At 49.3% G+C, this 71,478-nt stretch overlaps 2 protein-coding genes across 2 annotated transcripts; both read right to left on the reverse strand.

Annotated features, from left to right (window-relative positions):
• Positions 1–6,788: 6,788 nt before the first annotated feature.
• Positions 6,789–20,576, reverse strand: LOC144135196 (uncharacterized). The gene is made up of 4 exons (XM_077667939.1): positions 20,457–20,576; positions 19,039–19,095; positions 17,640–17,728; positions 6,789–8,091 (listed from the first exon to the last, which is right to left on the reverse strand). Exons 1-4 carry the CDS (start codon positions 20,550–20,552, stop codon positions 6,876–6,878), a joined length of 1,458 nt encoding a protein of 485 aa, XP_077524065.1. The 5' UTR covers positions 20,553–20,576; the 3' UTR covers positions 6,789–6,875.
• Positions 20,577–23,523: 2,947 nt separating this feature from the next.
• LOC144113359 (uncharacterized) lies at positions 23,524–27,198 on the reverse strand. The gene is made up of 4 exons (XM_077646410.1): positions 26,280–27,198; positions 25,448–25,548; positions 24,648–24,767; positions 23,524–23,714 (listed from the first exon to the last, which is right to left on the reverse strand). Exons 1-4 carry the CDS (start codon positions 27,125–27,127, stop codon positions 23,524–23,526), a joined length of 1,260 nt encoding a protein of 419 aa, XP_077502536.1. The 5' UTR covers positions 27,128–27,198.
• Between the last annotated feature and the right edge of the window lie 44,280 nt (positions 27,199–71,478).

The following is a 71,478-nucleotide window of genomic DNA, read 5'->3' on the forward strand; positions in this document are numbered from 1 at the left end:
CTGCCAGCCAAAGCTGAGACTGCAGTCGTGTTATCTCTCTGGTTCAGCTTCATCCCGCCGCAGTGACCCCACCATCCCCCGCTTTACAGTGGGGTTGCGTGATCGTTGAGTGACATCTGGTTCACTTCACTCTGGCTAACAGCCAACAATGCCTGTTGTAAACTCGCCGTACTTGCTTACCCGTTGGTGTCCCAGCATCGCTTTCTTACGAAGTGTGTGTGAGGCCTGGCATCACCGCCCATCAAGCACGTGATTGCTGCAGGCAATCGACGCCTTAATCTCCCGTGAGTGGTATTAAATCCTCGGTCCCCTCAAGTTCCCGACGCACCAGGCTTGCAATAAGGTGTTTGTCTGGGCTAGTCGCTACATGGTACTAAATGAAGGCACAGCGCACGAAAGACGGGACTGAGAAAGAGACAAGGCAAAGAGACGAGACAAGGCACGAACGACTTGACGAAGCGTCTCATTGCCCTTCATGTTTTATCTCGTAGTGAAGCCCCAGCATAAATTCCAAAACAAGTCGAGACAGATGAGCGAGTTGATGTGCTGTCGTGCCGATTCTCGCTGCGTCCCTGTCTTTCATGCTAAGGGGAAGAATGGCGCAGCACCAAGCAACGACGACAGCAGGAGAGCACACACATGCACAAGCGTCTGCTGTCCTCGTTTCTTGATGCTGCGCAATTCTTCCCTTTAGCATATCTGACCAACTTGCCCAATCCTATACGCTTCTTAACCTTCTCTTCTATGCTGCGTGATTTCTCGATATGAATTTCAGCAAGTCCTCCGAGACGCGTGCTTGTCAGAAGCGAAAAGAATCTTCATTAAACCTACCTTTTGAGTGACGTGGTAATTCCCGGCAATCGAAAATAACAGCGCTAACACAGAACGAGAGACGCTTGTGTCCTTTGTTTCGTCTCTAGTTCATGGTTGTATGCGTTAGCTCTGTTATTTTTTCTAGAAGTTCCTTTTCTTTCGGTTTCCTTTTTCTTTTTGATGGGTTCTGGTTTTTATCAATCACGCATCCTCCTCAAAGCTTACATCCAATGCGAGGGCGTATTTGCTCACCACGTTGTCAGAATTAAACCCCAGACATGCGTTGTGTATGCCTAAAATCTCATCAGCCAACTTGAATCGTCATCAGCAGCATCATCTTAGCATCGTCTATAATCACAATTTACGCTTTGCATCGTTCACAGCTTTCTTAAATGTAATCTAAATTTTTGTTCCTTTCACAAATTATAAACTATAGAGCGATCGGAAACAGTTGCAGTTTCAATAGCAAGGAAGAAATCCCAGCTCGCGGCAGCACCCATCGACATCGAAGAGGACGACGGTCACGCGATTCCGCAGGTCGCGCAGAGATGCGCTATTAATGATCTACACTGTGTATGTCAGGCCAATTTTAGAATTTGGATTAGTGTTGTTTTCAAGCTCGGCTACATATAAACTTCGTACCCTCGTCCTTTTAGAGAGGGAAACACTTCGCATGTGCCACGGCCTTCCAAAATTTGAAGCCCGCATTCCGCCTCTCTTATCACGACTTTAATTTTTTACTGTGCAAACTTACCTCAAGATCTATGAATCCCATTTCCACCGTTCCCAAAGCATTTTCTGTTGTTAGCCGACTTCCTTCTTTGGTGTCCCCTGGTCTCGTTTCAATTCCCCTCAGGTAGTGTTTGTGCAAAGTTTACTTCAGCCATTAGATGTAAACATTTATGATATCCTTCCTGCGCTTCGCAATGGGCCCCCTATTCACATTGGTTTCGACGACATATTCCCAAAAAATGCAAAACATTTGCCACCGAGTATTCTAAATGGTCTTCTAGAAGATCATCTGAGGACCCTACCTACAGATATAGCAATAGCCACTGACGCATCGCAATGCAATGAAAAAGCAAGTGTGGGAATATTTTGCTCGCATTTAGACTGGTCCTTTTCACTGCGCCTTCCAGATTTCACCCCTATTTTTCAAGCAGAGTTTCTAGCAGTTGTACTTTCTCTACGCAAGCTAGACCCCTCAATTACAGCAGTTGCAGTAATTACTGATACTTTATCTTTGTGTTCGTCCTTCGCTGCACATTTTGACGGTCCCATTTTAACAACTTTCTTATCCCTACTTCCTCCGCATTTGAGCCTTGTTCATTTAGTATGGGTTCCCGGTCACAGCAGTGTGACAGCAAATGAGATTGCTTACAATCTCGCAAAGGGTTCTCTCAGCGGCCTCGAGTTGCCAATTATCCCGGCTACAGCCTATATTACAGCATCTTGGTTTCGGCGACGTGCGTTTTTAAGCACGCAAGACAACACTTTTAACGTCGGCGGATAATGAGCAGCTTAAATATTATTGGAACAGGAAAATTTGTTGCTCTCGGCAGCTTGAAGTATCACTGACGAGGCTGCGCTGCCGCATCCCCCCCCTCTAAATTTCTATTTGCACAAGTCGGGTTTGGCGCTCTCTCCCCTATTGTGCATTTTGCCGTGAGCCTGAATCTATAGAACATTTCTGGCTGCATTGTCGCCGATTCAACTCTGAGAAAAAGGTTGCTGGAGGAGCCCTTGCAGCATCTTGGCCTTAGTTTGAGCAGCCCGCTCTTGCTATCATTTGGCGCCACCACATTTGGGTTAAGCCACAGATCTTTTTGTACCGCTGTTCTAAATTTCCTGATAGAATCTCAACGGCTGCCTTGCTAAGTGTTCCAAACTTTTCTATTAATTATTACATCTTGACTTAATCATTATTATTTATTCCCTCTCTTTATTATTATTCTTATAATGTTGAAATCAAACTCTCATTCCTTTTCTGTTCATGACGAAGAATTCACCGGTGTTGCGCTCCCACGTGCATTTCCTTTTTATTAACTGCGTTCAGGTGAATAGTCACCCGATTCCTGGCCGATCTCCCAGTGTGCGTATGTGCCACCTTTTGATCGGCTGACAACAACAACAACAACATCCACGAGCAGCCAGGAATCTCGCCTCCGCTACGAAGACGTGCCAGCTAACCTTGCTGCGGCAATGTTCCAGCAGAAAAGTGCCGCTGGTATCGCGCCATCCTTCACGTGTTCTTCGTGAGACGCTGGCCGGTAAAAGAGTTCCTTACAAGACATTCGCCTGCCAGTAGCCGGATCATGTAAGCTACAAGACATAGGAGAAATCCTGGCCGTGGCGGCCGCATGTCGATGGAGGGCAAATGCCAGAACGCTCGTGAGCTGAGCGACGTCGCTGCCCTTTCAGGAACCCCAGTGCTCGGTTCTAATCGGTGCACTCCATTTCATATCCCGTGTGCAACTTCGGGACGTTAAGCACCACGCAGCATATGCCGTACCTAAGGAAAGCAGCATGCGGTCTGCCGTCTGCCAGCGACTGAAATCCATAATTGGATATGTACGCGCACATTGAAGAGGTACAGTCAACGACAAAAGTTTGCGAGATGTGGATTCACGGAACATAATTTTCTGCTGCCTCGCTGGTCAGTTTTTAGGAAACGTTCGGTGTCCTCTTGAGCATCAATGCTTTGTGTTGACCTCCTTCGCTCGGTCGCACAGCAAAAAAAATTTCGAAACCTACATCCCGCGAAATTTCCTCAATGATGTACGTCGAGATGTCTGCCCCTACATGTTATCTGTGCGATTGGTGTGGTCTGCGGGAGTCTATTAAAGGTTATAAGGCATTCGTTATTTTAGCGGTACGTATTTGGAAAATTTCTGAAAGGCTGGGCTTTTAGTGTCATCTGTTGCCATGAGTTGAGTTCTGGAAATAAAACGCAGCTTGAGTTCGAAGTACAGGATACAAGATTCACGCAGAGAAGACATTGCAGTACGAAGCCTCATGTCTCAGACTGTCAATGTATCTAGTCAAGGTCAGAGGGAGCAAAAGTTCAAGAATACACGTAGCACTACTGTTACCATCTGACGACCAGAGATTGGGGCCTCCACTCTGCCGCTCCGGCGCACCCAGCCCTCAAAAAACCCCGTCCCAACCAGCGCTTTTAGCCCTCGTCCGAGCCTGCGCGCCCAGCCCTCCTGGTGCCTCGGTCCTCCCGGCGCACCCGGCCCTCCCGGCACCCCCGGCCTTTCAGGCGTCCCCGACACTCCCTGCGCCCCCAGCCCTTTCGTCGCCCCTCCCAGCGGCCTCGACCCTCGAGGCACCCCCGGCCTTCCAGGCGTCCACGACCCTCCCGGCGCCCCCAGCCCTTTCGTCGCACACCCCAGCGGCTTCGGCCCTCCCGGAGCCCCCGGCTCTCACGGCGCACACTAAATAATTTCTCACCCTTAAGGCTGCAAATCAGCTGTCGCTAGACGAACACCCATTTCCTAATGTTGGGTGCTAAAAAAGGGTGCAGAGATCAGCACCCATAAGGAAGGGTGCACTTAATTATGCTTTAGAGGATGGAATGGTTGCACCCCCATTAAAAGGTACTAATTTTCCATTCCACCTCTACGAATGCATGTTGGAAGGGAGCTCCACACTGATCCAACCATGAAGCAAGTCTTTTACTGATGTGCGCCCTTTCAACTTTCATCCTATGCACCCTTCCTGAAGGGCGCACATCTCTGCACCATTTTAGCACCTAACAAGGTGTTCGTCGGGGGACAGCTGATTTGCAATCCTTAATAGTGAGAATGGGCCTCAGCCCTCCCGATGCCCCTGGCTCTCACGGCGGCCTCGGCCCTCTCGGCGCACCCGGCCCTCCCTGCGCCCCTGACCTTCCTGTCGGATACGGCCCACCCTGCGCCACTGACCCTACTGGCGGCCTCGGACCTCCCTGAGCCCCTGACCCTCCAGGCGGCCTCGGCCCTCCCTGTGCCCCTGGCCCTCCTGGCGGCCTTGGCCCTCTCTGCACCCCTGACCCTCCTGGCGGCCTCGGCCCTCCCTGCGCCCCTGACCCTCCTGGCTGCCTCGGCCCTCCCTGCGCACCTGACCGTTCTGGCGGCCTCGGACCTCCCTGAGCCCCTGACCCTCCGGGTGTCCTCAGCCCTCCCTGCGCCCCTGACCCTCCTGGAGGCCTCGACCCTTCCGGCGCCCCTGGCCCTCCCGGCACCTCCCGGCCCTCCTAGCAGCGGTACATTTACTGCAAAGAAACAGTTACTTGAAGGAACATCACCAACGCTGCCGAAGGTAAAGCCCACGAAGCGTTGTCTGGTGGCGTCTTACAACGAGCGGCACCAAGTAGGTGAAGGCGGCTGGAATGGAAAATTTCGGCAACAGTGGTGTCGTCAAGATTTTAAGCACTTCTCCGTAGAAGGGAGGAGAAGCCGGAAGATCGTCGCTGTTTTAATCGGCGCTTACGTCACCATATTAAACGCCCGTGCAAAGATGTTTTTTAAAACACTGCTTGTCACCGATGAGAACGTCATATGGCCCATGTAAATGTCTGAAACAGTTGCTCGACACAGTGCTGTCGCTGTGTTGAAATACTGCTATAGTCGGCACTCAAGTTTCAGCATCAAGTGGAGTGATCTCTATTTAGGAGATGGCTTAACATCCCAGCCTTCTGTCTGGTTTTCTTTCCTCATTCGTTAGCAATAGTGTAGTGTTTTTCTTTTTTTACCGTCCGCTGTATATGTCTTCAGCAAGACAAAATAAATGTCGCAGAACGAAACAACCAACCTGTAAATTCTGTACGACATCCCTATTTTGTGTTTATTTGCCATATGGCAGTGGACCGCATGAACAGTCATTCTCCTGTCCTTATTCCATTGAGAGTTCCATCAAATTAACTGAAATGCATGTTATGAAGCATTGAGACAAATCAGCTCATATACAATTTCAAGCTTAGAATGTAGATCAACACCTTTCTTAGGCACAATCTCGCCTCCAGGGGCACAGAATGAATTACAAACACCGCAGTAGGAAGCATGAAATTTGTTATACATTTGCAAGAAATTTACTGTTATCGAAAACACTGAGCGCTTTTGAAAAAATACGGTGGTGTCAACTAGAATCATAGCTATGTACCTGCGCAATTTCGGAGCTTCATCGAAACTGAGCGCTCCCAGACAGGCTGAAAGCCACAATGATTGCGTGCGTGTGTGCCGGCTGGGCAAAGAGTCTAAACTGAAAGCATAAACGCGGTAAGCCCGGCAGAGGGGCAGCATTGAAAGCGAGGCTACTGCGAACAGCCGGTGATCAACCAATGACAGGGATCTGAAGAAACAGGATGAATGCGTTAGTCAGCCATCGTTATTGTTAGTCAATATTCAGATTCCTTTCCTAGACAACACGTGATTTGTTTTAGTGAATTTGAATTTTTCGTGGTTCTTTTTTTCGTGTTTTTGGTTGCCTCGGCTGTCCTAGCTGCTACCGATGAATAGGAGTTTTTAGCCATTGATATATATGTTTTGGTCCTAATATTTTACTCTGGGCATGCGCGATGGTCACGTGATTGTCGGTTATAAATGTGTTTTTTTCTCAGTATAAAATGTAGTGGCGAGTCAGCGCTCGTCAGTGTGTTTAATCGTTCTCGATCCTTCGTTCGTTCGTGCTATTTTCTAAGAATAAGGGGCCTTACTCTCAGTAGCCGCCGATAGCACTCTCGTAAATATGTCAATATTGGCTGCAAAAGAAACGCACCAGTAGATGTGCGCGATGAGCTTCACGTCTTTAAGTGTTTGTGACGACAGCGCAAAGAAAACACAGCCTAAAGAGCTGCGAGGCACGTTTAAAGCGACTACATCTGGTCATCCGATTGGAATGCTCTAACTGTAGTTGCGCCGTGCGCTGCCAATCTTGCGACATCCATTCTGGCCGACCTACTGTGCCTTTATTAATCATAGGCCACCCTTTCTGGCAGCCTTCTGAGTTACCGGCTTCTGCGCTTCGGCGACTTCGGCGGCAACTCCGGGAGCACCGTGGCTGCTGGGAGAGCTAGAATCTTAGGGAGTGCCGGGGGTGCCTTGAGGGCCGGGACCGTCGTGAGGGCCAGGGGCGCCGAAAGAGACGAGGTCGGCAGGAAGGCCAGGGGTGCTGCGAAAGCCGCGGCCACTGGGAGAGTCCGTGCCGCCTGGAGGGCCGGGCGTGAAGCGTGGGCCGAGTCCACTAGGAGGGACAGGAGTGCCTGGAGGGCCGGGCGTGCTGGGAGGGCCGGGTTCACCGGGATTTCCGAGGCCGCCGAGAGAGTTTGGGCCACCTGGATAATCCGGGCCTCCTGAAGGGCCGAGCGTAGCGAGGGGACCCAGACCTCTAGGAGGGCCAAGAGCGTCCGGATGGCCTGGCGTGTCCCGGGGGCTGAGGGGCACTGGGAAGACCGGAGGCGCCAGGAGGACCGGTGGCGCCGGGAGGGCCGCGGCCACTGGAAGGGCCGAAGGCGCCGAGAGGGGCGGGGATGCCGGGAGGGCACAGTCCTCTGGGAGAGTCAGGGCCGCCTGTAGGGCCGGGCGTGAAGAGTGGGCTGAGGTTGCCAGGAGAACCGGGAGTGCCGGGACGGGTGGGGGCACCGGGAGCGCCTGGGGCACCGGGATGGCCTTTGGCACCGGGAGAGCCAGTGCCGCTGGGAAGGCCGAGGCCGTCGTGAGGACTGGGGTCGCCGAGAAGGCCAGGCGCGCTGCGAGGGCTGAGGCCGGGAGAGTCCGGGCCAACTGGAGAATCCGGGCTTCCTGGAGGGCCGAAAGTAGTGAGGGGACCGAGGCATGTAGGAGGGCCAGGAGCGCCCGGATGGCCTGGCGTGTCTGGAGGGCTCTGGAGGGCACCCGAAGGACCGGGGGCGCCAGGAGGTCCGCTGGCGCCGGCAGGGCCGCAGCTGCTGTAAAGGCCGGTGCCACTGGGAAGGGCGAGGCCGTCGTGACGGCCTGGGGCGCCGGGAGGGCCGGGGCCGCCGGGTAGGGCGAGGCCGTCTTGATTGTCGGGGGCGCCGGGAGAGTCAGGGCCGGATGGAGGGCCGGGCATGCTGGGTGGGCCGGTGGTGCCGGGATTGCCAAGGACGCCGGGTGGGCTGGGGGCGCCAGGAGAGCCGAAGCCGCTTGGAGAGTTGGGACTGCTTGGGGAAGGGCCGGGGGTGCTGTGAGGGCCATAGACGCCGGGAGAGCGGGGTGCCTGGAGTGCAGGGGTTTCCGTTGGCGCCAGGAGGGCGGAGCCGCAGGGTCGGATGAGGGCCTGCGAAGGGCCGAAGGCGCCTGTTGGGCCGGGGGTTTTGGAAAGCTTGATGCATTGGAGGGAGAGTGGAGGCCCCAATCTCTTGTAATCGTGGTTGGAAATAGATGGAACACCTGTTAACAGCAGTTCTACATGTAATTAGAACGTTTTCCTCCACGGTGTTGGTGACAAGGCAGGGACCCGGCAAAAGAGGGCTCTGCAGTACGTCCTTCGGTGTGAGAAACGGCGATCTTCAACGTCCTTCACTCCGCGCGCCACCAGCGTCAATGTCTTTTTGCCTCAGCGCCACCTGGTATTCCTCCCCTCTTAAAAACCTCACACACGAGCACACACATGCACACTCAAGCACACAATAAAGGCTCGAAGTATCTGGGGGGTCATCGTGCAAAATACGGCTTCATGCGTAGAGCATGGACGATCTCTGGACGGGACTTGCTGCCGAGCCCTCTGTTGCTGGGTCCCTGTCTTGTCACCAACACCGTGACAAATCTGGTGGAGGTGGGATCGATCTCACGTTCCGTACCCCACCGGTTAGCCGGCGCTTCGGTCCTATACCCATCAAGACGCCCGTCCACCGTGCTCGCCGCCGGATACGAGGCTTACCACTCGAGCCCGACCCATCCGCTATGCCCTTGGAGCACTTCGCGCCTCCTCAATGCCTGGTGCGACCACACCAATGGCTCGGGCGCCCACACCCTACTTCACGCTCCAGAACCCCCGCATCCCGAAGTCCTTCCACGGCGACCTCTTTGAGGACATTGAAGTCTGGTTGCAGTCATACGAGCGAGTTGCCGTGTTCAACCAGTGGAATGACGCCGCCCACCGCAGAAACGCCTACTTCAGTCTAGACGACGGTGCTCGGAGCTGGTTTGAAGACCGTGAAGACCTAGAAACATACAGCAGCTCAGATCGTCGCGTACGGGGAGAACGCGCCCTGCAATCTCGCGTTCAGCTTCCAAATAAAGACGTTGCAGCGTATGTAGAGGACATGACACGCCTCTTCAGGCTCGTGGACCTTGCAATGTCCGAGGACAAAAAGGTACTCCATTTCATGCGTGGCCTCAAGGAGCAACTTTTTGCTGGCCTTGTCTGCAGCCTTCCGAAGACTGTCGCCGAGTTTCTCACTGAGTCTTCCACGAGCAAAAGGGTTCTTCAGCACAGAGCCTCCGCGTAAGACCGACCCGTGTCCGCCGCCTCCGTTTGCAGCGAGTTACCATTCCATGGCACCGACGCCTCCCTGCTATGCGATCTCATACTTTCGATTCTGCGCAACGAGCTCCGCGAGCTGTACGGGGACCTTCCAACAATTTCAAGCTTCATAGCGATCTTTGTCCGCGATGAGGTGCAGCAAGCGCTCCGGCCGTCCTTTCCTGCCGAGGAGACTCGTCCATTCCCTCTTCCTGTCTCGCCTGAGTGTCGTCTCACATACGCCGAAGCCCTGGGGTGCCCTGCGCCGGCTTTGGCGTCCTTCGTTCCGGCTCCTGCTGAAGTGCCGGGACCGCCTGCACCCGTGTTGCACCCGTGGAAGCTACCCGACGATCCCCGCACAAATCCGACGTGTGGCGCACATCCGACCGACGCCCCTTATGCGTTCACGGCGGCGAACCAGGTCACCTACATGTATCGGCACTGCCCCTACCGCTGACTAGTCCTCTCCGGGTTTCCCGCCAATTCTCCTCGACCCCGCTAAGGCGAGCGACCCCGGGCTGTCGCGGATTTCCTTAAGACCAACGTTGGCTTCAGTATCGTCACCAGCAGGCTCGATCGCCATCCCCAGGGGTCGTCCTTCACCATATACCGCGAGATTTTCCCGGGCAGGGCAAGGCCGGTCACCCAGCCCACGGCGGGAAAACTGCAGCCAGCGACCTTAGGGGGTGGGCTCGCTGGACATCGTTGTGCGGGGGACCCATATCGACGCGGACACGACATGCCGACGCCTCGACGGTTCTGAAGTCCGCGGTCACCGTTCATTCCGACACAGCGACGCTTCCTCGACACAACGACGCGTCGACGGTTTCGAGTTCCGCAGTACCCTTTCGCTTCGACACATCGAAGCTCACACATGACGGCGCCTCGACGATTACGACGTCCGTACTCTTCTATCCCTTCAACGCACGGACGCCATTACAAAGGACACACCCCGCTGACAAATTCCCGGTGCCAAAGCCTGCAGACAACAACGCCTGTGCCCGATCATCCCCTCCGGAGCCTCCAACTCGCGAGCGGCTTTCTTTAGACATACGTGTGATACTGGATCTTCGCCACGTTCGAGCGTTATTATATACTGGAGGTAATCATTCGATTCTAAGCAGCCAGCTCGCCACCATCCTCGAAATGGTTCTCACGCCATGGGCTGGCGCGCACGTTCGCACTGCGGGTGGTCATCTGGTTGCACCTCTCGGCATGTGCACCGTCCGAGTTCAAATCCGGGGGTCCACATATGTCATCTGCTTTCTTGTTCTGAATAACTGTTCGCGCGACCTCATCTTAGGTGTCGAATTTCTGCTTGAATATGGGGCGATTATTGACCTACGCGTTAACAATGTCACGTTTTCGACTGAGAATGCTGTCGCCTTCAGCGATACACCGCGACCAAGCCAAACGCTTCGAGTTTTTACGGACACCGTCACACTGCCGCCTCGAACCAGCGCCTTCATTACGGTTGAGAGCGAATCATTTCAGGACGATGACGTCATCGCCGAAACCAACCTTTCATTACTTCTGACGCAAGGCGTGTGCGTGGCCCGCAGTCTGATCCATCTTAATAGTGGACAGTCACAGGTACTTGCTACCAATATTACGCGCGAGCATCGCCATCTTTTTCGCGGTCTTGCCGTAGCATTTGACGAACGCATCTCCGATTTCTCCGAGTGCTTCTCCTCAGAACCAGTGCAGCCTCCTCTCCCCCTCGAGAGCCTCGATGTCAACTCCGCGCTGTTAACCAGCCAACGCGAACAGCTGTGTGCACTATTGTTCGAATTCAGAGAGTGTTTCGCCTCCACGTCGAAAGGGCGTCAAACGACCATAGCCAAGCAGCACATTGTGATGTACGATGACGTACATCTAATCCGTCAACGTCTTTTTGCCTCAGCACCACCTGGATACACATAGACAGTCTGAGATGAGAAGCCGTTATGGAATGCCATCTCTGCGTGAATCCTGTAAACTCTAGTTGCATTTTTGTTCCGTGAGCTCAGCTCAGTGTAAATACATATAACAATTCATTTAGTCCTCGGTAATATGGAAACTCACTCTACAGACAATGGACAGGCTGAAAAGAACATCAACCCGTCCTGGCCAATGTTTTTTTTTTTTTGCAGTGTGAAAGTGCAAGTACCTGGTTTTGTGCCTTGTGGTTTCATGTTCGGGAGTGCCCCAATATTCCCGGTCGACGCGCATTACTACTTGCAGTACTGCATGAATGACTTTGAAGTAACTCTCTCTGTAGCTAGTATTAGGTTAAAAGCCGCATGCAGCAGTTTTCAGCCGACTCTGTACTGATACGTTCTAGCTGTTCGTGTATTGCGAATACTTATAGGCCGCGTGACATCACTATGAGACACTAACACGTGTCTCACAAACCATGTTATTTTTAATATAATAGCGCCCAGAACAATGCTCTTAAAAGTACTAGATTTTGTTCATTTTTTACTAGATTCCAGATCATATGTAGATGCAGACGCTACTCATGAACTGTTTTTTAATGCAGGAATGTATTTAAAGGCTAAATATTCAACTCTGTCCACGTAGTTTTTGTCCTATCCGTGCACTGGTCTGTCCACATCACGAGAAAACTCAAGCAGATAAATGGAAGTTTTAGTGCGATTCGAGTCAACGACTTTAAAATGCCAGTGTGGTCAGTGCTGGCTTAGGACGTTTTTGCCGACGAGAGCCGACAGCACTGCTGCTACTGCCATCTGACTGCTGCTGCTGCTGCTAATGTTGAACGAAAGGGAGGAAAGTGCAGCGGCCTGACTACAAGGGTCTTCTAGGCGGCTATCCCTGCCGCGTGCAGATAGAGCAGCCACGACCACCGAAGCGAGTGCTGCAGCAACAGGTGCCCCTCACATCTCTTTTTAAGTAAGAAGCTTATGGCAAAGCTTTTTGCAAAGACCACAGTACAGTTCAGGTATCCTAAGAAGTTGGCACGCGACACAATCGAAGCTTACCTATCTATACATTATCAATATTAAGAAGTTGCTTTTACGAATGCAGCATGATTTGCGCGCCTTGGTTTTTCTCGACCTATGCATATTCGTGCGAAAATTTCTGCTTATACCATTACCTCCCAAACCGTTTTCCAAAAAAAAATTATAAAAGATACAGGTTTTAGATTCTGGTTCCTGATTGTCATGATTTTACAAGGAAGCTAAAGGACAACAATAACCACGGACAGAACTTTATGCGCACAAAATACAAAAATAACGGAATAAAATATAACAAAGGTCGCTTTCACTCCAATATAATTGTCGCACTTTGGTTTTCACGGCACACCTCTTTTCAGAGTTCATGTTAGTGCCTAGAGTTCACCCGAAACGATGTTTTCACATGTTAAGTAGTTCAAAGTAATCATCATGACCATCAGCTTGACTATGCTCACTGCAGGGCACATGCCTATTTCATGCCTCGCTAATGAACCTTGTCCTCTGCCAGCTGCGTCTACCGTCTGCACACGAATTTCTTAACCTTATCCACCCACCCAACTTACTTGCGCCCCCTGGAACGCTTGCCTTCTCTTGGAATCCACATCGCTACCCTTAAGGACTAGCGGTTCTCTTGCCTTCGCATTAAGTGTCCTGCCCAAACTCATTTCTTCCTTTGGATTTCGACTAGGATGTAACTATGCCGCGTTTGTTCCCTCACCCATTCTGCCTGCTTCAGGTCTCTTAATATTACACCTCTCATCTTTCTTTCCTTATCTCGCTGCCTTGTCCTCAACTTAAGCTACACCATTTTTGCTAGCCAGCCTTCACATTTTTGCCCCATAGGTGAGTACCGGTGAGAGACCGCTTTTATATACTCGTGAGGGATGTTGATAAACCGCCATCAATGGGTAGCGAGTACTTCATGCGCCCCAATGCTAAAGGGACCTTTTTGTGCTATTCGCGAGGACTTCACATTTACAATGAGACATGCACGTTGGAAGCTTTTGCAGTATGCTCGTGCCTTGGAAAAGCCCTGTAAGCTACGGCGGGACAAACTGGCAGTAGATGGGAAATGTTCCCTTTATCACCAGAAACACACCCAAGTTATCGAGACTCATAAACGATAGCTAGAAACAAGATACAGAACTTGCCGGAGAGTTTCTACTAGGTTCCGGCAAGACTGTTCTGCATCTGTACTGCAGGGCTTGACCGTTCGTTGTAAACTGCCAATGCATGAAAAATAAAGTAGATGACTTTGCAGCTCTAGTATCTGCCGTTAGGCACATATTGTCATTGGCGCAGAATCTTGGCTTCATGATTCTATTCTGGACCCTGAAGTTTTCCTAACTGGTTTCGAAATATATCGTCGTGACAGGAATACCCAGGGAGGGGGTGTGTTCCTGCATGCTTGTGAATCCTTGCCTGCGATCTGCTGCTTTTTCCTCGCCTCTCGAGTGCGGCGAATCAGTTTGGTGCAATGTGCAGTTAGATAATGGTCGCCACTTAGCTGTAGGCTCGTTCTACCGTTCTCCTGCATGTACTAATCCGGATGTTTTTAAATACCTATCACATTTATTTATCTTCGCTTAACCAAGATTTTGTTTTAGGTGGTGAATTTAATAAGCCCACTATCCAGTGGGACAGCAATGAATGCAATATGACAGACTCGAGTGCCTTATCAGTAGGTTTTTCTGAATTTATTTTAGCTAATGACCTGTACCGGTAAGTTAGTAGCAGAGCCAGCAAGGCAATGAAGTAACGGTGGTTCTATCCTCGACTTAATGTTTACTAACGTACCGTCCATCACTCCAGTCTCTCCAGTCTCTGAGGCACTAACGAATGATACTACTGTCCAGGTTAATACGCACAGTGGTGTAGCAAAATTACTTCAATATATTAAAGCTGGTTCTGCAGTTGGCCCAACGGTCTTCCTGCGTATGTCTTACGGGCCCGCTCTGGTGTAATTGCTCACTATTTAGTGATTTCTTTCAACAAATCGTTTAAATCCAGCTCTCTTCCTGACGAGTGTAAAATGGCTGATGTAGTTCCTATTCGCAAACGTGGCTCAAAGAATAGTGTCGCTAATTACAGGCCTATCTTCCTTACTTGTATTTGTTTCAAATTAATGGAGCACATCATTTACAGTTCGGTGATGAAACACCTCGAAAGGTATAAATTCCTCCCCGACTCCCAACATGGTTTCAGGTGTGGCTGCTCAAACATGACCCAGGAAACCGATTTAAGTCATGATATATTCTCTGCTTCCGACAGCCGCGAGTAGGTAGATTGAGTATTTTTAGAGTTTAAAAGGCCTTCGACACAGTTTCCTGGAAAGAAAGGAAAAAGCTAGTGAAGAGGACGTCCATTAACGAGTTAGCGGTAGGAGGGAAAGTGGGGGAATTCAGGATATCGCTGAAAAACAGATATCTGGCTTTAACTGAGGAAGACGATCTTGATGTTCATAGAATGAACTGTAATCTGACTTCCATGATTGCAGAGTGCGCAGTAGAAGTAGGCGTTAGAACAGTTCGACAGGATACCTGAAAGCTTTCTCAGGTGACGAAAGACCTGATTAAGAAACGCCAAAGCATGAGGGCGTCTAACCCTACCGACAGACGAGAAGTGACAGAGCTATCGAAGCTAATAAATGAGCGCAAGGTATTCGACATAAGGAAGTTCAATATGAAGAGATTCGAGCATGCTCTAAATAACTGAGGTAGCCCAACAGCGGTAAAGAGGAAACTAGCCATAGGTAAAAACCAGATGTATACGTTAAGAGACAAAGAGGGCAATACCATTAACAATATGAATAAAATAATTAACATAGCCGAAGAGTTCTACACAAATCTGTACAATACCCAATGTAATCAGAGCGTTAATGAGAGAGACAGTAGCGCAAACCATTGCATCATCCCGCCAGTAAAAAAAAAGAGGAAGTAAAGACAGACTTAGGAGAAATGAAAAAGCAGCTGGGAGGATCAGGTTACATCAGATCTGTTGAAGGATGGGGAGGAGATCGTGCTAGAAAAACTAGCCACCCGGTATACGCCATGCCTATTGACCTCGACAGTACCAGAAGCTTGGAAGAATGCAAATATCTTAATTCATAAGAAGGGAGACGCCAAGGACTTGAAAAATTACATACCGATCAGCTTACTATCCGTTGCCTACAAGATATATACTAAGGTACTCGCTAATAGAGTCAGGGCAACCTTAGACTTTAATCAAACAAATAACCAGGATGGCTTTCGTAAAGGATATTCCACAATAGATCATTCACACTATCAATCAGCTGATAGTGAAATGCGCGGAATATAACCAACTTCTTTCTATAGCCTTCATTGATTACGAGAAAGCATTCGACTCAGTGGAAACCTCAGCAGTCATAAAGGCATTGCGTAATCAGGGTGTAGAAGAGCCTTATGTCAAAATATTGTAAGATATATATAGCAACTGCACAGCTACTATAGTCTTCCATAAAGTCAGCAATAAAATTGCAATAAGGAAGGGCGTCAGGCATGGAGACACGATCTCGCCAATGCTATTCACCGCCTCTTTGTAGAACGTAGTCTGAGGCCTAAATTGGGAACAGTTGGGAATAGGAGTAAATAGAGAACACCTAAATAATCTGTGATTCGCTGATGACATTGCTTTGCTGAGTCACCCAGGTGAACTGCAAATTATGATCAATGAGTTAGACAGGCAGAGCAGAACGCCGGGTCTAAAAATTAACATACAGAAAACCAAGGTAATGTTCAACAGTCAAGCAAGGGAACAGCAGTTCACAATTGGCAGCAAGGGCCTGGAAGTGGTAAAGCAATATGACTACGTTGGACAGGTAGTGGCCGCTGATCCGGATCATTAGATGGAAATAACTACAAGGATAAGAATGGGGTGGAGCGCATATGGCAGGTTCTCTCAGATCATGAATGGCAGTTTACCAATTTGCCTCAAGAGAAAAGTGTACAACACCTGTATCTTACCGGTACTCACCTACGGGGCAGAAACAAGGAGGCTAACGAAAAGGGCTCAGCTTAAGTTAACGACAAAGCAGCGAGCCATGGAGAGAAAAATGATAGGTGTAACGTTAAGAGACCGGAAGCGGAAAGAGTGGGTGAGGGAACAAACGCGGCTTAATGATATCCTAGTAGACATCAAGAGGAATAAATGGGCTTGGGCAAGGAATGTAACGCGAAGGGAAGATAACCGCTGGCCTTTAAGGGTAACGGAGTGAATTCCAAGAAAAAGTAAGCGTAGCAGAGGGCGGCAGAAGGTTAGATGGGCGGATGAGGTTAAGAAGTTTGTCGGCAAAGGGTGGATGCAGCTGGCAAAGGAAAGTGTTAATTGGAGTGACACGGGAGAGGCCTTTGCCCTGCAGTGGGCGTAGTAAGGCTGATGATGATGATGTTGATGGTGGTGATAATGATGATGACAGCTTCCCATGTCCTGTTACTCCATAAGCTATTGTTTCTTGGCATACAAAGCAAATTGTTTCAATGGGTTAAAGATTACCTGCAAGGGCGCAAGCAACGCGTTTAAATAAATGGGCGCTTTTCAAACACTGCAGTGGTCACTTCTGGTGTCCCGCAGGGGATCTGTGTTGGGGCCTTTACTGTTCTTAATCTGTGTCAATGACATAGTCGAAAGTGTGAATTTTCATGAACGACTTTGTTTTGTATTGTTCTACTAAAGCACCATGTGACTCAGATAATCTTCAGCAAAACTTGGACCGCATTCAACTCTTGGTTGATAAATGGAGGATGTGTTTGAATACTGCAAAATGTTAATGTATTTCTTTTATGTTCAGAGGCACTCCAATTTTGCCTGACTACCTTTAAAACAACGAACCTTTAAATAAACAACCGTTTATAAATATCTTGGTGTTTATTTTTCTGCTGACCTGACTTGGGAAAAACAATCCGAATATATTATCAAAGGCAGCAGGAATTTTGAACTTCATAAAGAGGAATTTCCGAGATGCACCTCAGAGGGTTAAGGAAATTTTGTATTTCACAAACATCAGATCTATTATGGAGTACGACTGCGCAGTCTGGGATCCTCAAATCGGGACCCATTGTGCTATGCTGAAGCGTGTACAGAATTGTGCAGCGCGATTTGTCACAAGCAAATATTCTTCTTTTGTCCGTAGTAGCTGCATCAAGCACGGGTTGAACTGGGTCTCATTGTAAAAGCGGTTGGAGTCGGTGCCTGTCCTTTCGTCTGTGTTCGTCTTTTTAGCGCCAGTGGAACTCTTCCTTTATTCATCCTACGCAAGCGATCCTCCTCTGACGCCGTCGCCTTCTTTCCCCGAGGGCCGAGGGCGAGAAGGCGGCACGAAAAGGCATGAAAACTTCAGCGGCACGAAAACCTCAGCGGCACAAAAAGGCAGAAAGATAGTGGTACCGGTACTGCGCTGCACCGAAGAACCCAGAGGCGTTGCGGTCGCTGTAACCTTTAGGCGCCGGAATGCAGGTCTCACGATGAAGCCGCGCCTGCATGTAAGTGGGAAAGCGAAATTTGGTGTTTGCTCAAGGTGTTCCTGTTTAGAGTTAGCGGGCGTGACAGGAGCACAGCCACGGTGCGGTGGGCAGAAGAGGGCGAACTCTGCGCAAACGTACGTCTCAGGTATGCACTCGGGGCCCGCTTTCAACTGTATTTTTATGAGGCGGAGAGTTTTTATCAAAACCGAATTACTGAGCCTTTCTGCTGCTGCTTTCTGGTGACACAAGAAGCACTTTTTACTTTTGAGTTGCTGTGGTATGATCGGGCGAATTTATGGCGCACCGGTTTGAACCATTTATTTAATTGACTGTTGTCCTTAGAAAGTGGGTTCCTGCGTTGTTTCCCATTCGCAAATATGTTGGTCGGGGAAGCACTCTGCCTCCGCGTAAATTCGCCGCTTGCGATGTTACAGCTAATGAAATAACTGAATTATGAATTGAGAATAGTGGGGTTTCACGTCTTGAAGCAACACATGTACTCTAAGGCCCAACGTACAGTTGAGGACTCTGTGTCGATTTCGACCACCGGTGGTTCTTCAACGTGCACTGGCATCGCTCAGCACACGGGCGCAAAAAGCGACGTTGTGAATGCGCAATCTAAACAGCAAATACTTCTTGCCTGAGCCAGGCATAATCCCAAGGACCACAGGTCATCGGCGCAATATTGCAACAGGATGGTCTCATCCTGGTCCTTTGTAAGGCCGGCCTTTGCCAATACGGTTCCAATGTTTGGCCAATTACTTGTGCGCCTCGGGTAGGTGCTTCAGAAACAATAAATCCTCGGTTTCTATCTCTGGCGTTGTGTGGCTGGAGCATGCACTGGTCAATAGGAAGAAAAAAAATGTTAAGAGAATCAAGGAAGCGCCGTCAGCGTTTCTTGTTCGCATAAAACCTGTTCATGGCGTTAAAATCTGGGAGATAATGTCTTAAGAGCAAAAAGATTTTCCTGATAACGTACTGGCGTTAGTGTGTGTAAACCGTCGTGGTTCTGAACCTATATCAGCTGCTACCTTGCGTCGGTGCTAACCTCTCTCTGGAAAGGTATGCCTTTTGGAGCAGCTGCCTCGGTGGCTGAGTGGTTGCGGTGCTGGGCTGAACATCCGAAACACGCGGATTCGATCCCGACCATGCCGGTCGCGTTTCGAAGGAGGCAAAATGTTAGACACCTGTGTACTGTGGGATGACAGTGTACGTTAAAGAAATCTAGGTGGTCAAAACTGACTGTATTCCTCCACGGCGGCGTGCATCATAGACTACATTGGTTTTGCACGTTAAACCCCATAAAGAAAACTAAATCAAACCTTTTGGGTGACGGTCACCGCTCTGTCCCGGTTATGCGGTGTCGTCTTTGTAGTTGGCTGCAAAATCACGTGAAAATGAAATTGAGGAAATAAAATCAGGAGGGCTCTTAAGCTTCGCCTTAAGAGTAGATGCGATAGCTCCTTCTCCCCATTTATCCTCTTTTTATTTCTTTTCTTTCTCATTTCTCATCGCTTGCCAATCTAATATCACATTACAGATCACGGTCATCGATTACACTCGCAATTATGAATCATATAACTGATTACCAATCACCAATAAAAATAACCGAATACTAATCACTATCAAGGTTACACTCCATCCTAGGCTACTACATACTCAAACACACCATTTGTTTCAGCAGACTGAAGCACGATAATAACGCCTATTCATTACACGCAAATTTTTTATGCCTACTTAGCTCAACCCCCCCCCCCCCCCTCCCCTCTTCAGTTTGGCCGTGGCGGAAAAGTACTTGCCCAGGTTCGAACAACAATGGTCAAAGCTTCGTATAGTGTAGATTCTTGGTCAAGTTTTTGAAGCGATATAACAAGAGAAATTTGCGCAAACCAAGACGGGAGGCAGAAACACGGACACATACTTGGGCGCGCGCGTGTGTGTGTGTGTGTGCGTGTTTCTGCCTCTCGTCTTGGCTTGCGCAAAGTTTTCTCGATTATGGTCAATGCGGTTTTCTGGCGCAGATGGTTCGTTGATGAAAGAATCAGGACGTCTCATCGCCTGTGCACGCCTGAGCCAGTCAATTGACGCGAGGCGACCGCACCTTGCAGGCATAAAAGTACTAACAAGGTTGCATACCTTTTTAAAACTAACTAACAGAGCTCGAATTACGCGTTCGATTTGCGAGCGCTGTTACACCGGTGTAATGTGGGGGATGTGCAAACATTACCAGTGCTCTGTCGGCTGTGTGTGCTTACTCTCCACGCACACAGGGTAGGTTATGTTCCTTTTAATTCATTACGTTATGCTGATTATTCGGCTATCTAGATTCAAAGTAACTGCGGGGGCTAGACAGCCTGCGACAGCGCCACATCAATTTAATCATCGCACATCAGGCCAGTTTTCTCGTCCGTGCTTTTTTTTGCAGTTAAATTCAGCTTAGTTGGGACGCCCCGCAGGTGTGTACGTCATGAGTTTTGCTGATTTGAAATCTACCGTTATGAGCCGTGGCTACCTCATTTCTCTGTAAGCGGTTTCTCTGATTAACCGCTGATGGGAACTGCACGAAGCACTGTCTTCTGGGACATGCCGCCTGGAACAAAAACGTCCCACTTGGCTATTAAGAATATGAAAGCACGAGTGAGTACTGATCATCAAGGATGCTTGTTTCGATGGGTCGTTGCTGTAGAGGCCGCGGGGAACAAGTGGTGCCGCCGCCGAAACGCGCAGTAGCCAGACTCACCCAAATCCAACGAAACAGTGGCCAATCGAAACAATCGCCGGGCATCACGGCTGCGGCTGCGCCCGCCAAGCCCCTCGGCAGCGGTTCACACGGCATGACACTGCGACGGAGGGGGTTGAACAGGACCACGTCGTCGAACGGGCTGCTGTTGTCGTCCTGGCCCCCAACCAGGTACACCTCGTAGCCTGCGCGTTGTGGCCAACGTTTCTGTTCACGTTTGCAGCCCTTGATATAAAGAGGTCGCGACGAAGAATAAGAACAACAATAAGAACACACCGGCTGCGCTGACGCCGAGTATCTGTGTCAGGGATGCCTTGGTGTCACTCTCGATGACCGCAACGATGTTGCGCTTAGTTTGCTGTACGACGCGAAAACTCGCCATAACAGGTAGCGACATATCAGTACTAGGAAATCGAGGAGAGAGTGTAACAAATCGATTTACACCTGTCGCGCGACCAACCCCTGCGACTAGCCATCGTGAACCCGCCTTAAGACAGGGTTATCTGCAGAACTCTGGTGGCGGATTGAGCTTGTCGGCGACTGCCAATGGCTCACTCACCTATCTTTGCCAAGCATACAGAGTGCCTCGGCGATGGCATGTCACATCGTCGCTCCAATGTCGACGAGGCCAGACGGAGCACGTCGATCCGCGAAGTGCACTTGACCTCGGGCTTCAGCTCCACGACGCCCCCTACTAGCCAGAGGTCAGGCTGCACGGGCACGGCCGAGCAAAAGGCCCTCTTCTCCGTCATCGCTGGTAGCTCAGTCCAGCTGCAAAACACGGCGTGTCTGCTTTTACTGAGAGCAGAGGAAGTCCGTCTGCCACCGATTCTTTACTGCGGTTAACATAACGCAAAAAATATTAATGAGAGAGCTTTGTGCGCTGAATTTTGCGCATTTCAGATTTGCGCGAAAGGTTATCCGTTCCCTATCCCTGTAAAGATAAATATAAAGGGGAACATTCGCCCTCAGAACAGTCCAACGCGTATAGCGGGCACTCACGTGTCTTTGCTCAGGTCGAATGCATACACTGAGTTCTGGAGGGTGTCCCCGTCGAGGCCATGTGTGATGCCTCCCACGATGTAGACTCGCCTGTCGATGGTGGCTGCAGCCATTCCCATGAGAGCCATCGGCATTGGGTGGATGAAGGACCATTGCTTCGCGTTGAGGTCATACATTTCCGCGCTGTTGAGCGTCCTGCAGAAAAACCGTCGCGCCGATCGGATCACGCCCTAAAATAAGCACCCGACTGCTCCTCCTCCACAAGAGCTCTATTTCTCACAAGCAGTACCACTGCAAAGCAGAACTCTTCAATAAAAACAACATTCTTTCCACTCATATTATCTACACACACATGTATAATATGTCATACATGCAATATATGTCCATTCCATTCGTATGTACTCATTGTACATGGCAGAACTTTATAAACATGACTCAGAAGATTTTCTCCGTGCACGCGCAGACTTAACGGCTGTAACAAAACATTACCATGCACGCAACAATAAGTTCTGGAAAATTTTGTTTTCACACTTAAAATTAGTGAACAAATGCTCCATCATGCTCTCCCGGACCTGCTCAAACACCTTCATGATCCAGGAGTTAATATCGGCCCTACTAAGAACAATATGCTCAAAAGCTTTCCTTGTAGCAAAAGCCTGAATACATATTTTGTTGTATCTGGTGTTTCCTATAATCGCTTTTAACTCTGTAAAGATGTGTGGTTTGGGCTGTCATTGTATATGTCTAGTAAATAGGGAGCTTTAAGCTCGTCAAGTGGAAACTTCCAGTTTTTCTTCGAGCCATCCTCTTCACCTTGTTTCTGGTGTGGAAAAAATAAAGGCATTGATTGATTGATCGATTACTTGATTGATTGACTCATTTATTGATTCATTGACTCTTCTGTTCAGGTCAAAACATTAATGTTCTTACCGAGAATCCCCTCTACACTTTACTATTCTGGCTTCGATTATGCGTTGCCAACACTGCAAAGCTCGTAATGTCCCGCAATGACCACATGACCTTAATGATTATTTTATCTTGTCTCATTTTATATCTCATAGTACTGAGTCATGAGTCATATTCGTCAACCCCGTTATGATTTATGACTTTCGCCCAAGGCCGCTTATATGATGACACTTACCGAGCATTAAAATTAGGACTTGCACGTCAGTGTTTCTTTTGAGCGAAGTTTGTTTTAATTTCGAACGAAAATTATCCAGTAAGCTTAACAAACAATTCTTTCGTCATTGCAGGCAGTAAGTGACATAGGAATGTGGAAAAGCTTTCCGGAAGCATCGCTATATCTCTGGTGTTGCTTCTGATGCAATTAAAAAAACATGCTGTCGGCTGATGCTTCCAGCATTTATCTCGATGTAGAGTGTCGTAAGTTTTCACAACATGAAAAAAAACTAAAATATGCCCGGTTCTCAACAACAAATGGGGAAAACAAAATTCTGATGCCTTTTTCTCTCTCGTCACTGCTGAATGCTATAGTGACATATTTAGAAACACTTTATTCTGAAATCAGTGAAATTTCGAGCGCCGTGAAAAAAGCACATGCAAGACGCAAGCGAATCACTTCAGCTCTAAATTCCTCAAAACTGGCAGGAAGGGCTGCAGTTTCTTGGAGGGTGCCATTTAGTCTGCTCTGTTCGTGGTGTGTTCGAAGAAGCGACGGCGAATCATGCGCCTAAGTCCTCGCTGACCCGCATGGAGCAATTTGTTGCGCGCGACAACGCGCCGCCGGCGAACCCCACGCGGCCGTGCCGCCACACCTGCACCCCCACGTGTGTAAGAAGCGGGCGCTACATAAACACCGGTGACATGCAAGCTCGGCGGCTCGACCGCGTTTGTTTCGGATGCGGCGCGTATCTCCGTGTAAAAAACGCTTCATGCTGGCCATGCTTAAGACGAGCCCCTGCTGGTTCAAAAGGTGCATGCCAGCTGGTAAAACTGATTCATGGCTTTTCTTTTTTGCTGTTGTCACAGGCTGCTCCAGCGGGCGAATAGAGGCTGTTGCATTCTCTGAATTCGAGCAAAGCTCTGGAGTGCAGGCTAGGTGATCTCACCGGCCGGTGCGATCTATTCCGCCAAAAACGATCATGCGGTCGTAGCAGCCAACGGCGGCGTGGAAGGCCCGTCCACGGTGCATTGTTGGCAGCTCGATCCACCTCTTCCTTGTGTTGCAGAATAAAAATGCCTTCCCCGATGGCTGCATGCTGCCGCTGCTTGTCACGCACTGGGGGTCCAGGCCACCTGCGCCGAGGGCACGGTTGCACTCAAGCAAGCGCATTGCCTATGACGTGTCACAGGATCGGAAGTGTAGGCCGCGCAATTGTAAGCAGCCGCCGCACTGGCTGCGATGCGCACCAAGCAGTTGCGTGTATGGTGACCGAGGAAACGAAACGAAAAGAAGAAAGACCCTGGAAGCTTGTTTCGCCTCTAGCCCCACGGTGCGTCGTGTGCATCCGTTCAGATCCACCGACAGTGTGGGATGATATGTGTGTGCGGTAAATAATATTAATATAAAAGAAATCAATTGAACTGAGGTTAGAGTTTAAGCCCGGCTGTGCATAAGACTATCCATGGGACGACAGCTGCAGATGCTTGGTTTTATGGCGCATAAAGGTTCTATGGCGTTCAATTTTATAGCGCATAAGTAGCTAAGACTACCAAGCGACAAGCAGGGGCTCAGAAATGCGTCTTTATTACGGTTCCTGATTTGCAATTTACTTCATAGATTTCCTTCTTGTATGAAATACAAGTGCATCAAGATCTCCAGCTATGTTTTCTTCTAAAGGAATGCTAGGCTTAAACGGAACGTGTTGGACGTGAAACTATTTCTAAATGTATTTTCCTTCGTTTATCATATTTTGCTTATCTTTTTTCGTGAGTATGAAACATTTCTGTTAGTGCTGGCTAGAAGCTCTTCAAACAAGACACGGGTGCTCGAAAGTATCAGATAAAGCTATAAGCTACAAGAAAAGTAACTTCGCATTTAATCATCGGATAAAGTTTGACTTGAAAAGAGCAATATCAGAGGGGAGCACTTGTGCGCATCACTCATGCTTGGGGACCAAAAGCTGATCGAAAGCATTTCATTTTAGTCCGTTTGTAGCTTTGTGTAACATTGCGAGTAGAGCCGACGTTAACGTTGCTTTTGTAGCAGGCGTTTTGCACTGTACTCACCTGCCACAACGACGTCGTTTTTGCCCACAACGACTGCAGTGTGATAGCACATGGGCTGAGGCATGAAGCCGTAGGTGCTCCAGCTATTGCTGCCCGGGTCATAGGACAGCACGGCGTCTCCTGCACGCAACGCGTGAGCACTGGAATGAGCTTCCTTTGTTCCTCCCACATTTCTAACAGCACTTAACACTAAAATCTTCTACCTGAAGGCCTCCTTGCCGCATGCGAACCAAGGGTACAACGCGTTCTGCGAGTGTCGGAGGCATGCGCGAGGATCCCGCTGAGCAGTTATTTAACAGCGTGTTTCTCTACGGCCTAGAGTCATACGTCACATGGAACTGATTTCGAGGGTGCAAAAAGAAGACGATCTTCGATGCGAATGACTGACCCACTTAAAAAATGTAAGCAGGAAACGGAGATAGAAACGGAAATGATAAAACCCGGAGTGATCTCTCCAAGGGCGCTTCCTTCGTAGATACTAAGTCGATGTTATGTACAATTAATGCCCATAACTGTCTGAGTGCCGGTAATGAAACTCTCTTGCCTCGGTTAATCCGGTATAGTCGCTCGCTAATTAAGGTTTCCATTGCAAGATTAATCTCAAGGGCGTGTAAAGCGTTTTCTATGTTGCTTGCAACACTGGTTTTTCACTGCGTCCGCATAAAACTGCGAACCAACGTAAGTGTCACAAAATCATGAATCCGATGCAAATGGAGTTTCTTTTTATAGCTCACGTGCGGATAACAACGCAAGCTATGGACCACTATACGCCTGCAAGTTGCAAATGAGGGGCAGCTTACCTTTAGGGCAATCATTTGGCCGGGGTGGTGTGATGCCTCCGAAAGACATAATTTTCCGGGTCAAAACTTTGCGGGTAAGTACATCAGTGGTTATGTAGTCCCTGTAAAACGCGTTGCCAAACAAGGATATCTGGATTTCGTTCACAGGCACATAAAAAGAGAAGAAAAAGGAGACAAATGTACATTCCTCACCACCAGCTCCTCTTTCGATCATCGTTTTCTGTTTCGACACCCACACAAAGGCATATTGTTCTCGAAGTTAGTCAGTGAAAACGCTGCTGCGCTAAGTCGCTACGATATATGCTGGGAGAGCGTGATGTTCGACAAGCACATCACCTTTGCTTTGCGTCGCATTTGGATGTCGCGTGTTACACCACATGCATGAACGGGTAGCGATTACAACAGTTTATAGCTGTAATCAAAAACGGAAGGGGTATAGCAACTGAAATAATGCTTCCTTTTCTATCCGGCGAGTTTGCGACACCTCTCGGGGCTAGGATACCACAAAGGGATGCATCGTACATCGCAGCTGGATGATTGAAAAGTTCTGGAAATGACGGCCGAGCGTCAGAGTAACAGGTATCAGAAGGCGCACAAGACAAAGCACAACGCCGTCTGGGGAGGGTGGGGGGTCAAGATATCGACCAGGGCGGTTATGAGGGACGTTTCAGTGTTTGCAAAGAAGCAGAAACGTTTTAGTTCTTTATTGCTTAGTTCGCTATTCTGCATCTTGTTCTCGTATAATTCCCCCCCAAAAAACAGTCAAAAGTTCGATGGTGTATTGGCTTAAGACGGCGCACATATAGGTGGCCTTTCGATAAATTATACTCACCGCTTGTCGCCTGTTTTCGGCTTGACTTGCGTCAAAATCTTCGTCACAAAGCTGGAGTAGTGCGGCTCACTTTCCTTGCTCGCCGCCACACAGTTTGGCGAACTGTGGCATGCGCGAAACTCTCTGGCACGACGATTCATCGTCTTCATCAAGTAGGATCCAGGAGCGCAGCATTTGTCATGGTCTACTTCTGTATGGTGTCTTCTTTCCTCGGCCATACGATGGTCCACTGTTTCGATAGTGCCAGCTTCGGGAGCTCTGCACTCGTAGCGACCCACTTCTATATGCTTTCCTCTGTTTTGGCTTAAGCGAGGACCCATAGCTTCCGCAAAGACGGATGCAGGGGCTTCAGACTGCTCACGGTCTCGCTTTCTACGCCACCACCCACTCTCGCTTATAAAACGTTCCATGGTCTCCACGATGTCAGGACCAGGATCTCTGTACTCGTGACGGCCCACATCTGCACACCATTCCTTGTTCTCGCTGATGCGCCGCTCCATCCTTTCAATAAGGTCGAACTCCAGGATTCTGCTCTGGGCGCGGCCAGCTACTGAGATTCCACCCCTTTTCTGGCTGATACGGCGGTCAATAGTTCCCTTGCTACACTCATCGCGACCCACTTGCGCAAGCAGGGCCCTGTTCAGACTGGTACCATGGTTCATACTTTCCACAATGTAACCTCCCGGAGCTTCACACTCGCCACGAACCACTTCTGTACGCCGCGCATTCTTCTCGCTGCTAGGATGGTACATTGTTTTCTCGAAGCCGGCTTCGGGAGGTCCACATCCCCAGTCTTCGCCGTCGTGAGAGGGCACGTAGAAATCTCGCGGCTCATCTCTCGCCCTCATCTCTCGCCTTTTCTTGTTTGGGGAAAGCTGCTAGCGCTTAGATGCTTCAAAATTCGGCAAGGTCGCGTAGTTTCCTGCACGAAAATCATAGCTGCCACTAGACCTAAGTGGTGAAATACGCTTCATTTTGTCAGGTACGTTAATCTTACACATCTTCCAATGAGCTTTCATGAAACAAGCATTAGCGTTGACTAGATGACGCTAAACATGCATTATCTTTAAATGCAGCAAATGTTACTAAACAGTAGCTACTTCCGTGTCAAAGCCGAGGGAGCGGATATAAGCCACGCTGTGATAGATGGCTCCGTATTTCGACTGTATTCATGTAAAGAGTCTGACGGAATCCCGTCTGGTCGGGATGGTACATGACGAAAGTAGAAGGCGCCGACCAAAACAAAGGATGGCATTACGTTTCGGCTCCCCCACGGGAGACTTGTTCGCGATCTCCCGACGCGGGAGAACAAGGCTCCAGGGGGGAGCCGAAGCGTCATCCCATCTTTTTTTTTTTTGTCGGCGCCTTCTACTTTCGTCATTTCGAATTTCTAGGGTTCTCATCTTTGGCACACCGTCCACATCCGTCGTGCAGCAAAATCTCGGTACACAAAGAATTTCGTCTTCGCCGAAACGCAGCTTTTGTGATCCCGAGCGAACACGCGAAACCTAGAGCCTAATAAGCAGAACGACAGTTTAAAAAAAAAAATCCATCGCGACGGGTATAGGAGAATGCAATAAACAGGTAAAAACTGTAAATATTAATCGCTCGAATGCGAATAAAATCTGACAAACTGGCTATTCGAAGCGAAGGCCTGATGATTTTGCGACTTAAATTAGTTCGGACGCATCACTGAACATAAGTGAAAACCGTTTTCTGCTCCTCCGCATGCCCGGGTTTATTCCAGCAGGATTGCTCCAAATACGCATCGGCAAAATAACCAATGCCTTGAAACCGTCAGCTGACTCACGCAGACCTGATCATTATCATTAGCACAGGTCTCTCGCAGGGACTGATATCTCTACGTGCCTGTTTAAAGTGCGCCCACGTATCAGATGACGAACACCAGTCTTTGTGCGTGGTGCCCGTCCTTAGCACCTATCGGATCTCACAATATGGCGCACAGCATCCAGCTTTACTTTGGTACGGCATATGCATTGTGCGGTTCAACATCCCGAAGCCGCACATGTGCGGGCTAGGAAATGGAGTGCATTGAATAAGTCCGACCACTGTGGTTCCTGAGCGGGCAGCGACGTAGCTAAGCTCTCGGGCGCTCTGGCCTCCATCGACATGCGGCCGCCGCGGCAGGGCTAAGCCTAGCTAAGCCTTGTAGCTTACCTGGTTCAGATACTGGCAGGCGAAGGTCTTGTAACGCGCCTCTTTTACCCGCCGCCTTCTCACCAAGAACGCGTCAAGGATGGCGCGGTCCCAGCGGCAGGTTTCTGCCGGTGCCTTGCCACAGCAAGATGAGCTGGAACGTCTTCGAAACGGAGGCGGGATTCCTGGCTCCTCGCGGATGCGCGCGACCTGCGGAATCGCGTGACCGTCCTCCTCTTCAGTGTCGATGGATGCTGCCGCGTGCAGGGATATTTTTCCCTGCTACTGAAACTGCCAATGTTTTCGATCGCTCTATAGTGTATAATTAGTTGAATGTAAACATTAATATCACACGAAAAAAGAGCTGTGAATGATGCGAAGCGTAAAAGTGAATATTTTGATCCTATGATGGTAATTATTATTTTGGTTTTTCAATGAGATTCTAGTCGCACCCAGTGAATGCCTGGGGTTTAATTCTGATGCACATGGCAAGCAAATGCGCACTGGCATTTAATGTTTGGTTCCGCGCAGGATGCGTGATCTGTAAAAACCTAGAATCCAACAAAAAGAAAAGGAATGGAAGATCTTTTCACCGCTGACTGGGTTTCGTCGTGCAGGACTTCCTGGAATTCATATCGAGAAAACACGCAGCATGAGAGACCGGGATGGAGTGAGTCGCCACGACAGCACACCAACTTCTCTTTCAGTTTGCGTTGAAATTTATGCTGGGGCTTCAGTACGAGACAAATCATGAAGGGCTATGAGGCGCTTCATCCCATAGTTCGTGCCTTGTCTCGTCCTCGCACCTTTTAATCAAAGGTTTCGCGTAAGCTCGGTGCTTCGGGAATTTGTGTGGACTGAGGATTGAATACTATGCACGAGAGATGAAGGCGTCGATTACCAACAGAAATAATGTGCTTGATCGGCGGTGATGCCAGGCCTTGCACACGCTTCGTAAGACGCCAACGGCTAAGGAATGCGCGGAGTGTGCACCAGGCATCATCGTTGGCTGTTAGCTAGAGTGAAGTCAACCAGAGGCCACTCGACAGTCAGAGCAAGCCCACTGAAATGCGGGGTCATTGCTGCGGGGTGAAGCTGAACGCGAGAGGGAGCACGACTGCGGTCTGAGCTTTGGCTGCGAAGTGGTAAGGACAGTGTGGCAAACATAAGTGAAAACTGTTGTCTGCAGTTCACGTGAAGCTAGGAATGAAGACTAGGGGCATAATGCAAGTAATGAATGAATGCATTCACTCACATTGTGTATATCGTCCACTGTTACTTCGTCTCGATTTTGGTTACTCCTTGCGTGGCTCTAGTGTGCGCATATATAAAAATCTGTTTTGCTAATAAAAGCGCTTCGGGTGGGTCGGTATGCTCTTGCCTGCTCCTTCAACGAATTGGCTCACTTGCACGCGAAGGACTTGCAAACGAGGAAAGCGCAGCAATATAGAGGCGCGGTCAAGGGTATCATGAAGATTGCTGTATTTACTATCGTCTATTTCTAGTCGTTTGTTGAATCATAATTTCTTATGAACAATCTTTTTTCCAGAAAGAGTGCTTATCAAAGCTGCCTGACGCCACTTCAGGCAAAGGTTGAGCTGGGCACCGAGGTGGTGCTCTTCCAATGAACTAAATTCAGTCCACTTAAAACGAACCTGACGGTAACACCAATTGCGTTCGTTGTATAAGTGGACTTGCCCTAGTACGCAAAAACAGAACTGAACAAATGTGGCGTTTATTTTTTAATGAAGTCTAGCTGAACCACGTTTGTTTCCCGGAGACAGACTCAATCAAGCCGCTTTCTAAGCTCTCCGGCATGGTACGAGAGTGATTGAAGCGTTCGCAGCAACTTTTTACGGTAGGTCGGCACGCTCGTCTTCGTTGCTCAACAACGTTGCAAGTATGTAGAGATGAAGCGAGTGCTTCTCATGTGGGCCAGCCCTCTGTTCGCTTCCTTGACCAGGCGGCAGTGCAGAAGGCGGAGTTTCATTTGCGCAGGCGACGCACGCCACATGCCAGGTGGGCCTCCTCGATTGATTATAGACGTCTGAGATCGCTGTTCTTTTTCATTAGACAATAGCGCGAACGAACGAAGGATCGAGAACGATTAAACACACTGACCAGCGCTGACTCGCCACTACATTTTCTACTGAGAAAAAAACACATTTATGACCGACAATCACATGACCATCGCACATGCCCAGAGTAAAATATTAGGACCAAAACATATATGTAAATGGCTAAAAATCCCTATTCATAGGTACCAGCTAGGACAACCGAGGAAACCAAAAACACGAAAAAAAGAACCACGAAAAAACCAAATTCACTAAAACAAATCACGTGTTGTCTAGAAAAGCAATCTGTTTACTGACTAACAATAACGATGGCTGACTAACGCATTCATCCTGTTTCTTCAGATCACTGTCTTTGATTGATCACCGGCTGTTCGCAGTAGCCTCGTTTTCAATGCTACCCCTCTTTCGGGGTTACCGCGCTTCAGCTTTCAGTTTAGACTCTATGCCCAGCCGGCACACACGCACGCAATCATTTTTCGTCCCCGTTTTTTCGTGCTGCTTCGTTTTCTCAAGATGGATCATTACCAACTGGCCCAAACTTCGGTGCTTTTGCGATGAAGCTCCGAAATTGCGCAGGTATATAGCTATGATTCTAGTTGAGACCACCGTATTTTTTCAAAAGCGCTCAGTGTTTTCGATGAAAGGAAATTTATTGCAAATGTATAACAAATTTCATGCTTCGTACTGCGGTCTTTGTAATTCATTCTGTGCCCCTGGAGGCGAGACTGTGCCCAAGTAAGGTGTTGATCTACATTCTAAGCTTGAAATTGTATATTAGCTGATTTGTCTCAATGCTTGATAACATGCATTTCAGTTAATTTGAGGGAACTCTCAATGGAATAAAGACAAAAGAATGACTGTTCATGCGCTTCACTGCCATATGTCAAATAAATACAAAATAGGGATGTCGTACAGAATTTACAGGTTGGTTGTTTCGTTCTGGAACCTTTATTGTGTTTTGCTGAAGACATATACAGCGGACGGTAAAAAGAGAAAAACACTTCACTATTACTAACGAATGAGGCAAGAAAACCAGACTGAAGGCTGGGATGTTAAGCCATCTCAAAAATAGAGATCACTCCACTTGAAGCTGAAACTTGTGTGCCGACTATAGCAGATTTCAACACAGGCGACAGCACTGTGTCGAGCAACTGTTTCAGACATTTACAAGGGCCATATGACGTTCTCATTGGTAACGAGCAGTGTTTTAAAAAAACATCTTTGCACGGGTGTCTAATATGGTGACGTAAGCGCCGATTAAAACAGCGACGATCTTCAGGCTTCTCTTCCCTTCTACGGAGAAGTGCTTAAAATCTTGATGACTCTACTTTTGCCGAAATTTTCAATTCCAGCCGCCTTCATCTACTCGGTGCCGCTCGTTGTCCGACGCCGCCAGACAACGCTTCGTGGGCTTTACCTTCGGTAGCGTTGGTGTTGTTCCTTCAAGCAACTGTTTCTTCGCAGTAAATGTACCGCTGCTGGCAGGGCCGGGAGTTGCCGGGAGGTGCCGGGAGGGCCCGGGGCGCCGGAAGGGCCGAGGCCGCAAGGAGGGTCAGGGGCGCAGGGTGCGCTGAGGCCGCCAGGAGGGTCAGGGGCGCAGGGAGGGCCGAGGCCGCCAGGAGGGCCAGGGGCGCAGGGAGGGCCGAGGCCGCCAGGATTGTCAGGGGCGCAGGGAGGGCCGGGTGCGCCGAGAGGCCCGAGGCCGCCGTGAGAGCCAGGCGCGCCGGGAGGGCTGAGGTGGGACAAGGGCTAAAAGCGCTGGTTGGGACGGGATTTTTGGAGGGCTGGGTGCGCCGGAGCGGTAGAGTGGAGGCCCCAATGTCTGGTCGTCAGATGTTAACAGTAGATCTACTTGTTGTTATGCTTGGGTATCGGGAGCGAGGTCTTCACCGCATAACGATGAACTCTGCAGACGACGGAGGGAAGCCTTCAGGAGGGCTGGTAAACTTGAAGGTTTATTTACATATTTACCACAGAAGCAGGAAGACCAAAAGTCAGAGATGAAGTGCTGTGAAACCAGCCAAATTGCGGCTTATATACAGTGGATATTCCCTAGGCACCTAGCTAGGGAAACCGGTGGCTGATCAAGCGTCCAATGGGCAGACACACTCTTCATAGTCTCTACCCTAACCCCGTGACCGCTCCGCCCTCACAAACACGTGCACAGGCGATAAGAAATCTTGGCGCCTTGAGGTCCTGGAATGCGGTTTCCGACGGGTTGACCAGGTGCATAAGGTCGTTGGCTTTGTAGGCGGTGATCCCCTCCGTGGAAAGATGCGTCCTGACGGTCCCGGTGAATTCCAGATGGTAAGATGAATCAGCCGTGTCCGCCCCCGCTTTGTCTGGCCGCGCAGGTGCAAGCGAGCGAGGAGGGTCCGGCGCCTTTGTTCGGGTCTTTCTGCCGGTCCACGCGAGGGCGCAGTTCGGGAGAAACGCCGCATTCCATACTCCGGACGAAGGGATTAGAGGCCTTTCGTCACACCTCGCCATCGCCAGGAGCCGTTCCTAATCCTCTTCTCAGGACGACAGCACCTTTGGTCATAGTTCAATGGCGCCTGCCGGGCTCGTCCGTTTCCGCTGTCGGGGCCTCCGATCACAACAATCCGTCCGCCGCCGAGAAGATGCCACGAAGTGGTTGCAGCTGGTCGGTGCACCACGAATGGGTGTCAGATTCCCAGTCGGCCTCGTAGTAGTCAGCCCACTTGACCTGCACAGCTGGCAAGGGTCCTCAACGGAGCATTAGCGATCAGATCTGAGCTCAGCCCCTACCTCCGGCTAGGCAGTACGCGGCCAGCCTCAGAACATTGCCAGGTCTTTAATACAGAGAAATATGGCTGCAAATTTTGGATGACTTAACCCTCGCCAACAGCTCACGCCCGGAAGTCTGCTGAACCAAAACTAGTTCCCTTTTTTTGTTTTTCCTTTTTTTCGCAAAAAGACATGCGTCTGAAATTTGGTAAGAAACTATTCTTTTTCAGCAATGAGGTAGGTACAGAGAATAAAAAACAAAAAAAAAACAAAAAACAAAAATGATAGACGGTAGCTTTTCTCGAGCATTAGGGCATTTTACGCCAGATTATGCAGGAAAGCTACGACTGAGACCGTCGGCATTCCCGTTTTCCCGCCCTTTTCGGTAGCGGTAGCCCGACTGAGTAACTGGTAGAGGACCGACTACGTCCACCACCAAACGACGGAAGGGTTCGCTGATCACGGGCACTAGCTTCATCGGAGCCTTCCTTAAATCCCCTGGCTTTTCGACACGCTGACAGGTGCCGCAGGACTTTACAAACTGCTCGACATCCCTGAAGCAGCCAGGCCAATAAAACTCCTGTAGAAGCCTAGCTTTAGTTTTCTTCACTCCAAGGTGGCAAGACCAACCCCCGCCATGCACAATTTAAGGATGCCTGCGCGGTATTTCTGCGGCACCACGAGCTGATCAAACTGGACCCCCTTTGAGTCCTTGTACTCGGCGTCGCATCTGTTCCTGCCGCGAGCCTCTCCGCTCGTCTCAGAAGCATCGCCTCTTGGGTTTTCCCCTGCCTGACCCGTCGTGGGAGAGCCTTCGTTCTTCCTACGATTTACTTCAGCTCCAATCTCGCGAGCCTTCGCACGAGTGAGCGCCTGGACGGTTCGATCGCCGAAACTACGACCCTCTTCCGGGAGCATCTGCTCCGACCGATTTGAAAAGAGGTACGGAAAATTTTCCGGCAGATTCCGTGATACCGCTGCCTCCGTTTCCAGAACGCCAAACGGGCCCTCTATTCTAACTCGTGCGATCGGCAAGCATGCGCTATTCTCTTCGGCCACCTGCCTAATCCCTTCACATTCCCCAGTAAAATCAGCTGCGTTCACGTATGTGGGGTGGATTACGTCCATGGTGGCCGCGGAGTCCCCCAGAACCCGGCACGGTTTTCCATTAACCTGCATGTATTTCAGGTATGGCTCTAGCAGGCGCAAATTCTCATCGCCCGCCTCCACCAAGGAGAGAACGATTTCCTGCTTCCTGCAAGCGTGGGCGAAGTGACCGGGCTCGTGACAACGGAAACACACTGGTTTCTTTCTGGCTTCAAAAGCCTTATTCCTTTCTTTTTCGGTCGCCCCTTTTGGGGGGTTGCTTGATTCTGCTTTGTGGCCCTCGTTGCGCTCCCAGTTGCGGCTTGCTGCCCCTTCTGTCTGGATCCGTGGAAATTTTTTTTCTGCTTTGGGGCTTACGGGGGCACGCGCACCCTCTGCTACGCGCTTGGCATGGAACTCTTCGGCCAGCTCTGCTGCACTTTCTAGGGTTTTATTTCCCGGCCTGTCCTGCACCCACACGCGTATTTCTTCCCTCAAAGAGCCAAAAAACTGCTCCAGGCAGATCACCTCTATTACTTTATCCTGAGTTCCGTAAGCCTGTTCTCCCTTTAGCTATTCCTTCAGGTCTGCCGTAAGGTTATACGCAAAATCCGGAAATGACTGGTTAGGCTGTTTTCTGGCTTCCCTGAAGCGGCGCCGAAAGGCCTCTGCGGACAGGCGATACTTTTTTAGGAGAGCTGCCTTTACTTTAGTATAGTCTGCCGCCTCTTCTTTTGCCAGACGCGCGAGTACTTGGGCCACCTCACATGGAAGAATGGTCAGAAGTTTCTGCGGCCAAGATTCGGTCGGGAACTCGCAACTTTCACATGCCCGCTCAAATTTCACGAGAAAGAACCCTATGTCCTCTCCAAGTTGGTACGGTTGCAAGAGGTCCTTTATTTTTATTTTTGATGCTGCCTGGCTTGCCACTGTGTTCGGCACCTCTAGCCTAGTGCGTTCTGCCTGTGCAGCCTGAGCTATCTGTAGATCGAGCCGTTTTTTCTCGATCTCTCTTTCATGCTCTTCGCGCTTCCTTTCGTGCTTTCAATTTTCTTCATCCTCTCGCTTCTTTTGTTCTCTTTCCTTCTCAAACTCCTCCTTAATTAGCTCCCAACATTCTACTATCTCTTCCGCGTCCGCACCAAAATCCTCAATTGCCCTAATCAATTCAGGTTTTCTACGGATCGACCCACAATCAATGGCCAATTCCCCGCATACGAGAACTAGGTCTGGTTTGCGCAGCTTCTTCCAGTCCATGACTATTTAAGCAACGGCAAGTCTCTACTCATGTGGTCAGAGGAGCCCCAGCTGCCTCTTATACCAACCTTCGATTACCTAGGCTAACAATTTTCCAAAGTTGTAAAACCTGGCAATGCTCCAAGAGAAAGACCGCGCACTTACCATACTAAAGTCAGGACCAGGCGCAGACCATCCCACCGCTGCCACCAGTTGATATGCTTGGGTATCGGGACCGAGGTCTTCACCGCATGACGATGAACTCTGCAGACGACGGAGGGAAGCCTTCAGGAGGGTTGGTAAACTTGAAGGTTTATTTACATATTTTCCACAGAAGCAGGGAGTCAGAGATTAAGTGCTGTGAAACCACCTAAATTGCGGCTTAAATACAGTGGATATTCCCTAGGCACCTAGCTAGGGAAACCGGTGGCTGATCAAGCGTCCAATGGGCAGACACACTCTTCATAGTCTCCGCCCTAACCCCGTGACCGCTCCGCCCTCACAAACACGTGCACAGGCGATAAGGAATCTTGGCACCTTGAGGTCCTGGAATGCGGTTTCCGACGGGTTGACCAGGTGCATAAGGTCGTTGGCTTTGTAGGCGGTGATCCCCTCCGTGGAAAGATGCGTCCTGGCGGTCCCGGTGAATTCCAGAGGGTAAGATGAATCAGCTGTGTCCGCCCCCGCTTTGTCTGGCCGCGCAGGTGCAAGCGAGCGAGGAGGGTCCGGTGCCTTTGTACGGGTCTTTCAGCCGGTCCACGTGAGGGCGCAGTTCGGGAGAAACGCCGCATTCCATACTCTGGACGAAGGGATTAGAGGCCTTTCGTCAAACCTTGCCATCGCCAGGAGCCGTTCCTAATCCTCTTCTCAGGACGACAGCACCTTTGGTCAAACATAGTTCGATGGCGCCTGCCCGGCTCGTCTGTTCCCGCTGTCGGGGCCTCCGATCATAACAATGTATCCTGGAACTTTCTCCCTCTGACCTTGACTAGACACATTGACAGTCTGTGACATGAGGCTTCGTACTGCAATGTCTTCTCTGCGTGAATCTTGTATCCCGTACTTCGAACTCAAGCTGCATTTTATTTCCAGAACTCAGCTCATGGCAACAGATGACACTAAATGCCAAGCCTTTCAGAAATTTTCCAAATATGTACCGCTAAAATAACGAATGCCTTATAACCTTTAATAGACTCTCGCAGACCACACCAATCGCACAGATAACATGTAGGGGCTGACATCTCGACGTACATCATTGAGGAAATTTCGCGGGATGTGGGTTTGGAAAGTTTTTTTTGCTTTGCGACCGAGCGAAGGAGGTCAACACAAAGCATTGAAGCACAAGGGGACACCGAACGTTTCCTAAAAACTGACCAGCGAGGCAGCACAAAAATTATGTTCCGTGAATGCACATCTCGTAAAATTTTGTCGTTGACTGTGCCTCTTCAATGTGCGCGTACATATCTAATTACGGATTTGAGTCGCTGGCAGAAGGCAGACAGCATGCTGCTTTTCTTAGGTACGGTATATGTTACGTGGGGTTTAACATCTCCAAGCTACACACGGGATATGAAATGGAGTGCACCGGTTAAAACCGAGCACTGTTGTTCCTGAAAGGGCAGCGACGTCGCTCAGCTCACGAGCGTTCTGGCATTTGCCCTCCATCGACATGCGGCCGCCACGGCCAGGATTTCTCCTACGTCTTTGAAGGATGGCGCGATAGCAGCGGCACTTTTCTGCTGGAACATTGCCACAGCAAGATGAGCTGGCACGTCTTCGTAGTGGAGACGAGATTCCTGGCTGCATGTGGATGTGCGCGACCTGCGGAATCGCGTGACCGTCCTCCTCTTCGATGTCGATGGGTGCTGCCGCGTGCAGGGATTCCGTCCTTGCTATTGAAACTGCAACAGTTTCCGATCGCTCTATAGTATATAATTGGTGAGAGGAAAAAAAAATTTAGATTACATTTAAAAAAGCTGTGAACGATGCGAAGCGTAAATTGTGATTATAGATGACGGTAAGATGATGCTGCTGATGAAGATTCTATTTGGCTGATGAGATTTTAGGCATACACAATGTATGTCTGGTGTTTAATTCTGACAACGTGGTGAGCAAATGCGCCCTCGCATTGGATGTAAGCTCTGAGGAGGATGCGTGATTCATAAAAACCAGAACTCATCAAAAAGAAAAAGGAAACCGAAAGAAAAGGAGCTTCTAGAAAAAATAACAGAGCTATCACATACAACCATAGAACTAGAGACGAAACAAAGCACACAAGCGTCTCTCGTTCTTTGTTAGCGCTGTTATTTTTTATTACCGGGAATTACCAAATCGCCCAAAAGGTAGGTTTAATGAAGATTGTTTTCGCTGCTGACAAGCATGCGTCTCGGAGGACTTCCTGGAATTCATATCGAGAAAACACGCAGCATAGAAGAAAAGGTTAAGAAGCGTATAGGATTGGGCAAGTTGGTCAGATATGCTAAATGGAAGAGTTGCGCAGCATCAAGTAACGAGGACAGCAGACGCTTGTGCATGTGTGTGCTCTCCTGCTGTCCTCGTTGCTTGGTGCTGCGCCATTCTTCCCTTTAGCGTGAAAGACAGGGACGCAGCGAGAATCGGCACGACAGCACATCAACTCGTTCATCTGTCTCGACTTGTTTTGGAATTTATGCTGGGGCTTCACTACGAGATAAAACATGAAGGGCAATGAGGCGCTTTGTCAAGTCGTTCGTGCCTTGTCTCGTCTCTTTGCCTTGCTCTTTCTCAGTCCCGTCTTTCGTGCACTGTGCCTTAATTTAGTACCATGTACCGACTAGCCCAGACAAACACCTTATTACAAGCCTGGTGCGTCGGGAACTTAAGGGGACCGAGGATTTAATACCACTCACGGGAGATTAAGGCGTCGATTGCCAGCAGCAATCACGTGCTTGATTGGCGGTGATACCAGGCCTCACTCACACTTCGTAAGAAAGCGATGCCGGGACACCAACGGGTAAGCAAGTACGCCGAGTGTACAACAGGCATCGTTGGCAGTTAGCCAGAGTGAAGTGAACCAGAGTGAAGTGAACCAGAGGTCACTCTACGATCACGCAACGCCACTGTAAAGCGGGTGTTGGTGGGGTCACTGTGGCGGGGTGAAGCCGAACCAGAGAGAGAACACGACTGCAGTATCAGCTTTGGCTGGCAAAGTGGGTTAATGATATCCAATTCGAAATCAAGGGAAAATGGGCTTGGGCAGGGCATGTGATGCGAAGGCAAGATAACCGTTGGTCCTTCAGGGTAACGGAGTAAAATCCAAGAGAAGGAAAGCGTAGCTTGGGGCGGCAGAAGGTTAGGTTGACGGATGAGATTAAGAAGTTCGCGGGCATAGGGTGGGCGCAGAAGGCAATAGACCGGGTTAGTTGGAGAGACATGGGAGAGGCCTTTGCTCTGCAGTGGGAAGAGGAAGAGAAGAAAGGGAATTTTTAATGAAAGAAAGGCGGAGAGGTCGGCCGGTGGTAACAGGGCCCTGGCCTGCTACTCCACACAGGGGAAAGGGAAGAGGAGGAAAAGGAAAGTGTGAATGAAGGCTGATGATGGCATAATACAATGAGTTTCACGGGTGATGTCTATGCACACGCACACACACACACACACACACAACACTGGCTGGCGCTCGCATCGCGGTTACTGGACACACATAAAACTCAAAACTGGTGTCTGCAACACAACACCGACACATGTCATTCACCATGTAGGTTATGCACAGGCGGTCACAAACGAGTATCCAGGCCTGTTTCACACAAAAAGTTGAGCAGGGCTTTTGTCACACGCCACCAATCAGAACGTCTCGTCCTTGCACCCAGAAGAGTTGCCTCAGAGAGAGGGCGAGAGTCCAGGTTTTTCACGGTCGCCTCAAATGTTGTTCTTTCAGAAGTATACTTCGGGCACGCGCAAAGAAGGTGTCCAATAGTCTCTGGTGTGTTGCACTGTGCGCAATTTGGGTTACTTTCGATGCCGATCTTGTGAAGATAGTGGTTGGTGTAGGCAACGCCAAGCCGTAGCCGGTGGAGTAAAGTCCCATGACGTCGCACCACCACAGATGGGAAATGTAATCGTGAGCCAGCGTCAAGCTTACACACGCGGTCCTGTTGATGACTCGGATCATGCCAGTGCGACTGCATTGCCGCCTGCATTAAATGCGCCAACAAGGCTCCAATGTCTGATCTTGAAAAGGCTATCTCAATGAAAGCACCATCACTATGTGCCATCCGAGCCTCGGCGTCAGCACGCTCGTTTCCCGCTATGCCGCAATGGCTCGGTATCCATTGAAACTTTATGATATGGCCGCGGTGGAAAGCCTCGGCTAACAAAAGCACAATCTGTTGAACCAGCTGCTCGCATGCTCTTGGTTTTAGATAAGCTTGTACGACCTGTAATGCCGATCTCGAGTCGCAGAATATAGTCCATTGCTGCGCTGGCTGGTGACCAATATAAAGGACGGCTTCTCGTATGGCTGCCAATTCGGTTGCCGTAGAGGACGTTTTGTGCATGAGCCTGAAACGGTGACATGAGGCATTTCCTGGCACTATCACCGCTGCAGCTGAAGAAGTGGTCGTAACGGATCCGTCCACGAAAACATGCTGGGTGTTAGTATACATAGATGTAATGTATGACAGCGCCAGCTGTTTCAGTCCGACTGTTGGAATGTGCGTTTTCTATGTTATCCCTGGGATTGTTGTCCGTATAGATGGTTTTGGTACTGCCCAAAGTGGCACCTCCGCAATCTGGTGTGGCGCGTAGTTCGAAGGCAGCGCATTGCGCTGCATCCAAAGGGCTCTGGAAAAGGCTGCATCTGGACGCACCGCACTAATGTTAGTCAGGGGGTGATGACGATGCCTGGTCAGATGCCGCAAATGCACACGAAGTGGCTCCTGTTGAAAATAAATTCGTGCTGGGCAGGCGCGGGCCTCATAAAATGTGCCCCATGTAGAAGTTTTACATGGCAAACCCAAGCATACTCTTAAAGCACGAGCCTGCGCGCTTTCAAGCACACGCAGTCCTGATAGTCTGGCCCCCGAGAGAACGGGTGCACTGTATCTGAGAAGGCCGACTACCAGCGCCTGGTACACGTGTAGTAAAGATCGCTCAGAGGGACCCCAACATTTTCCTGCTATACACCGCACAATGCTTGCAAAGCTGTCGAGCTTTTTCGTGAGCACAGAAATGTGCTTCGTCCAGGACAGGTCACGGTCTATCGTAACACCTAATAATTTGTGATGTGTTACGTATGGAACAATTTGCCCGTCGATTGTGACCGGATACCACGCCATTATCTTGCGTGTGAAAGCCAATGTTACGCTTTTAGTTGGCGAAAGTTCAAGCCCCTGACGGCGCAAGTACGCAGACGTTATGGACACCGAACGCTGCAATCTTGCTTGCACTTGGGGACGCGTGACACTTGATGTCCAGATGCAAATATCGTCTGCGTAGGCAGATATTGAAACAGTCTTCGGTAGTTGTTTGAAAAGGCCAATGAGCACGAGATTGAACAACGTTGGACTGAGCACTCCTCCCTGAGGAACACCACAAGCAACATGATGATCTGCTGTGTCACCTTCAAGAGTCTCCATGTAGACTGTCCGGTTTGTCAAATAGCTTGCTATCCAATTGTGTAGACGTCCGCCTATACCACATTCTTCGAGTGCATTTAGTACTGCATCATGCTGAACATTATCGAATGCGCCCTTTATGTCGAGGAAAAGAGCAGCAGTCAACCTGTGACGGCGTTTTTCATGTTCTACCGTTGACACGAGATCAATTACACTGTCGATGGCAGACCGGCCTTTGCGGAAACCCGTCATTGTGGAAGGGTATAGCCCATGTTTTTCAAGGAACCATTCTAGACGGGTTAGCACCATACGCTCCATCGTCTTGCCAATACAACTTGCCAGAGCTACTGGTCTGTAGGATGTTAATGTGAGTGGCGATTTCCCTGGTTTGAGCAAGGCCACAATGCGGCTTCTTTTCCACTGCTGTGGTACAGTGGCAGAGGCCCAAGAGTGGTTGAACAATGTTAAGAGGGCTTCCATTACCTGTGGGCCTAGATGACGAAGCGCATTGTATGTTATTCCATCAGGTCCTGGGGATGAAGGATGCGTGCAAGCAGGAAGAGCTGCTTTCAGTTCTTGAATTGTGAAGGGGATGTCCAGTCGATCGTCCATCGTGGGGGGAGCACATCGATGCTGCCGAGGTAAAGAAGCGCTTCCGGCAATTCTCGAGCAGAAATCCTCCGCCACCTCTAGTTCTTGCCGTCTATCATGAAGTGCCAATGCACGGAAAGGGTGTTTCTGCTGGGGAAATGTCGGCAGTGCTCGAACAAGGGGCCAGATTGTGGAGAGTGGTTTGCGGGGATCCAATCTGCTGCAAAATGACCGCCACCGTTGTTTGCCTAGGTTCTCCAAATAGCGCTGTATTTGCTTCTGGGCACGTCGAGAGGCCCGGAGATCCGAGACATCCTTTGTCCTCCGGTATTTTCTTTCTGCGCGCCGACGAATCGCCCGAAGCTGCGCGTAGATCACATCCACTGGTGCTGTGGAATTTGGCGCTGAGATATTGCGTGTTGCATTGTGCATGGCCGAAATAATACGCTGTTCCACATCTGTTGGATCAGCGAGGTTCCCACAGGTTTTTTCTAGAACAATGCGGAAAGCACTCCAGTCGGTGCAACGTATTTTGGCATTTGGAAGACGGTGAAACCACCGTAGCTGCACATACGTCGGTATGTGGTCACTTCCATAACTTTCAATATCAGCACACCACGTTGCGAACGATGACAGGCGCCTGGATACAAATGCAAGGTCCAGGCAGCTGCTGTAGGTAGTCCCGCGTAGAAATGTCGGCGTGCCATCATTGAGCAAAACGAGACCTGCATTGTTCATGAACGTGGCGATATACCGTCCTCGAACGTTCGTAACGGCGCTTCCCCAGCCGTGGTGATGCGCATTGAAATCTCCTACTATTATATGGGGTTCCGAAACGCTGTCAAGTAGCGATTGTAGTCGTAGGGCATCAAATCGACCCCTTGGTGGTATGTAGCCACCTATAATAGAGATTGTGCGCCCATTCAAAGTCACAGTGATTGCTACATACTCGTTGCTACTGCCCCCAGGAATTTGATGCCGAACGTAAGTGAGGTCACGACGGACGCATAGTAGTACCTTGCTCAAATGCCCAGCCGCTTCAGAGAGGAAACTTTCATAACCGGACAGTCGAAAAGGAGATGTGATATTAGGCTCACATATTACAAGCACCGGAAATCGGTATTTGAAGATCCTCTGCCTGAGATCTGCTAGGCGGCCTCGCAGACCTCGAGCATTCCATTGTAATACTGCCGATCGAGAGATTCTCTCCTGCAGTGAGGGTGCTGACGACGGTAGAGCCATAATTTTGACTGCTATTAAATGGTGGCAAGCACCGGTTCAAGAGCGTCTAAAATTTGGACAGCAGCCTTAGCAATTGGCGTGTCCACTCCAGCAATTATCAGCCGTAAGGTGCCTATCAGCTGTTTCAGCATCGCCCTGATTTGATCATCTGTTGTCGACACAGCCGGCGGACGCACAGGCGGACGTGTCACAGAGCTTACAGTACGCGATGGTAGAAGTGGCCACTCTGCGGGGTCCTCCTGGGGGGTTGTCAGTCTTGGCTCTTGCGGAGCTGGAGGCAGTGGCTTTTGCGCGGCAGAGCGGTCTCGGTCCTCCTGATGTGTTGACACGTCATTTACTGAGCTCAATTTCTTCTGCCGACTTCGTGTCCTCCTCCTGGAGCGACGTACTGCGATTGCTGCTTCTCGGTGAGTAGAATGGTCTCTCACCATTTTCTTCAAGATCTTCATCTCTGTTTTCACCTTCGGACATTCCCTAGATGTTGCCTCATGAGGACCTTTGCAGTTGGCACAAACTGGAGACTCAATCGTACATGTAGGTCCATCGTGCACGCCACCACAACGCGGACATGTTTTCGTGCTCGTACACGCAGCACTTACATGTCCAATCTTCTGGCATTTTCGGCACTGCACCGGTCGGGGCACATAAGGACGCACTGGGTGCCTCACAAAACCCACTTTCACATGCGATGGTAAAGTAGTACCCTCAAACACTAGTTTGACACACCGTGATTTGCCGAAACGATGGATGTCAGTTATGCGAACAGAACTTGATAGCAGTTGCACCAAGTCCATATCGTTGATCTGTATGTCCACGTCAGAAATCACACCAGCAGTAGTGTTAAGTCCATGAGCGAAGAACGAGCGGACTCGTATGTTGCCAAGGACAGACACGGTCTTCAACTTATCCAGGGTTGCCCGGCTAGAGACATCAACAGAGAGGATATTCCTTCTTGCGTTAATACGCACTTCTTTGACTTGGCCCGGAACCAGTCGTTCAAGAAGAAGAGTCAAAGTCTGCCTGTTGATGGAGTTGAGATTCTCTTCCTCAACAGGCATGTATGAAATTGTGTAAGTGAGAGATTGCTCACTTACATTGGCCTCGTTGGTTGTTTTCTTGCTCACACTGGATTGGTGAGGCATCTTCGCTGGCACAATGGACTTGTTAGCCCGCTTCGTACACACACTGGGCCCACACTCAGTCGGGGTTTTGGAAAGCTTCCTCTTCAGGCGCCGACTCACAATCTCGGTGTAGCCTCCGTCGAACTCCATGTCATCCGAGTCAGAGAAACTGGACGATCCCGGGAGCTCTGAGGGGAGATCCATACTGCATCCAGGCTGATCTGTGCAGTTCACACTGCTAGCCACAGAAGGCAGCAGAGGCGGCGGGTCATCCGCCATCACCTGGGACGGCGAGGTTGCCTTGAAGGCTACAGAAGCACAAAGTATTTCAAAAAAACAGGAGCTCGATCAAGAGATGCTGCCGTTCGCAGCGCTCTTCTTCTTCTTTCCTCTGCAGTGGGTGTAGTCAGGCTGATAATGATGCTGGTTATGACAGTGTGAACATCATTGAAAACTGTTCTCTGCATTGTAAGTGAATCTAGGAATAAATACCTGGGGCATAATGCAAGTAATGAATGAATGCAGTCACAGGCTTTCTGAATATCACGAACTATTGCTCCGTCTCGATTTCGGCTTCTCCTTGCGTGGCGCTAGTGTACGCTTACATAACCTGTGCTTTACTATTAAAAGTGCTTCGTACAGTTTGCTCACTTGTACAAAAAGAACTCGCTAAGCGCGGAAAGTGGAGCCACTGATACGCGATCACACAAAGATCTCATGAATATTGTTGTATTTACTCTTGTCTATTTCTAGCCGTTCCTGGACTCATAATTTTTTTATTAGCACTCTTCTTCCCAGGGAGAGTGCATATCAAAGCTAGCTGCTGCCACTGGAGACAGAGGTTGAGCTCGGTACCATGGCGGTGCTCTTCCTATGAACAATTTCCATTTGCATCGCACGAAGTCGTTACCTCTTCTGTACCGCTGCGCAAAACTCGGAAACAGTAAAGCAGGGCACTGTGCGAGATTTTGTGCGACTTTTTCCCGACGTATAAATATTAGATTTAAGAGCGGTGGGAAGGGGTTCCTTTGAGAAAAACAGTGACCTTCATCTTTAAACGTAGAGATTTCCTGGTCTGTATTGAAGTTACTGTATTAAAGGAAGGGTTTCAGTTTACGGCTAGAGACACGGGGAGAAAAAAAAAACTTTAATTAGGTGATCAATTCGCAGGAGCCGGGTGGCCGGGGCCCCTATTCCAGTGCTCCGCTGGCGGCAGAGAGAGACAGGCTAGAGAGACTGCAGGGAACCATCCTCTGCCCACCCCCTTCCCAAGAGCACCTTTCATGTTTCACTGATATCCGCTCTTTCCGAAATTACGCTGAGACACTCCTTAAAGACGGGCCGGGAAGCCGACTATACCGGGCGTTGTAGTACTCCAGCTAAATTCCACTTTACGCGTGTTCCTTAAAGGAGGCTGGGGGTTCAAACCTGCCAGTTCACTGCCACAGTTGTCAGGGATTGTACCGCAGTTCTACCATGCTCAGTTTATAGGAACAAGAAAGGGACAACTTGAAACAGATTGTTGAGGAAATTCACATCTTACGTGTGCAACCCGATGAATGTGTTAGCTCGACTTCTGTCTCTATTCTCCAAAAAGAATGGCTTTCCTTATCACGAAACCTTTTCGTTGCTTTTCCCTTTTCTTTCGGTATGCATTTTGTGTCATTTATGCTGCGGTCTTTCATGTCTTCACTTCCACGTGCGGTTGTAGACACTCCTTAAAGACGGGCCGGGAAGCCGACAATGCCGGGCGTTGTAGTACTCCAGCTAAATTCCACTTTACGCGTGTTCCTTATAGGAGGCTGGGGGTTCAAACCTGCCAGTTCACTGCCACAGTTGTCAGGGATTGTACCACTGTTCTAGCATGCTCAGTTTATAGGAACAAGAAAGGGACAACTTGAAACAGATTGTTGAGGAAGCTCACATCTTACGTGTGCAACCCGATGAATGTGTTAGCTCGACTTCTGTCTCTATTCTCCAAAAAGAATGGCTTTCCTTATCACGAAACCTTTTCGTTGCTTTTCCCTTTTCTTTCGGTATGCATTTTGTGTCATTTATGCTGCGGTCTTTCATGTCTTCACTTCCACGTGCGGTTGTAGACACTCCTTAAAGACGGGCCGGGAAGCCGACAATACCGGGCGTTGTAGTACTCCAGCTAAATTCCACTTTACGCTTGTTCCTTATAGGAGGCTGGGGGTTCAAACCTGCCAGTTCACTGCCACAGTTGTCAGGGATTGTACCACTGTTCTACAATGCTCAGTTTATAGGAACAAGAAAGGGACAACTTGAAACAGATTGTTGAGGAAGTTCACATCTTACGTGTGCAACCCGATGAATGTGTTAGCTCAACTTCTGTCTCTATTCTCCAAAAAGAATGGCTTTCCTTATCACGAAACCTTTTCGTTGCTTTTCCCTTTTCTTTCGGTATGCATTTTGTGTCATTTATGCTGCGGTCTTTCATGTCTTCACTTCCATGTGCGGTTGTCGTCTTACAAGTTTCGGAGCTGGTTTGTTATCCTTTTCATGCACGAATAGTGTCGTTTATGTTGAGCCTTTTCATTTTTTTATTGCTTCACTTTCACGTCCAGGTGTCTTCGCCGAAGATCTTTTGTTGTTTTACCATTTATATCTTCATCTTATCTTACAATTGGTTATAGGGTCCCACGCGCAATCTATCTATAAAAACGATAATGTTTTTCAGTAAAATCTCAGTTTTATTATAGCCCTGATTTGTCGCCTGCCTCCGTCCCATGTCTGTTGCGGTTTTTACTCGTTGTGTCTTACCAAATGGCCTACTACGTTGCCCTCGTAAGGTGTTAAGGGGTGTACACACTGCGATGACATAACTGATAAAACACGCGTGAAATATCTTACTACTCGGTCCAGTTCCTGAACGATGTCCGAAGCAGTAAGTGTCACTGAAGTGGTTTTAAAGCGCAAGATTACGCACTAGGTTTCACTCGCGCCCAGTCACATCATGGGCTGCGAGTAGTTTGGCAGTGCGGGGAATGTGTTCGTACAGTCCAGCCCTCCTTCATATCACGTTAAAGTTGGCGGTGAAGTATCAGGCGCGACAGCGCATGATACTCTCTCAATCCGTCAATCAATGGAAGCTTTATTTCCTCATAGAAGAAAAAGTTCTACAAAATATTTGGACCTATAATTTACATGGCTAGAATACGCTGCAATACAAAGAACATATTTGGGCAATCGTGTAAGAAATGTGTAAACTTAGATTTCAGCAAAATTCAAAGAGCAAAAATTGCAGGGAACGCTTAAGCTTCGCCTTAAGGATATGACCCGATAGTGCAATGTGCTAATTCCGTTGTATGCAGATCATTCTCTACTCTGCATTCACAGATCCCTGGGAGTCCCCACACCCCTCCTGGCGCAGTATTGCAGAGGTCAAGCGATGCGCCACTGCCCTGGGACGGCAGGCGCTCCCAGCGGTCCTGCAGTGGGCGTGGTCAGGCTGATGGTGGCGATGATGAAAGATGTTTTCATAAAAGGCTTGGGCGGAAGTTGGACCACTTCACAGTCTCGAGCCTGAAGCTGAAATTGTTCAATTAATGCAGTAAATTGAATACCCCCTAGGAAGGTAGACGTGTAAAGATGTGAAGAAAATACTATGACACCCCGTTTTGATCGTTTATAAATGTGCCAGGTATATATCGGGCAAAAGTTAAGCAAGATCTGATCTAGTGTCCTGGTTTACCGTTCCCTAATTTTGGCAGCGGTAAAATGTGATGACGGCTTCTGCGGTGAGAGCGGATTTACAGTCGACCGCACTTATAACGGCCGCAGTTATAACAAACGCTCGCTTATTACGATCCACGGTGGAACTACCGTCAAAATATGCATTACGGCTATGAAACTGCGTGTCAGATAAAACAACCATGGCCGCCCCACTCAGAGCGATCAAAAAGAAGCTGTAAACTTCCCGTGCTGTAAAAAAACGCGCGCTTTGCGTCAGTCCGGAGGTTCTCTCCCAGCTCACGTGATCCCTCCACTCAATAAAGTGTCGCCCCCCCCCCCCCCCCACAAAGAAAAAAAGAGTAAAAAAGCGCCATTAAAACTTAGCGTGCCCAGACAGGCTAAAAGGCACAATCGGTGCATTCGTGTGTGCCGGCTGCACAAAGCGTCTTAAACTGAAAGCAGAAGCGCGCTAAGCCCGACACAGGGGCAGCATTGAAATCGAAGCTACTGCGAACAGCCGGTGACAAACCAATGACAGCGATCTGAGACGTTTTTAAACAAGTTACATAAATCTATGAGGTCCTCCTGGCTCATCCGGACACGTGTCATGCATCGCCTTCGCAAAAGAGAATCCGCCTTCTGCGCTACCACCGTGTGCAGGAAGCGTACAGACAGCTGGCTCACATGAGAAGCAGTACCTTCATTTCGACATCCTTAGAACGTCGTAGAGGGACCAAGACGAGCGTGTCGACCTACCGTAAAAAGTTTCCGCCAACGCTTCAATCGCTCTCGTAAAAGCTGGAGAGCTTAGAAAGTGGCTTGATTGAGTTTGTCTCCGGGAAACAAACGTTGTTCAAATGGGCTTCATAAAGAAATAAGGGCCACATTTGTCCAATTGTATGTTTTTTGCAGTACTAGGGCAAGCCAACTTTTACAACGAACGCAATACGCGTGACCGTCACGTTCGTTGTAAGTGGACTAGACTGAAGTTCATTGGAAGAGCAGTGCTTCGGTACCCAGCTCAACCTGTGCCTGCAATGGCGACAGGTAGCTTTGAAAATAACGCATTCTGGGTAAACTATTGTTAATAACTTATGATTCAATAAAGAACTAGAAATAGACGATAGTATCTGCAGCAATCTTCATGAGACGTTTGCTTGACCGCGCATCTATATGGCTCCACTTTCCTCGGTTTGCGAGTCCTTCGCGTACAAGTTTTCCAATTGGCCGAAGGAGCAGGCGACAGCATTCCGACCCACCCGAAGCAATTTTATTAGCAAAACATAGGATTATATATATATATATATATATATATATATATATATATATATATATATATATATATATATATATATATATATATATATATATATACCACACTTTAGCGCCACGCAAGGAGTAACCGAAACCGAAACGAAGTAACAGTTCTTGACCCGCCGCGGTGGCTCAGTGGTTAGGGCGCTCGACTACTGATCCGGAGTTCCCGGGTTCGAACCCGACCGCGGCGACTGCGTTTTTATGGAGGAAAAACGCTAAGGCGCCCGTGTGCTGTGCGATGTCAGGGCACGTTAAAGATCCCCATTTGGTCGAAATTATTCCGGAGCCCTCCACTACGGAACCTATTATCCTTTCTTCTTTCACTCCCTCCTTTATCCCTTCCCTTACGGCGCGGTTCAGGTGTCCAACGATATATGAGACAGATACTGCGCCATTTCCTTTCCCCAAAAACCAATTATTAAAGTAACAGTTCATGATATTCACAATGTGAGTGGCTGCATTCATACATTACCTGCATTATGCCCTATAGTATTCATTTCTAGCTTCACTTGAACTTTACGGAAGATATGGATTGTCGCACGAGCCAGAAGAGAGGAAAGCGTGTAGAAGTGGGCCGCGACGAGTGCAATGCTCCCGTAGCCTACAGTGTCGAAACAATGGGCAATCGTATGAGTGAGGAAAGAGGGCAGCATACAGAAGTGGGCCTTGATAAATGCAGAACTCATGGACCCTTCTTTGTGAGGACGATGGACCGTCGTGCCAGCGATTACACGGGGCGGCGTACAGAAGTAGGCCGCGACCAGTGGAGAGCTCGCGTATACGACTTTTCGGAAACGATGGACCGTCGTGTCAGCGCGGACACGAGGTGACGTACAGAATTTGTCCGGGAGAGACGAGAGCCCTCACAAATCATGACCACGTTTAACCCAGGTCAGAAGAATATCGCGTGTGACGATACTTGTACCAGACGTCTATCTTTCCAGCGAAAAATATGGATTTTCAACGCTTGCGGCGACCGCGCTGACCAAACTCTCACAACAGCTGACCCCCGGCATCTGCTGTTGGCAGCATCTGGCCCGTGACACTCTTCTCGAGTAAATGATACGCAGCTGGAAACGCTGATTGCGGAAAAAGTAAAAAAAAAACTCGCTCATGCCCTCTGAGAAAGACTTTGCCACCCATGACCCCGAGAAGAATCGTGAAGCGGTGAGTAAAATTTACGTCAAGGCCGCCTATTTGTGCGCCATTTTCATTCAATAGGCGATCGAAGTTTTGCCCATGGTTTGGTGGGGAACATGCCACAAAGATGCAGAATGGCGAGCTTGGCTTCAAGGACCAAAGGCGTTTCTGCTTCTTTGCAGACGCTGAAACGTCACACTCGTAACCGTGTTGGTCAGCACCTTGACCCCCCTCCCCGCGGTCCTTTGTCTTGCGCGCCTTCTGTCCGTTGAGCGAAGTTCGACTGGGCGCTGTTTGAGATGGCTCACACCCGATAACACGTGCATGCGCAGAAAATCACGATATCAATTTCGTTTTGAACGTTGCGCTCTGTATATGCGTGTTACGCAGATGCTCGGCCCTGGTTTCCTGGCCCTTTCGCCCATCCAGCTGCGATGTCTCCCTCTGCGGCTTTCGTACGGCTGGCGCACCGAGATGTGTCGAGAACTCTACCAACAGAATAGGGAGCTCTATTTCAGCTGCCATGGTTCCTCATTGTTGTATGGGAGCAATAAAGTGTAGTAATAACACGCGGCTTCCAAACGCGACGCAAAGCAAAGATGGGGTGCTTTTCAAACTTTATGCTCTCACAACATAGCTTGGCGGCAAAGCATAGCGGCGTTTTTACTGTCTGACCTCCCCAAAAAAAATATTACGTATGAGTATGCGGATGTCGAAAACGGACGCACTGACTGAAATAGGAGGTGGTGGCAATGAATTTACTTTACATTTTCTGTTTACTTTTTCTTCTCTTTCTCTTGTGCCCAGGAACAAAATCCTGGGATAGATTTTCGAAGAGCCGTTTTACGCCGACCTAGCAACCCGAGCTCAGCCTACCTTCAACAGGCCTTGTCACAACCTGTGCCCATCGGTGGCATATCACCTACCAAGGTAGACATTATGCTGATGGTAAGCCGCTCCAGAGTCCGAACACGTGGGCGTAGAGTTGGCCACAGCTTGCGTCGATATACAGGCGTGAGCTGTCAACGCAGCTTCGCTTGCTTGGGTGTCATGATTCTTCCATAATAACGTTCGTTCGCAGTTTCTTGGTGGCACAGTGAAAACGTGTTGCAAACAAGGTCGAAATAGCTTTTCTCGTCTTTGAGAGTAAGCGCGCAATGGAAAGCTTAATTAACGAGCTACTAAACGAGATTACTCTAACGAAGACTTTCTTTATCGGTATGCAGTCAGCGGTGTGCGTTAAATGTACAAAAAATTGACTCCGTGGAGGTATTACTGGTTTTCATTTTGCTCTGCGTTCCATGCCTATATTTGTCGTATATTTTCGAATTTGTACCAAAAGTATTAATTCTGGCTTTTACAAAAGAGGAACAAAGGGAAGAAAAAGATGTTGCCAGCCCCGACATAGCTGTCTAATACCTTAACCACTTGAGGGCGGCCGGCAGAAGTGAAGGGACAGAGACAGGATTGCAAGTGGAAATTACGAGGCCAGGAGGAAAGAAATAAACATAAAGTTTGTGCCTTTACGTAACCCTACCGAGCACCCGTGTCAGGCTCGAAGAGCTTCCAACGTGCACGTTACGCACGCCTTACACAAAAGCTGCAAACTCACGAAACAGGTAACCTCCATGCTAAGCATGCGGTGACGAGCTCAGAGCAAACCACACCCTATTTTCGTGTAAACGTCTGAAAGCATGGAAAAATATTTCGCGTAGTTTTACTCCCATCACATCCCCTTTAACACAATCTTGATTTTAATAGAAAATCAACTTTTAGAAGCTTCATGAGTTTTTGGGTTCGTAGACGATGTGCTTCGATGCGAGGCGGCATGGAGGCCACCCTACGCCACAGCTAAGCCAACACCCGCTAGAAGCGAAGCGCGCATCGCAGGCAGTGCGCCATCTGTTTGGGATTGCCCGGCCTATACTTCCGTTACTACCTTTGTGAGGGACAGTCAGTGAGGCGTCATGAAGAGGTGCAGCGCCAACGAAACAAGCACGACATAGACATAAAGGAAACAGGACGAGCGCCGCAACGTCAGCGCTCGTCCTGTTTACTTTGCGTCTATGCCATGCTTGTTTCGTTTGCGCTGCGCTTCTCAACAATACTTCCCATCCTGTGACTCGCCATATGCTATACTATATGCGCATGTTTGAGAGTAACCATGCCCTCTGCGTAGGCGGCCTGGACTTCCTGATTACATTGACTTTTGTATAGATCTGTATCTGTGTAGAACTCTTCGGTTAAATTTATTATCTAATCCATATTGATTACAACGTTGCGCTTTGTGTTTTAACGGTAACCGCTGATTTGTGCCTGTGCCTAGTTTTTGTTTTGGGTTTTAGGCTGCCTTCTTCCTTTAGAGTATGCTGCCAGTTCTGTTCTGTCCTTGGTCTAAGGGGCTTTAATGCTTTGGCGTTTCTCAATCACATCTTGAGTCTCCAGGGGGAGTTGTCCGGTATCCTGTCAAACCTTCCTGCTATCTTCTTCTACTGCGCACTCCGTAGTAATAGCTGTGGGAGCCGAAAATTTGTTCTGCAGACCAGACATTCGTCGACGCGCGATCTTGTGCTCTACGCATGCGTAACAGTGCAGCGCAGCCATTTCCGGTTGCTCCTTCCGGCTGGTGTGGAAGCTTCTATTTTGATTTGAAATATTTCAAGTGCATGATAATTAAAGGTAACACGCACTGGCAGAGCATTCTTTTGCGCACAGATAGTTGTAAGGACATAAAAAAAGACGGGCGGAAAATATATTTCGGGAGACTGGTTGAAACGGCCATTTTGCCTAAAAAGCACCTCGGAATGCTACCCAAAAGTTCACTTCCCCACAAGTGCATATGAGAATTTTCGTGCCATTTACGCTTGGTGAACAAAAAAAAAGACAAGAGAAAGTATCAGGAAAAAAAAACAGATTGGAATCATTACGTAGGATTAACCAATTGCGCCGCATAGGCAATGTGAATGGCGGATTTTTACTTACCCGTTCTCAAAAATATTGCCGTATATTCGCGGATGTGCAGAAAAGCGGATCGCCCCTGCGCGGATGCTTGGTGATCTGCAGCGAGAAACTGAATTTTTCTTTGCCCCTTGCCGCTAACAAGCTGATGGGCTTCCTCTTCTCTAGCTTGTTCATTTCGCTGCGAAGCCTAGGCTCATTCGAGACATTACCAAACTGTGGTCGCCACAACGCACCTTTTCGAGGTCCTCTCATCCTGCACAATGCCAGGGTGAGCGCAGATTATGATATTTATTTCATTTTAGGTCTCAACGTTGGAGGCCGTCCACGTCGACTTCCAGTTCTGTCGTTTGCGAAAACATTATTTCTTCATCCATAAATTGTTTCTCTGCGAACTCTTGTAACACCTCCCATCTGCTATAACTAGCGGCTATGCCATGGTCACCGAATACCTTGTCAGGCTTGTCTGCAGACTGTCGCTTGGTCCCCATGCGCTGCTGTTTGCAATCCGTGTGGCCAATTGAATTGTTAATCTAAATTTTAAGATCGAAATTGTGTACGTATGCCAAAATGCTTCAGAACATGCTCTTCAGTTTACCCCTGGATGCTTCATAACATGCGTTTCAGTTCACCTGATGGAACTGTCAATGGAATAAGGAGAGGAGAATGATTGACTATAAGGTTCACTTCCAAGGCGGAAAAAGAGAAAATAAAATTGTCATATGGCATTTACAATTTGGTTGTTTCGTTCTGCGATATTTTATGTGTCTTGCTGAAGCCACTGACCGTGCACTGTCAAAAAAGAAAAACACTTTACTGTTGCTAAAGAGTGAGGCAAGAAATCCAAGCTGAAGACAGAGATGTTAAGACATCTCCAAAAATGACATCAATCCTCTTTATGCTGAAACATCAGTGCAGACTAGCCGATGGCTATAGGACAGTACTCTGTAGAAGAGTTGGTTCAGACATCTTCCTTGGCGATATGACGTTCTCATCGGTGGCGAGCAGTGTGTATTTAAACAGCAACTTTTGCGCGGTCGCTTAAAATGTTGACGTAATGAACGATTAAAACAGTAACGATCTTCAGGCTACTCCTCGCTTCGCCGGAGAAGTGCACAAAAACTTCAAGACTTCACAGTTGCGGAAATTTAAAATTCTTGCCGTCTTCGCGCACATGCTGCCGCTCGTCGTCCGACGCCGCCAAACAACGCTTCATAGGTTTTTCCTACAGGCAACCTTTTCTTCGCAGTAAATGTAATGGTGCCGTAGCACACGGCATCAATGCAGCCCCTGGTCATGCTGTGCACATCGGAGAGACCTAAATACGGCTTCATTAGTCGATTATGTCACGAATTGAAATACTAGCACAAAAACACCCCACTTCATATCGCTCCCAGTTTCACACATCTTCAGCCGCCCTGTAAGCTAAACTGGCAAGCTTTTCTTTCTAGGAAAAGCTGCACTAATCCCCCAGGTAGGGTACATGGTTACGTAGTTGTTGCAGTGAAACACGCTAGTTCATAAAATGTGCAAGCAGTGACAGTATTAACCTCTTTTGTAAACTGTGAAATTCGGCGTGGGTTTTACAGAGAACACACATGTCGTCCACTTGGTCGTCTCTAGTCTCTAGCGTTGTAGCATATATCCAGCCCCAAAATGGCAGGCGCCATGGTAAAGCAGCTGACAGATTTTTCCAATCCGTTCATTGCAGAGATATGTGGTCTTCTCGTTGCTGCGTTTCAGTGGCCTTAGTTTCAACAGCAATGCTTTGTGCGCATAATGATTTGCTACAAATTTTCCCATGCCGACCGCTAACGAGCGCCCCTTTGAAGCCACGGAACAAACCACCCATGATTCCTGTGACAACACGATCCCTCATGGCCAAGTCGATGGGATAGTTGATCTGTTCAGAACACAGTCATGCAGCTATATTTATCGCAGTGAAAGCGCTGCTGTGGTTAGAAGAATATTCTCAACATATTTATGTGCGGGGCATTTTCAGGGTGCTGCAGCTGTATGGTGCGCCAACCAGCGTACTGCGATCCTTAACTGTGTGAATGACCGTCAAGTGAAACAGCAGTCGTCATTACTGTTGACGCCCTTCAGCCTTTGAGCAGAACGGGCTTTACCTCAAAACCAGAAGGTTTATGGGGTCCAGTGCACCCATTAACAAGGTCCCTGGAAAGTGCAAGTCGAAAGGTTGCAGACTGTGCTCGAGCGCGTGCACGCAGAACGACTGCTCCTATGGCAATGCCCGCAGGGCCAGTCCCCCCTCCCCCATCCATTTTGTTCTGACAGGCTGCTTTGCAGACCGCTCAGCCTGCCAGTCAGAAACCATTTACCAGTAAAATACCACCCATGTGTCTTTCTTTTCCCCGTAATGTTGTTCCGAGCCCCAGGGTGCTTCTGCTCTGGCGGCGCGACGACAACAGATGATCATAAGAGGCCTTATGCTCAGTAGCCGCCGATAGCGCTCTCGTAAATGTGTCAATATTGGCTGCAAAAGAAACGCACCAGTAGAAGTCCGCGATGAGCTTCACGTCTTTAAGTGTTTGTGACCACAGCGCAAAGAAAAGTCAGCCTAAACAGCTGCGAGGCACGTTTAAAGCGACTACATCTGGTCATTCGATCGGAATGCTCTAACTGTAGTAGCGCCGTGCGCTGCCAATCTTGCGACATCCATTCTGGCCGATCTACTGTGCCTTTATTAATTATAGGCCACCCTTTCTGGCAGCCTTCTGGATTACCGGCTTCTGCGCACCGCGACTTCGGCGGCGACTCCGGGAGCACTGTGGCTGCTGGGAGAACCGGGGTCTTAGGGAATGCCGGGGGTGCCGGGAGGGCCGGGACCGTCGTGAGGGCGAGGGGCGCCGAAAGAGACGAGGTCGGCAGGAAGGCGAGGGGTGCTGGGAAAGCCGCGACCACTGGGAGAGTCCGGGCCGCCTACAGGGCCGGGCGTGAAGCGTGGGCCGAGTCCGCTAGGAGGGACAGGAGTGCCTGGAGGGCCGGGCGTGCCGGGAGGGCTGGGGTCACCGGGATTGCCGAGGCCGCCGAGAGAGTTTGGGCCACCTGGAGAATTCGGGCCTCCTGAAGGGCCGAGCGTAGCGAGGGGACCGAGGCCTCTAGGAGGGCCAAGAGCGCCCGGATGGCCTCGCGTGTCCCGAGGGCTGGGTGCACCGGGAAGACCGGGCGCGCCAGGAGGACCGGTGGCGCCGGGAGGGCCGTGGCCACTGGAAGGGCAGAAGGCGCCGGGAGGGGTGGGGTCGCCGGGAAGGCAGAGTCCTCCGGGAGTGTCAGGGCCGCCTGGAGGGCCTGGCGTGAAGAGTGGGCTGAGGCTGCCAGGAGGACAGGGAGTGCCGGTACGGGTGGGGGCACCGGGAGGGTCTGGCGTGCCGGGAGGGCCTGGGGCACCGGGATGGCCTTTGGCACCGGGAGGGCCAGTGCCGTTGGGAAGGCCGAGGCCGTCGTGAGGGCTGGGGGTGCCGAGAAGGCCGGGGGCGCTGCGAGAGTTGAGGCCGGGAGAGTCCGGGCCAACTGGAGAATCCGGGCTTCCTGGAGGGCCGAGAGTAGTGAGGGGACCGAGGCATGTAGGAGTGACAGGAGCGCCCTGATGGCCTGGCATGTCCGGAGGGCTCTGGAGGGCACCCGGAGGACCAGGGGTGCCAGGAGGTCCGCTGGCGCCGGTAGGGCCGCGGCAGCTGGAAGGGCCGGGGCCGCTGGGAAGGGCGAGGCCGTCGTGAGGGCCGGGGGCGCCGGGAGGGCCGGGGCCGCTGGGCGCCGGGGGCGCCGGGAGAGGCAGGGCCGAATGGAGGGCCGGGCGTGCTGGGCGGGCCGGAGATGCCGGGATTGCCAAGGCCGCCGGGTGGGCTGGGGGCGCCGGGAGAGCCGAAGTCGCTTGGAGAGTATGGGCTGCCTGGAGGGCTGGGCGTGCTGAGTGGGCCGAGGACACCGGGATTGCCGACGCCGCCAGGTGGGCTGGATGTACCGGGAGCGTCGGTGCCGCCGAGAGAGCCAAGGGCGCCGGAGGGGCCAGGCATGTCGAGAGGCTCGGGGCCACTGGGAGGTCCGGACGTGTCGGGAGGGGCGGGGAGGGAGGAGAGCTCCAGGAGGGGCGAAGGCACCGGGATGGCCGAGGCTGCTGGGAGGGCTGGGGCACCGAGAGGGCCGGGGCCGCTCGGAGAGCTGACCCTATCGGGAGGGCCGAGGCCACTGGGAGGGCCAGGGGCATTCGGAGGGTCGGGGCTGCCGGGGGAGTCAGGGGCGTCTCGAGGGCCGGGCTTGCCGGGACGACCTGTGGTGGCGGGAGGACCGGGGGCGCCGGGAGGGCTGGGGCCGCTGGGAGGGCTGAGGCCGTAATGAGGCCCGGGGGCGCCGGGATAGCCGAGACCTCCAGACGGGCCGGGGGTGCCGGCAGGGACGAGGTCGCCGGAGGGGCCAGGACCGCCGAGAGGGCCGACGCCGCTGGTGGGGGCAGTGCTTCCGGGCGGGTCGGGGCCGCAGGGAGAGTCAGTGCCGCCTGGAGGGCTGGGAGTGCTGATTGGGCCGGAGGCGCAAGGAAGGCCGAGGCTTGTGGAAGAGCCAGGGGCGCAGGTGGTGCCGGGCGAGCCGAGGCCGCCAGGAGCGCCGTGTACGCCAGCAGGGGTTCAGGAAGAGCCGGGGGTGCTGTGAGGGCCATAGACGCTGTTAGAGCGGGGTGCCTGCAGTGCAGGGGTTCCCGTTGGCGCCAGGAGGGCGGAGCCGCAGGGTAGGATGAGGGCCTGGGAAGGGCCTAAGGCGCCTGTTGTTCCGGGGGTTTTGGAAGGGTTGATGCGTTGGAGCCAGAGTGGAGGCCCCAATCTCTTGTCATCGTGGTGGGAAATAGATGGGGCACATGTTAACAGCAGTTCTACATGTCATCATCATCATCATCATCATCATCATCAGCCTCACTACACCCAATGCAGGGCAAGGGCCTCTCCCATGTCTCTCAAATTAACCCTATTCTTTGCCAGCTGCATCCACCCTTTGCCTGCAAACTTCTTAATATCATCCGCCCACCTAACCTTCTGCCGCCCCCTGCTACGCTTACTTTCTCTTGGAATCCACTCCGTTACCCTTAAGGACCAGCGGTTATCTTGCCTTCGCATTACATGCCCTGCCCAAGCCCATTTCTTTCTCTTGATTTCGTCTAGGATGTCATTAACCCGTGTTTGTTCCCTCACCCACTCTGCCCGCTTCCGATCTCTTAACGTTACATCTATCATTTTTCTTTCCATGGCTCGCTGCGTTGTCCTTAACTTAAGCTGAACTCTTTTCGTTAGCCTCCACCTTTCTGCCCCGTAGGTGAGTACCGGTAAGATTATGCTGTTGTACACTTTCCTCTTGAGGGAAATTGGTAAACTGCCACTCATGATCTGCGAGAGTTTGCCATATGCGCTCCACCCCATTCTTATCCTTCTAGTTATCTCCCTCTCATGATCCGGATCAGCTGACACTACCTGCCCTAAGTAGACGTATTCCGTCACAATTTCTAGGCTCTCGCTGCCAATTGTGAACTGTTGTTCCCTTGCTAGGCTGTTGAACATTACCTTGGTTTTCTGCATGGTAATTTTTAGGCCCATCGATCTGTTCTGCCTGTCTAACACATTGATCATGATTTGCGGCTCATCTCCTGAGTGACTCAGCAAGGCAATGTAATCAGCAAATCACAGATTATTTAGGTATTCTCCATTTATTCTTATTCCCAACTGTTCCCAATTCAGGCCTCGAAATACCTCCTGTAAACATGCGGTGAACAGCATTGGCAAGATTGTGTCTCCTTGCCTGACGCCCTTCCTTATTGGAATTTTATTGCTGACTTTATTGAGGACCATAGTAGCTGTGCAGTTGCTATATATATATCTTCCAGTATTTTGACATAAGGCTCTTCTACCCCCTGATTACGCAATGCCTGTATGACTGCTGAAGTTTCCACTGAGTCGAATGCTTTCTCGTAATCAATGAAAGCTACATATAGAGGTTGGTTATATTCTGCGCATTTCTCTATCACCTGATTGATAGTGAGAATATGATCTATTGTGGAATATCCTTTACGAAAGCCTGCCTGATCATTTGGTTGATTAAAGTCTAACGTTGCCCTGACTCTATTAGCGATTACCTTAGTAAATACTTTGTAGGCAACGGATAGTAAGCTGTTCAGCTTGTAATTTTTCAAGTCCTTCGCGTCTCCCTTTTTATGGATTAAGATAATGTTTGCATTCTTCGAAGCTTCTGGTACAGTCGAGGTCATAAGGCATTGTGTATACAGGGTGGCCAATTTTCTAGCACGATGTCCCCTCCATCCTTCAACAGATCTGCTGTTACTTGATCCTCCCCAGCTGCTTTTCCCCTTTTCATTGCTTCTAATGCTTTCTTTACTTCATCTTTCGTTACTGGCGGGATGACGCATTGCTGTGCACTGCTGTCTTTCTCATTAACGCTCTGATTACATTGGCTACTGTACAGGTCTGTGTAGAACTCTTCGGCTACGTTAACTATCTTATCCATATTGCTAATGACATTGCCCTGCTTGTCTCTTAAGGTATACATCTGGTTTTTACCTATGCCTAGTTTCCTCTTCACTGTTTTTAGGCTACCTCCATTCTTTATAGCATGCTCGATTCTCTCCATATTAAATTTCCTTATGTCGGCTACCTTGCGCTTATTTATTAACTTTGATAGCTCCGTTAGTTCTATTCTATCGGTAGGGTTAGATGCCCTCATGTTTTGGCGCTTCTTAATCAGATCTTTCGTCACCTGAGAAAGCTTCCCGGTATCCTTTCGAACTGTCCTATCGCCTACTTCTATTGCGCTCTCCGTAATTATTGATGTCAGATTATCGTGCATTGAATGAACATCAAGATCATCTTCCTCATTTAAAGCCGAATATATGTTTTGCAGCGCTGTCCTAAACTCCTGTGCTTTCCCTCTTACGGCTAACTCGTTAATCGTCTTCTTCTTCACTAGCTTCTTCCGTTCCCTCTTCAAGTCTAAGCTAATTCTAGACCTTACTATTCTGTGGTCGCTACAACGCACCTTTCCGAGGACGGCCACATCCTGAATGATGCCAGGTTTAGCGCATAGTATGAAGTCGATTTCATTTTTAATCTCACCATTGGGGCTCTTCCAGGTTCACTTCCTGTTTTCTCGTTTGCAGAAGAAGGTATTCATGATCCGTAAATTATTTCTATCCGCGAATTCCACTAATAACTCTCCCCTGCTATTTCTAGAGCCTATCCCATAGTCACCTACCGCGTGGTCGTCAGCCTGCTTCTTGCCCACCTTCGCATTGAAGTCGCCCATCAGTACAGTGTCTGCGATTTTACTTTATTCATTGCCGATTCTACGTCCTCATAGACACTTTCCACGGTCTGGTCATCATGGCTGGATGTGGGTGCGTAGGCCTGCACCACTTTCAGCTTGTACCTCCTATTCAGCCTAATTACTATAGCTGCTACCCTCTCGTTAATACTGTAGAGCTCCTCTATGTTGCCAGCTATATCCTTATTAATGAGGAATCCCACACTTGGTTCTCGTCTATCCTCTAACCCGCGATAGCACAGTATGTGTCCGTCCTTTAGTACTGTATACGCCTCACCTGTCCTCCTAACTTCGCTAAGCCCTATCACATCCCATTTAATTTCCACTAGTTCCTCAAACAGCACTGCTAGGCTAGCCTCACTAGCTAAAGTTCTAGCGTTAAACGTTGCCAGGTTCAGATTCCAATGGCGGCCTGTCCGGAGCCAGAGATTCTTAGCACCCTCCGCTGCGTCACAGATCTTACCGCCGCCGTGGTCAGTTGCTCTGCAGCCGCTGGGGACTGAGGGCCGAGGGTTAATTGGTTTGATCATAGAAGGTTGTGGCCAAGTACTACACCAGGATGGCCAAATCCTGCTCTCGTGAGAGAGTGCGTTGTCGGTTCTGGTTACCGAGATCAGGCCGCACTCCAGGCCTGGTTATGCAATTCCATCGACACGCGGATTTTTTTTTATTTTAAACCCGGTGGAAAATTGCGCGGCATCAGGATTTGAACCCCGGTCCTCTTGCACGCGAGGCGGATGTTCTACCTCTGCGCCATCGCTGCTACATGTATTTAGAACCTACATGTATTTAGGACATGTATTTACTTATTTATGTATTTATGTATTTATTTATTTAGAACCTGTACATGTAGAAGATGTATTTATTTAGAACCTACATGTATTTAGATTCTACATGTATTTAGAACCTTTTCCTCCACGGTGTTGGTGACAAGACAGGGACCCGGCAAAAGAGGGCTTGGCAGCACGTCCTTCGGTGGGAGAAACGGCGATCTTCAACGTCCTTCACTCCGCGCGCCACCAGCGTCAATGTCTTTTTGCCTCAGCGCCACCTGGTATTCCTCCCCTCTTAAAAAAACACATACACGAGCACACACATGCACACTCAAGCACACAATAAAGGCTCGAAGTATCTGGGGGGTCATCGTGCAAAATACGGCTTCATGCGTAGAACATGGAGGATCTCTGGACGGGACTTGCTGCCGAGCCCTCTGTTGCTGGGTCCCTGTCTTGTCACCAACATCGTGACAAATCTGGTGCAGGTGGGATTGATCTCATGTTCCGTACCCCAACGGTTAGCGGGCGCTTCGGTCCTATACCCATCCAGACGCCCGTCCACCGTGCTCGCCGCCGGATACGAGGCTTACCACTCGAGCCCGACCCATCCGCTATGTCCTTGGAGCACTTGGCACCTTCTCAATGCCTGGTACGACGACCCCAATGACTGGCGCGACCACCCCAATGGCTTGGGCGCCCACACACTACTTCACGCTCCAGAACCCCCGCATCCCGAAGTCCTTCCACGGCGACCTCTTAGAGGGCATGGAAGTCTGGTTGCAGTCCTACGAGCGAGTTGCCGTGTTCAACCTGTGGAATGACGCCGCCCACCGCAGAAACGCCTACTTCGGTCTAGACGACGGTGATCGGACCTGGTTTGAAGACCGTGAAGACAAGTTATCCTCCTGGAGAGGGTTCTGGCATCGTCTCCTAGAAACTTACGGCAGCTCGGATCGTCGCGTACGGGCAGAACGCGCTCTGCAATCTCGCGTTCAGCGTCCAAATAAAGGCGTTGCAGCGTATGTAGAGGACATGACGCGCCTCTTCAGGCTCGCGGACCTTGTAATGTCCGAGGCCAAAAAGGTACTCCATGTCGTGCGTGGCATCAAGGAGCAACTTTTTGCTGGCCTTGTCTGCAGCCCTCCGAAGACTGTCGCCGAGGTTCTCACTGAGTCTTCCACGAGCAAAAGGGTTCTTCAGCTCAGAGCCTCCGCGTACGACCGACCCGTGTCCGCCGCCTCCGTTTGCAGCGAGTTACCATTCCATGTCACCGACGCCTCCCTGCTACGCGATCTCATACTTTCGATTCTGCGCAACGAACTCCGCGAGCTGTACGGGGCCCTTCCAATAGCTTCAAGCTCCATAGCGATCTTTATCCGCGATGAGGTACAGCAAGCGCTCTGACCGTACTTTCCTGCCGAGGAGACTCGTCCATCCCCTCTTCCTGTCTCGCCTGACTGTCGTCTCACATATGCCGAAGCCCTGGGGTGCCCTGTGCCGGCTTTCGCGTCCTTCGTTCGGGCTCCTGCAGAAGTGCCGGGGCCGCCTGCACCCGTGTTGCAGTACGTGGAAGCTCCCCGCTTATCCGCCCGCAAAGCCGACGTGTGGCGCACATCCTACCGACGCCTCCTGTGCGTTCATTGCGGTGTACCAGGCCACCTGTATCGGCACTGCCCCTACCGCTGTCTAGGCCTCGCCGGGTTTCCGCCGATTCTCCTCGACCCCGCTATGGCGAGCGTCCCCGGGCTGTCGCGGATTTCCTTAAGACCAACGTTGGCTTCAGTTTCGTCGCCAGCAGGCTCGATCGCCATCCCCAGGGGACGTCCTTCACCATCTACCCCGAGTTTTTCCAGGGCGGGGCAAGGCCGGTCATCGAGCCCACGGCGGGAAAACTGCAGCCAGCCACCTTAGGGGGTGGGCTCGCTGGACATCGTTGTGCGAGGGACTCCTATCGACGCGGACACGACATGCCGACGCCTCGACGGTTCTGAAGTCCGCGGTCACCGTTCACTCCGACACAGCGACGCTTCCTCGACACAACGACGCGTCGACGGTTTCTTGGTCCGCAGTACCCTCTCGCTTCGACACATCGAAGCTGAGACATGACGGCGCCTCGACGATTACGACGTCCGCGCTCTCCTATCCCTTCAACGCACTGACGGCATTACAAAGCACACACCCCGCCGACAAATTCCTGGTGCCAAAGCCTGCAGACAACAACGCCTGTGCCGGATCATCCCTTCCGGAGCCTCCAACTCGCGAGCGGCTTTCCTTAGACATACGTGTGATACTGGATCTTCGCCACGTTCGAACGTTATTATATACTGGTGGTGATCATTCGATTCTAAGCAGCCAGCTCGCCACCATTCTCGAAATAGTTCTCACGCCATGGGCTGGCGCGCACGTTCGCACTGCGGGCGGTCATCTGATTGCACCTCTCGGCATGTGCACTGTCCGAGTTCAAATCCGGGGGCCCACATATATCATCTGCTCTCTTGTTCTGAATAACAGTTCGCGCGACATCATCTTAGGTGTCGAATTTCTGCCTGAATATGGGGCGATTATTGACCTATGCGTTAACAATTTCACATTTTCGACTGAGAATGCTGTCGCCCTCAGTGATACACCGCGACCAAGCCAGACGCTTCGAGTTTCTACGGACACCGTCACACTGCCACCTCGAACCAGCGCCTTCATTACGGTTGAGAGCGAATCATTTCAGGACGATGACGTCATCGCCGAAACCAACCTTTCATTACTGCTGACGCAAGGCGTGTGCGTGGCCCGCAGTCTGATCCATATTACGCGCGAGCATCGCATTCTTTTTGGCGGAACTACCGTAGCATTTGACGAACGCATCTCCGATTTTTACGAGTGCTTCTCCCCAGAACCAATGCAGCCTCCTTTCTCCCTCGAGAGCCTCGATGTCAACTCCGCGCTGTTAACCAACCAACGCAAACAGCTGTGTGCACTATTGCTCGAATTCAGAGTGTTTCACCTTCTCGTCGAAAGTGCGTGAAACAACCATAGCCAAGCACCACATTGTGACGTACGATGACGTACATTCAATCCGTCATCGTCTTTTTGCCTCAGCACCACCTGGATATACATAGACTGTCTGAGACGTGATATGCCGTTATGGAATGCCATCTCTGCGTGAATCCTGTAAACTCTAGTTGCATTTTTGTTCCGTTAGCTCAGCGAAGTGTAAATACATCTAACAATGCATTTAGTCCTCTGTAATATAGAAACTCACTCTACAGACAATGGTCAGGCTGAAATGAATATCACCCGTCCTGTCCAATGTTTTTTTTTTTACAGTGTGAAAGTGGAAGTACCTGATGGATGGCCTTGTGGTTTGATGTACGGCAGTGCCGCAATATTCCCGGTTGACGCGCATTAGTACTTGCAGTACTGCATGAATTACTTTGAAGTAACTCTCTCTGTAGCTAGTACTAGGTTAATGCAGCAGTTTTCAGCCGACTCTGTACCTATATGTACTAGCTGTTCATGCATTGCGAATACTTATAGTACGCGTGACATCACTATGAGACACCATAACGTGTCTCACAAACCATGCTATTTTTAATAAAATAGCGTCCAGAATAATGCTCCTAAAGGTACAAGATTTTTTTCAATGTTTACTAGGTTCCAGACCGTATGTAGATGCAGACGCTACTCATGAACTGTTTTTTAATGCAGGAATGTATTTAAAGGCTAAATATTCAACTATGTCCACGTACGTTTTGTCCTATCCGTGCATCCGTCCGTGCACACCTCGAGAAAACTCAAGCAGATAAATGGAAGTTTTAGTGCGATTCGAGTCAACGACTTTAAAATGCCAGCGTGGTAAGTGCTGGCTTAGGACGTTTTTGCCGACGAGAGCCGACAGCACTGCTGCTACTGCCATCTAACTGCTGCTGTTGCTGCTGCTAATGTTGAACGAAAGGGAGGAAAGTGCAGCGGCCTGACTACAAGGGTCTTCTAGGCGGCTATCACTGCCGCGTGCAGATAGAGCAGCCACGACCACCGAAGCGAGTGCTGCAGCAACAGGTGCCCCTCACATCTCTTGTTATCTAAGAAGCTTATGGCAAAGCTTTTTGCAAAGACCACAGTACAGTTCAGGTATCCTGAGAAGATGGCACGCGACACAATCGAAGCTTACCTTATCTATACATTATCATTATCAAGAAGTTGCTTTTACGAATGCCGCATGATCTGCGCGCCTTGGTTTTTCTCGACCTATGCATATTCCTGCGAAAATTTCTGCTTATACCATTCCCTCCCAAACCGTTTGTCAAAAATTTATAAAAGATACCGGTATTAGAATCTGATTCCTGATTGTCTTGATTTTACAAGGAAGCTAAAGGACAGAAATAACCACGAACTGAGCTTTATGCGCACAAAATACAAAAATAACGGAATAAAATATAACAATGGTCGCTTTAACTCCAATATATTTGTCGCACTTTGGTTTTCACGGCACACCTCTTTTCAGAGTTCATGTTAGTGCCTAGCATTCACCCGAAACAATGTTTCACATGTTAAGTAGTTCAAAGTAATCATCATGGCCATCAGCTTGACTATGCTCACTGCAGGGCACAGGCCTTTATCATGCCTCTCTAATTAACCTTGTCCTCTGCCAGCTGCGTCTAACGTCTCCTCACGAATTTCTTAACCTTATCCAACAACACCCAACTTACTTGCGCCCCCTGGAACGCTTGCCTTCTCTTGGAATCCTCATCGCTACCCTTAAGGACTAGCGGTTTTCTTGCCTTCGCATTAAGTGTCCTGCCCAAACTCATTTCTTCCTTTGGATTTAAACTAGGATGTAACTATGACGCGTTTGTTCCCTCACCCATTCTGCCTGCTTCAGGTCTCTTAATATTACACTTCTCATCTTTTTTCCATAGCTCGCTGCGTTGTCCTCAACTTAAGCTACGCCATTTTTGCTAGCCAGCCTTCACATTTTTGCCCCATAGGTGAGTACCGGTGAGAGACCGCTGTTATATACTTTTCTCGTGAGGGATGTTGATAAACCGCCATCCATGGGGAGCGAGTACTTTCATGCGCCCCAAGGCTAAAAGGAACGTTTTGTGCTATTCGCGAGGACTTCACTTTTACAGTGAGACATGCACGTTGGAAGCTTTTGCAGTATGCTCGTGCCTTGGAAAAGCCCTGTATACTACGGCGGGACAAACTGGCAGTAGATGGGAAATGTTCATTTTATCACCAGAAACACATCCAAGTTATCGAGAGTCATAAAAGATAACTAGAAACAAGATACAGAACTAGCCGGAGAGTTTCTACTAGGGGCCGGCAAGACTGTTCTGCATCTGTACTGCAGGCCTTGACCGTTCGTTGTAAACTGCGGAAGCATGAAAAATAAAGTAGATGAATTTGCAGCTCTAGTATCTGCCGTTAGGCACATATTGTCATTGGCGCAGAATCTTGGCTTCATGATTCTATTCTGGACACTGAAGGTTTCCAAACTGGTTTTGAAATATATCGTCGTGACAAGAATATCCAGGGAGGGGGTGCGTTCTGCATGCTTGTGAATCCTGGCCTGCGATCTGCTGCTTTGTCTTCGCCTCTGGAGTGCGGCGAATCAGTTTGGTGCAATGTGCAGTTAGATTATGGTCGCCACTTAGCTTTTGGCTCGTTCTACCGTTCTCCTGCATGTACTAATCCTGACGTTTTTATTACCTATCAATTTTTTTATCCTCGCTTAACCAAGATTTTGTTTTAGGTGGTGATTTTAATAAGCCCACTATTCTGTGGGATAACAATGAATGCAATATGACAGACTCGAGTGCCTTATCAGTAGGTTTTTCTGAATTTATTTTAGCTAATGACCTGTACCGGTAAGTTTGTTGCAGCGCCAGCAAGGCAATGAAGTAACGATGCTTCTATCCTGGACATAATTTTTACTAACATACCGTCCATCACTAGTGACGTTATGGGCGTTCCGGGAGTAAGTGACCATGACTGCGTTGTTTGCACAGCTTATGCCTGTTAACTCTCGAATAGTACATGCGGGAACCAGAAAGGTTTATTTCTATGAAAATGGTGATTATACTTCCATCTGCACTCAGCTGAAATCTTCCTTACGTGAATTCACTGCGGCCAGTGAAAATTTAGATTGAAATGTGTTGTGGTTAATGTTTAAACATATACTTGAAAAATTAATTGCTCAGTATATCCCTAGTAAACATATGCCTATTAAAAGGCGAGCTGATAAGCCATGGGTGACTCGCGAGACTCGTTTGTTTATCAAAACAAAAGACACCGCCTCCTATGTAGGTACAAAAAGAGCAATTATTGCTCTCCATGACTCCTTAAAGCGTCTTGGCATTCAAATAAAAATTAATAATTGGGTAGCCAAACGCGACTATTTTTATGCTTAGGGAGATAAGCTGGAAACCAATTCCAAGGAAATGTGAAAATTTTAAAAATCGATAGGAAGAGCGCCCGTAGGAATCCAAAACTTAGTAGATTGTAACGGTGTACTAGTGGATGATGATTATAAGAAGGCCTTTTCATTCAACACTTAATTCCGGTCTGTTTTCACTCCGCCTTATTCTGGCAAATTTACTCCAGTCTCTGAGGCACTAACGAGTGATACTACTGACCAGGTTATTACGCACAGTGGTGTAGCAAAATTATTTCAATACATTAAAGCTGGTTCTGCAGGTGGGCCCAACGGGCTTCCTGCGTATGTCCTGCGGGCCCGCTCTGGTGTAATTGCTCACTATTTAGTGATTTCTTTCAACAAATCGCTTAAATCTAGCTCTCTTCCTGACGAGTGTAAAATGGCTGATGTAGTTCCTATTCACAAACGTGGCTCAAAGAATAGTGTCACTAATTACAGGCCTATCTTCCTTACATGTATTTGTTTCAAATTAATGGAGCACATCATTTACAGTTCGGTGATGAAACACCTCGAAAGGTATAAATTCCTCACCGACTCCCAACACGGTTTCAGGTGTGGCTGCTCAAACATGACCCAGGAAACCGATTTAAATTATGATATATTCTCTGCTTCCGACAGCCGCGAGTAGGTAGATTGAGTATTTTTAGACTTTAAAAGGCCTTCGACACAGTTTCCCGGAAAGAAAGGAAAAAGCTAGTGAAGAGGACGTCCATTAACGAGTTAGCGGTAGGAGGGAAAGTGGAGGAATTCAGGATATCACTGAAAAACTGATATTTGGCTTTAACTGAGGAAGACGATCTTGATGTTCATAGAATGAACTATAATCTGACTGCCATCATTACAGAGTGCGCAGTATAAGTAGGCGTTAGAACAGTCAGACAGGATACCGGAAAGCTATCTCAGGTGAAGAAAACCAGATTAAGAAACGCACAAGCATGAGGGCTTCGAACCTTACCGACAGAAGAGAAGTGACAGAGCTATCGAAGCTAATAAATGAGCGCAAGGTATTCGACATAAGGAAGTTCAATATGAAGAGATTTGAGCATGCTCTAAAGAACGGAGGTAGCCTAAGAGCGGTAAAGAGGAAACTAGGCATAGGTAAAAACCAGATGTATACGTTAAGAGACAAAGAGGGCAATACCATTAACAATATGAAGAAGATAGTTAAGTGTAGCCGAAGAATCCTACACAAATCTGTACAGTAGCCAATGTAATCAGAGCGTTAATGAGAGAGACAGTAGCGCACACCATTGCATCATCCCGCCAGTAAAAAAAAGAGGAAGTAAATACAGACAGGGGAGGAGAGGTACCTGGGGAGGATCAGGTAACATCAGATCTGTTGTATATGGGGAGGAGATCGTGCTAGAAAAGCTAGCCGTGCACCCTGTATACGCCATGCCTATTGACCTCGACAGTACCAGAAGCTTGGAAGAATGCAAATATCTTAATTCCGAAGAAGGGAGACGCCAAGGACTTGAAAAATTACCGACCGATCAGCTTACTATCCGTTGTCTACAAGTTATTTACTAAGGTAATCGCTAATAGAGTCAGGGCAACCTTAGACTTTAATCAACCAAATAATCAGGCTGGCTTTCGTAAAGGATATTCCACAATAGATCATATTCACACTATCACTCAGATGATAGTGAAATGTGCGGAATATAACCAACCTCTCTATATAGCCTTCAATGATTACGAGAAAGCATTCGACTTAGTGGAAACCTCAGCAGTCATAAAGGCATTGAGTAATCAGGGTGTAGAAGAGCCTATGTCAAAATACTGTAAGATATATATATATATATATATATATATATATATATATATATATATATATATATATATATATATATATATATATAGCAACTGCACAGCTACTACAGTCTTCCATAAAGTCAGCAATAAAATTCCAATGAGGAAGGGCGTCAGCCATAGAGACACGATCTCGCCAATGCTGTTCACCGCCTGTTTGAAGGAGGTATTTTAAGGCCTAAATTGGGAACAGTTGGGAATAGGCGTAAATGGAGAATACCTAAATAATCTGCGATTCGCTGATGACATTGCCTTGCTGAGTGACTCAGGTGAAATGCAAATTATGATCAATGAGTTAGACAGGCAGAGCAGAACGCCGGGTCTAAAAATTAACATACAGAAAACCAAGATAATGTTCAACAGTCAAGCAAGGGAACAGCAGTTCACAATTGGCAGCAAAGAATGGCGTGGAGCGCATATGGCAGGTTCTCTCAGATAATGAATGGCAGTTTACCAATTTGCCTCAAGAGAAAAGTGTACAACAGCTGTATCTTACCGGTACTTACCTACGGGGCAGAAACGTGGAGGCTAACGGAAAGGGCTCAGCTTAAGTTAAGGACAACGCAGCGAGCCTTGGAGAGAAAAATGATAGGTGTGACGTTAAGAGACCGGTATTGAAAGAGTGGGTGAGGGAACAAACGCGGGTTAATGACATCCTATTAGAATTCAAGAGGAATAAATGGGCTTGGGCAAGGCATGTAGCGCGAAGGGAAGATAACCTGTGGCCTTTTAGGGTAACGGAGTGAATTCCAAGAGAAAGTAAGCATAGCAGAGGGCGGCAGAAGGTTAGGTGGGCGGATGAGATTAAGAAGTTTGTAGGCAAAGGGTGGATGCAGCTGGCAAAAAAAGGGTTAATTGTAGAGACATGGGAGAGGCCTTTGCCCTGCATTGGGCGTAGTAAGGTTGATGATGATGATGACGACGATGGTGGTGATAACGATGATGATGATGACAGTCTCCCATGTCCTGTTACTGTTAGTCCATAAGCTATCGTTTCTTGGCATACAAAGAAAATTGTTTCAATGGGTTAAATATTAAATGCAAGGGCGCAAGCAACGCGTTTAAATAAATGGGCGCTTTTCAAACACTGCAGCGGTCACTTCTGGTGTCCCGCACGGATCTGTGTTGGGGCCTTTACTGCTCTTATTCTATGTCAATGACATAGACGAAAGTGTGACTTTTCTGGTGAGGCTATAAACGGACGACTGTGTTTTGTATCGTTCTACTAAAGCACCATGTGACTCAGATAATCTTCAGCAAAACTTGGACCGCATTCAACTCTTGGGCGATAAATGAAAGATGTGTTTGAATACTGAAAAATGTTACTGTAATTATTTTACGTTCATGAGCACTCCAATTTTGCCTGACTGCCTTTGAAACAACGAACCTTAAAATAAACAACCGTTTATAAATATCTTGGTGTTTATTTTTCTGCTGACTTGACTTGGAAAAAACAAACCGAATATATTGTCAAAGGCAGCAGGAATGTTGAACTTCTTTAAAAGGAATTTCCGAGATGCACCTCAGAAGGTTAAGGAAATTTTGTATTTCACAAACATCAGATCTATTATGGAGTACGACTGCGCAGTCTGGGATCCTCAAATCGGGACCCATTGTGCTATGTTGAAGCGTGTACAGAATCGTGCAGCGCGATTTGTGACAAGCAAATATTCTTTTATTGTCCGTAGTAGCTGCATCAAGCACGGGTTAAACTGGGTCTCATTGAAAAAGCGCCGTTTGCGAATAAGTTAGAACTTCTCTTCCGGATTTACTGCAATAAAACTGCCTTTAACCTAAATGTAGTTGGAGTTGGCGCCTGTCCTTTCGTCTCTGTGTTCGTCTTTTTAGCGCCAGTGGGACTTTTCCTTTATTCAGCCTACGCAAG

This window comes from Amblyomma americanum, chromosome 1, assembly GCF_052857255.1.
Source record: "Amblyomma americanum isolate KBUSLIRL-KWMA chromosome 1, ASM5285725v1, whole genome shotgun sequence".
In the NCBI taxonomy this organism is placed as follows: Eukaryota; Metazoa; Arthropoda; class Arachnida; order Ixodida; family Ixodidae; genus Amblyomma; species Amblyomma americanum.

Bases quoted from the DNA above. Each gene is read 5' to 3' on its own strand.
- LOC144113359 (XM_077646410.1), bottom strand. From the start codon at position 27,127: ATGAGGGCGAGAGATGAGCCGCGAGATTTCTACGTGCCCTCTCACGAC. The intron at 25,549-26,279 runs GTGAGTATAATT...CGCGTTTTACAG, and splicing joins CCGAAAACAGGCGACAAGCG to GGACTACATAACCACTGATG. The intron at 24,768-25,447 runs GTAAGCTGCCCC...CGTTGCGTGCAG, and splicing joins GCCAAATGATTGCCCTAAAG to GAGACGCCGTGCTGTCCTAT.
- LOC144135196 (XM_077667939.1), bottom strand. From the start codon at position 20,552: ATGCCGTGTGAACCGCTGCCGAGGGGCTTGGCGGGCGCAGCCGCAGCC. The intron at 19,096-20,456 runs GTGAGTCTGGCT...GTGATTTTGCAG, and splicing joins CACTGTTTCGTTGGATTTGG to CCAACTACAAAGACGACACC. The intron at 8,092-17,639 runs GTACCACTATCT...GGCCCTTCGCAG, and splicing joins TTCGGTGCAGCGCAGTACCG to GCCCTCATCCGACCCTGCGG.